Source organism: Myodes glareolus, chromosome 2 (assembly GCF_982192425.1).
Source record: "Myodes glareolus chromosome 2, mMyoGla1.1, whole genome shotgun sequence".
NCBI classification, from domain to species: domain Eukaryota; kingdom Metazoa; phylum Chordata; class Mammalia; order Rodentia; family Cricetidae; genus Myodes; species Myodes glareolus.
The window spans coordinates 58,343,729-58,415,817 of NC_142027.1; positions in this window are offsets into that span (position 1 = coordinate 58,343,729).

Genomic DNA, 72,089 nt, shown 5'->3' on the forward strand with positions numbered 1-72,089 from the left:
CCTATTTGGAGACATGATGTTTATGCAGAGACTAATTATTTGGTAGAACAATCTTCAGTAGATATGGAAATGAACTGCTCTGAAAGAAGAGACAGTCACATTCTGCTCCACTTTCTCCACTTTCCAATTTCACCACCCTTGCTTCTCATTTCCCCCATATTAACAGAATGGTATTCTGCGCATCAGTGCCTTACCTTCTTGTTTCATCAGCATAAACATTTTTTTACAACCATCCCAAATTTTCGACATTTGTAAACTTCTACAGACCAAATTGTCTCTCTACAAAATTTATTTGTTGAAGTCCTAGTCACTTGAGTCTCAAGATAATAATTTTATTTGAGACTTGGGTCTTTCAAGGGCAATTAACATTGAGTGAGATCATGTGGATGAATGAAAATCCAATGTGAATGGAGTTTGTCTAAAGATATTAAACACAGGCATACACACTGAAAGTGAATATAAAGGTAAAGGGACCCTGCAACTATCTATAAACCAATGAGAGAGACCACAACAAACAATACTGCCAACCCCTAGGTTTTGGATTTCAGACTGAAAAATTATCAGAAAAGACATTTGTGTGGTATATCCTTGGTTAATTAATGCATACATTTATTCTAGACTATTTCTTTTCTTTGTTCTTGATGCCTGTTGTTCCACTCTCCAATCTGTTTTGCAGATTACTCATGCAGTTCTATTCCTCGTCATCAGGTTGAGAGAAATAGAATTTGAGGGTCTGAGTTCAAATTGCCAGATTCCACATTAAAGTTTGACATGGAGGCCAGCATTTTGAACTCTAGTATTCTTGTGGAGTGAGGCGAGACAGAGACATAAGAGCCTAGTATTCTTTAAGAGTGAGGTGATACAGAGTCACAAGAGTCTCAGGGCAGGTGTGTTGGCATACACAGTGGAGGACAACAAGAGTCTGCCTCAAAAAAGTGACAGGTGCAGATGAAACCCTTAAATTCTCTTCTGATCTTCACACATGTGTCATGGAACAGGTATATTTGGACTCATCCAAGATATCTCTCTCTCTCTCTCTCTCTCTCTCTCTCTCTCTCTCTTTCTCTCTCTCTCTCTCTGTCACCTCATTTTCTCTTTCCCTCTATCTCTCTCAATAATAAGAAGAAAAAATCCCTGCAGAGCTTACCTATTGTGAGTCACACATCTCGAAATAACCATTCCAGGCTCCAAACCTTATCATGTTCCATATCTTTTGCTAAGTAAACATAATTTTCATTCTGAAAAATGCTCCTGTTACTACTCAAAGTCAACTGTGGGAGACAATAACTTAAGTAATGCTGAGAAACAGAAGCCTTGATTTGCCTCTTTTCATAAATATGGATATATACAATTTTGTAATGCCCTGAACATTGATAATGTCTATGTAATGTTCAGTTTAGCTAATGTGAAACCTCTTTGACTTTTTCTTAGGAGAAAGGAATGCTATGTCATTGGAGAATAAATACTAATTTATGAATGAGAAGTGTTTTTCTATGGGATAAAATATTTGGATGGAAATCATGGAAATTTTTTATAAAAACACTATTTTTTCTGATATAGTGTCTTGATAGATAGCACAGATTGATAGAGCTTAACTTCAGGATCTTCCTTACCCCAGCCTCCTCAGTGTCAGGATTGTATATAATATTATATGAGATTTTGAGTTCCTAATTAAATAGAGCTATTGCAAAGAATGGCAACCACCTGAATGCTTGTGAACAAAATAATGAATGCTGTAACTTTAGTGCATAGACACGATGTAACAGCACTCAGTACTCAGTAATGGAGTATGGATGGAATTGGAGATAGTAGCAAGTAAATTAGTGGGGCACAGAAAGACAAATCCCATTTATTTTCCCTCACATGTGGAATCTTGAAAAGAGAAGCTTCCCTTTGCAGTAGATGGAAACTGACACAAAGACCCTTTATCACAATTGGATAATGTGAAGAAAGTGAGAGACTGGAGCAGAAATGTGTCTTCATCAAACCTCTCCAAGACTCAGGAAGCAAAGCAGAAGAGGAGACAGAAAGAGTGTAAGGGTGAGTGGTGATGAATGACTCTAAGGAAACGGTGTCTTCCAGCCATAACAGGACTCGCACACACATGAACTCATAGAAATGGTTGCGTCACATACAAACCCCACAGAAGTTCATGACAGACAGTACTGAGAGGGACAAATGAAAATGGAGTTCCACCCCTAACAAAGTTGCTATTTGCAATTGATACCCACTGGCAAAGGGAAAAGCAGTTTTTTTTCAATGGAGTGCCACTGAGCATATCAATCACCCTCCAGGGCAAGCCCCTTGCCCAGGAGTAATTGGTCCAAAGACAAGGAACTCTACTTATTGTTTTGACTCTTTTGTCTTGTTGGTCTTTTGGTTTTTGTTTTGTTTTGTGGTTTTTCTTTTTTTGAGACAGAGAGGTTGAGTGACTAGAGTGATGAGGATGTTCTTGGAGAAGTTATGGGAGAAGTAAACACAATCAAAATGAATAAAAATATTTTAAATAAAAATGATCTTATAGAAGTTGCAAGTATACAAGGTCAGGCACTTTCAGGGTGGTACAACATCCTTAGCCATCAGGGAAATGCAAATCAAAACAACTCTGAGATACCATCTTACAACAGTCAGAATGGCTAAGATCAAAAACACCAATGATAGCATATGCTGGAGAGGATGTGGAGTAAGGGGAACACTCATCCATTGTTGGTGGAAATGCAAACTTGTACAACCACTTTGGAAATTTGTATGGTGGTTTCTCAGAAAATTGGGAATCAACCTACCTCAGAATCTAGCAATACCACTCTTGGGCATATGCCCTAAAGATCCTCAATCATACCACAGAGGCATCTGTGCATCTATGTTCATAGCAGCATTATTTATAATAGCCAGAACTTGGAAACAACATAGGTGCCCCTCAACCAAAGAATGAATAAAAAAAGTGGCACATTTACACATTAGAGTACTACTTAACTGTAAAAAACAATGAAATCTTAAATTTTACATGCAAATGAATGGAATTATAAGACATTATCCTGAGTGAGTAACCCAGACCCCAAAAGATAAATATGGTATGTACTCAGTCATAAGTGAATACTAGCTTTAAACAAAGGATATCGAGCCTATAATTCATGATACTTGAGAAGCTAAGTAATAAGTTGAACCCTAAGAAAAACATAAGAAAACATAAGAACCCTAAGAAAACATAAAACCCTAAGAAAAACCCTAAGAAAAACATTTCCACCTGGAAAGTCGAAACAGACAAGATTGCCTGACAAAATTGGGAGCATGGGGGTGGGGGAAAAAGGAAGGGTGGAAGGGGAAGAGGAGGAAAGAAGGGGAGGGGTAGTGGAGAAAGAAGAAGGACAGAGATGAGAGCAAGGAAAGAGGTATCTTGATTGAGCGACCCATTATATGGTTAACAAGAAACCTAGCTCTAGAGAAATTCCCAGGAATCCACAAGGACGACCCCAGCTAAGACCCTAAGCAATAGTGGTGAGGGGGCCTGATCTTGTCATGCCTTGTAGTCAGACTGATGAATATCTTAGATCTCACCATAGAACCTTCATTGAACAACTGATGGATGAAGACAGAAGAGGCAGTTACCCTCATCCAAGCACCAGACTGGGCTCCCAAAGTCCAGTTGAAGAGTAGGAGAAATGAGAATATAAGCAAAAATATCAAGACTGTGATGGGTACACCCAATGAAACAGTTTACCTGAGCTAATGGGAGCTCACAAACTCAAGTTGGACTGAGGAGGAATGAACATAAGACCAAACTAGTCCCTCTGATTGTGGTTGACAGTTGCATGCATGGCTGGGGCAGACTGAGGGGCCACTGACAGTGGCACCAGATTAACCCCTACTGCATTACTGGCTTTTTGGAAACCTATTCTCTTTGTATGGATACCTTGCTCAGCCTAGATATAGTAGGGAGGGCCTTGGACCTTCCCCAAAGCAATGTGACTTACCCTTTCTGAGGATTAGATGGGGGTGGGGCAGGAGGGTATGTATAGGGAATGGGAGGAGGGAAGGGAGTGGGAATTTGGATTGTATGTATAATGAAAAAAATATAGTTTGTTTTATTAAATAAATAAATAAGAAGTTGCACAAGTAGAATAATGGTTCTAAGGAGATTAACATGGAAGAAGCAGGGCAGTGGATAGGACACAGCTGGTGGACAATGCACCATCATACTGGGTGGGGAGATCCTAGGTAAATACCATGTGCTGGGCATTTGGACATCTGGGAAAAAAGATTTTGAATGATTCTACCTGGAAGAAATAAAAAAAAGTCTGAGTCTGAGGAGAGGCATATTTAACTTGATTTTTACATTACATAATATACCAAAACATCAAATAGTACCCTGTAAATATACAGTACTTTTAAAGAAAATTTGAAAAGCAAAAATGTTGAAAGATGTCAGGGCAAATTCTAAATTTCATATAAAGGAAGAACTAATGTTAACTATAATGAGCAATATTCACTAAGTTCTTGGTATCTACCATGTGCTGTTTCTGTGGATTACCTGTGTTGCACAAAAGATGTCATGCTTAAAAGACTTTTATCTATGATCCTTATACTTCTCAAGTTTGCATGGAGAATATAGTATAAATAGTCAAAAACAATAACAAAACTGGAGAGGTGGCTCAGCTGTTAAAGACTAAGGCTCACAGGCAAAATGATAACAACCTACAGACTAAATTACAAATGATATGAAAAAGACATTAATAAATCTTATGATCAACACAACGTTAAATTATGTCTCTGAAATACTTTCAAGATACAAATTTAGCAAAAGGAGAAGCTAACACAAACCTCCTGTGGATATCAGAGCTTTTTATCACTCACTCAGACTGAGTACACTTTTAAGGAACTTAAAGTGAGAGAGCTTTTGCTGTTACTGTAAATCCTAGTGTGGAAATCCCACGTGTCAGATGCGATAGTCGAATGTATTTTACTTATTTAGAGACATAGAAGAAGGATGCTTTAGGTAAGTACTTCATGGCTTTAATTGGTGTTATTACACTGCTAGAAAATGGGTGCCAGAAAATTTGGAGAGGAAAATGGAATAATCATGCAGAATATGTATAGGTATTGCTGTATTTGAACGATAAGGGGCTGAGGTACTGGATTAAAAGAGTCAAGACAGTGAAAGCCTTTATAAGATACATACAATTTGGCTCATTTAAGGAACAGAATAGGAGATGGTATCTCAGGTTGCTAAAAGGAAAATTGGGTCTTATCAGACAATTTATAAGTCTCTGTGGCAGCAACCAAGTAATTATATGAGGGTGCAGAAGTTGATGCAGTTTAACAGGAGTTCAGACAGGACTTCTGACAGTCTATCATAGGAAAGTTAATGAGCAAAACGCTCGACTTCACTCCAAGTGCCAACCCAGTGGAAAGCTGATTGTAGCCTAAAATATATAGGATAGTAGGAAATTGTAACAAATCCTCACCCAGGTAACAAGTGGGAGCCTTCAGGACTGACTTCCGGGCCCATTACTTTTTAACACTCTGCATAAGTTACACTGTCTGAATTAGTTGATAACATTAAAGATCCAATTTTATTTTTGGAGAAAAAGTTATTTGGTAGAGCAGTTCAGTTGCTCTGATTTTTGAAAAGCAATGACTATTTGTACTAATTTTACAAACTCTCATATATTTTCATGTTGGCCAAGAGGGAGACAACATTTGAAGATTATGTTAGGAAAATATATTCCTATTACTACTACTATTGGTAATTATATAAAAATTTCTAATATACCCCTCTGGACACAAACAATTCTTTGAATCTATCATACATGAGAACTGATCTGGCTTATTGAAATAAATAAATGAAAATCTCTTGTATTATCTTGGAGAGTGGGAGCCATTACAATATTAGAAAACTGCAGATTTTTTTTAACAGTGCATAAGCCAATGGTTATGAAACTCATAGGTGAGTGGAACCTAAGTAGTCCAGTGATTAGGGAAAACATCCTGATGAAAATAATATTATCATAATTTTGACACAAACATGAGAACCATTAGAAAAGAAGGGGAATGAAGAAATAAAAGGGCATTGTGCATGTCCAAGATAAGGAAGTAAAATGAATACAGGTCATTCTGCGGAGTGAGAGGAATATGAGTATATGACATAAAACCTAAGGTATGAGATAGATTGTTAAAATAGCTGTAATTATTCTTTGTTGACTTACTTGGTTTAGAATATGGTCTTTAAGTTTTTCTACAGAAAGGTACAGTCTATTCAACCAGCCTTTGAATCAAACGAACATTGTGACTTACTTTAAACAGTTGGAGGTGGCACAAAAAGAAACATTCTCATCAGTCTCCTCTAAATCTACCCAGTTTCCCTGGAAACAGCCTAAGTTTGCCTTATAGAAGACAAGGGAACACATAGAAAGAAGACTGCTGTAGCTGGAGCTGTCTAACGTCAAAGTGCTCTAATCCAACTTGGCATCTGAGTGAGCCCAACCGAGAGATCATGATGGCTATCTAGCTGAATCTTTCACAAGTCGCCAGAGTGAGTCTTATCAGCGATTCCTACCTAAATCACAGATTTGTGTATTATATGTTCTGACACAAAACTAAACAGATGTTATAAATTATAAGTGTATGCATAGGGTGGAGTGTATTTTGAAGGTTTCATGCTGAAGATAATAGGATGAAACCCTCCATTTTAAGTTTTCTTTCCTTCTTCCTAAACTTCAAAGGACCCTAAATGTATTCTTAAAAAATATTAAAATGCTGGGTGGTGGTGGTGGTGCATTGCTTTAATCCCAGAACTCAGGAGACAGAGGCAGGTAGATCTCTTTGAGTTCGAGGCCAGTCTGATCTACTGAGGTACTTCCAGGGCAGTCAGGGCTACACAGAGAAACCCTACCTTGAAAACCCATACATCTATATCTTTTTCTATCTATCTATCTGTCTGTCTGTCTATCTATCTATCTATCTATCTATCTATCTATCTATCTATCTATCTATCTATCATCTATCTATCTATCTATCTTATCTATCTATCTATCTATTATGTATAAAGCTATAAATCTATTTATGACTTTTATACACTGATTTATAAAAACTTAAAGAATCATAAAATACTTTTATTAAGCAGCTTTGAACATATTCCATTTCCAACATGGGTTCAGCTGCACTAGAAAATGTAGTGCTGTCCTGTTTAAATGCAAGAAAGTGTGTTCTGGCGCAAGCATGACAGATATTGTTAAACTGACATTCTACGGTCTACACATCCTCCAGTGTGTGGGTGACGCTGGTACCCATGAATTCCTTCTGCATATGATTCTGAAAATTCAACTCTGTCCTTTTTATCCAGACCCACCTGCCCCTAGAAGCATTATATTCAATCTGCATGTGACACACTGTCAGACAGAAGTTGTTTGACTGATGTATGGTAAGATATGTCCTTTAAACTGTACAGGGAAGAAACCCTTGACTGACATGTCACCGCGAAGCTGGGGGTACTCATGGTTGGACAAGCAACACCTAATGTATAGATCACATGCTATTTAAGGCTTGCATTAGTACTCCTAGGAAAATGTTCTTCTGCTAAGCCAAGGTGGCAATATTGAATGCAGCATGGCATGAAGGCACAATCCAAAGAAGTCTCAGGAGAAGGTGTGGCTTTGCCTCTTTTGTCAGAATCCTCTAAGAACAGGACAGGACACACGACCTTCCTCATATACCCCCTCTCACCAGTTCTATATTTGCAAGTGTGTGTTTTCCAGAGTGTTTGTACATAAGCTGCTTTGTCTCATGGATCTGTTGTAGTCATTGATCTTGGCCTTTCATGTCAGTGTTTACAATAAAATAAGCAGCAGCTAACCGCTGGTCATCTAAGGCCTTGCACATGCAGTGGATTCCAAAGAAAATTTGTTCCTGACCTAAAAAGGTATACATGGAGAGACAAGGTCAACTCACCTTAGGAAAATTAAACATCAGCAATTTTCTAATGTTCTCCCTTCATAAAACTATAATATACTAAATTGAATGTATTTTCCTGATTATGAATATTTCAGAATTTCCAAAGTTAAGTTGATCTCAGATGACTGGACAGTCATGTTTCACAATTGCTACTTCTGATGTAATTATTTGGAACAATAATGTCATTGTTGAGAAACTATTCCTTATTTGGAAATGATATTGTTCTGTAAATATGACTCTCTTCCAACGATGTTACACTTTACAAAAGGTGTGGGAGGAAGGAAACCATTGAAAGCCTATTTGCTCAGCCACATTTTTCGTGTCCAAATTCTTATCCCAGCCTTCCATTCCCCTTTCTGATAAAGAACTGTGACAAAGTTCATCGGGGGAAAGTTAATTGGATTCTTCGGCTCTCTTAAAAATGTCTTCTCTCCTCAGGGATTCCTCTCATTCCTGTCAGGAGCCACTTAGGGCGGCCTGCGATATTTCCTTCCTCAGAGGAGATAATGGGTATGTGACTGAAAGGTGATGTTTACACAACAGGGGGCAGGGAGCAAAATTATAAAGCAGGTACAGATTGCCCCAGTCTTCTTCACTTCCACTTTTGGAAACTTCATCCCTCCACTTGGGTCCCCCAGCATACTCTCATGCCTTCCTCCCTCAGTGAAAGCTGTTCCCCATGAGTCTGCTCTAACTGCATGCTATGCGCAGCTTTCTTGTCCTCCCTCCTCATACCCACACCTCACTCAATCCATTAGTCCTCCCATCTTTGAGGGTCTTCTTTTTACTAGAAATTTGTGGGCCAGATCTTGGAAGCATAATCATAACTTTTAACAGCCCCCCCAACAACTCTTTCATCCACCTACCACAGAACACTGGATATTTCAATAGGTACTTCAGACAGTCAGAAAATTTCCTAAAAGGTTAGAAAACAATTTCAGCCACAACAGCCAGAATTTCAAAGTTTTCTCTTTCTCACACGAACCTTTAGTTTTTCCTTTTGGAGAGCTTTTGAGAACTGAAATATTTTATTTCATTCGAAGAAGAAAAAATGTTGGTGTGTGAGGTAATGGATTTGTTTTCTTTCTGGATTGCTGCCAAAAATAAACTTTGCACATACCTCTTTACTTGACCTTTGGTTCCGGTACAACAAAAGCACATTTGGAAAGAGCATTTTATTTCATACTTTAACGGGGGAATGTGTGCATCAGAATTGGTCTTGGGGTTGTTTCTCTCTCTGTGTGCCTATGTTACAGGACATTTCTTCAAGTGTCAAACTGACATAATTCCTCTCCTTACTTGTAATCTTCAAGAGTAACTGTGGAGGGCGCTGGAGGCACAAGATCCTGAGATAAAAAGGCATTAGGTGGGCAACCCATCGTCCTTCCTTTCTGCCCTAGAAACAGAAAGTCCTTCAAGTCTTAAGGACTTGATATACTATGTTGCATCTAGGGTATATACCCCAAAGCAGGCTAACTCTGCCAAAGTGCAAACGGGCATGCATATTAGTAATTCCAGTTTATTTAACGAGCCTGCAGAGCTCATAGTGTCCCCTCATAGACATCAGTTGTCCGTTGCTGTTTATCTGTAGGTAGTAAACTCTACCTCTAGCTTGTGTACCATAATGTGCTCTCTTCTTTAATTCATGCAAGCTGAAAGCCAGTGTCCCACAAGGTGGTCTCACATATGTGTGAGGTTGGGCTGTGTTTATATGGGGTTTATATTGTCTTACTAGTACTGCATAACCACCGTATGACACATCTACCAGATTTACATAGCACCAGCTTATTTTCATGTATTTCCATTATATTTCCATAGGTCCCATGCCTGGAGAAGGTTCAATTTAATTCCCTGCTTAGGATCCTGACAGACTAATATCAAAGTTGAGATAGGATAGGTCTTTCATTAGACAACCAGATCTAGTCAACTTAATGACCAAACTCATTTTCTTCCTTCCTTCCTTTCTTATTTTTCTTATTTTAATCGTAAGAATGAGGCTTTTTTTCTTCTTTGTGTTGACCAGGTTAATGAATGTTCATAGACACTTTGTTGCTTTTCATTGTCAGGTTTATTTCTCTACAATATAGCCAAATTCTACTTCCCAATCAACATGTGAGTATCTTCCTGTCTTTCATCTCCCCAATAGCTCTTTTTTTAAATAACTAGGTTATCTTTTAAAAGGCTCTTGTTAAGCAGATTAGGCTCCACTTCCCCTCAGTAACAGACAGTTATTATAAAGAGGATGCAGCAGTGATGGTGGTATCAGACGGTCTCTCTGATGACCACTGAGATAGTTTTCACATAACTGCTCATTGTAGGAAGGGAAATTAAATGAATAGACCTAGGGGCTATGGGTGCTAAAATCACAGGCCTAAATATGAAGTAGAGTAGCCTGTCTTCTCAGGAAACAACACTGTCACTGGAATTTTTTTCAATGGCACAAGGTCTATGTGGTTTTCTATTAAATCAGTTGCCATTAGATGTATAATTAGAAATGTAGCTAATAACTTGGGGAGTCTGATTTTAATGTCTTCTTAGTTGTTAGTAGTTTAAACAGCCATTAACTTCTAGTGGCTACAATGGTTGGCAAAATTAGAGAAAGACCCGTAACTTCCAACCTGTACTGAAGCACAGCACCATTGTCCCTAAGGCAAGGTGTTTTTTGTGGTGTTTCTATCCTGTCTTTAATGTCCACCTTGAGTCTGGGGTTTTAGTTCAAATCCCAGCTACTATATATCTACTTTGTCTCCTGCTCTTTGTGTCTGACAAATCTACAGTTTTAGGTATGGATCCATTTTCTTTGTAAGTCGTATTACTAGAGATTATTGCAGTTTAAACTAGAAATTCCTTTCTCATGCTCTCTCTGCTGCAGAGGTGCACATCCAATAATTGTGATTATTTCCAGTGAAAATTCTCTATTCAAGATTCTATGGTAGGCATCACCTATAAGGATTGATTTAATCTCCTCTACCACCATATATGATAGGCTTATTCCTGTTGTATAGATAAGAAATCAAGTCACTTTCTAAAGTTTTACTGTGGCATAGTTCTTGACCAGAAGGCAAGCCAGTTTCTTTGTTTACACGTACCATGAACCATATTAGCTTCTAAACTCCATTACCATCATTAGCACAGACTCTTTCAAAGTTCAAGCAAATTAGTGTCTGATATCTTTAGTGAAAATACTCTGTATCCTTAAAGAAGGTTGCATTTATGTGCTGATGCCTGAGGAGCTTTGGCCCTTCCACACTCTGGGAGCTCCTTCAGCAAGAGTGCTTTTATTCACCTATTCGAGTTTACCTCCTTAGATTTCACCCAGGTTTTAAATGTTGCTCTATAAAGTATGAGCCATAAAAGTGATCTGTGCTTTTATCTTGAGCACAAGTCTTTCTGCCAACAGTTGCTAGTCATTTTTCTCAATTTGCCTCTTCAGCTGTTCTGAAAAATGAATGCCTTGAGACCACGGTGTAGACATTAGGACTCAAGGCTCGGAATTCAAGCTGATCCAGGCTTACTTTCTGGCTCTAGATCTTACAAACATCACATACTTACACCTTCATGTCATGCTTGAAGCTAAATTAAATAAATCAAGTTGTTCCACAACCAGAATTGAGAGAACCATGTGTGCCTTCTGAGGAAAGTACAAAGAAGGTGATGTCTGTGACAGAGAAGCAAGGTTGAGAGATACTAAGGTAATGCAACAGTGTTGCTTCTCTTGGAGAAGATTTTACTGTGCACACTTTAATGTCCTGCACAAAATAAATATATAATTCTGCTTTCTGAAAAATCTAAGAAAAATTTGCAGATGGAGACATTAAAAGACAACTCCCTTTCTTTCTTAGTTTCTCTCCTGATTAGTTAGGTTCACACATTTGCTATTTAATGTGCTAAGCAAAGAAAATTAGCATCCATGATTTTAGCATCTTTTGTTGCAAATATTTATATTGTATAGTACTAATTTTGAACACAAATGTAAAAAGCATTTAAATCATTCCTATAATCACGAAAATCACTCAATTCATATTTAATGGCTAGAATTTGCATGTGCTTTATTCTTATCTAAACAATGGAAATGATATGCAGCTTAAAATCTTTTTATCTTACTTCATGGTATGTGCACTTTTTATGGCACACACTGCCTTTTGTTTTCTGGATGAGAAAACACTACAAGGAAGAGAACCTTTAGTTATCCTTAACTTTTCCTTGTATGGTATCATTGATCCATTGGTCAATTTGATCACTGACTTATGGTTGTACATCTAAATTTTTTCAAGGAAATGTCATTTTGTTACCCTGTGACTAATAAAGACTGGAAAAAAAGATACCCTGAGATTACTTAAACATACTTTTTGTCAACAACCTACACATGTTAGTTATAGTATTTATGGTGGTTGCTTTCTGGGTCATCACTGCTGTGATGTTGACAAACACATGACTCTGTTTCTGTTAGTGGACGCCTTCATTTTATTCTATAGATTGTACTCTTGTATAGTTCATCTGTTTTTGTGTGCTCAGTTTTCCCTTTCTCCTGATGTGGTCAGTGGAAGCCCAGTAGAAATGATTCCCAAGTTCTTAATTTGATCAGTGCTTTGAGTGCTCTAGAAATTTCTAAAGTACAAATGTTGTTCTAGCTCAATTTATACATTCCCCGAATTGACAGGAGATCCTGGTTTGGCTTCAAGGAGTCCTAGATTATTAGAAGCCAGTATTACATTTCACTGTTATGGGAATATCATTGCTTTAGGCCTTTTCAATAAACAGAAATTTCAGGTATATGTGTATGTTATGTTATGTACATATATATATGCACAAGTACCTTAAAGTTCTGTTTATGCACATGAATGTGCATTTGCATATATTGTATATGCAAAATGTAAGAATTTATATGTCAATATGACAATTATACATACACATATTTATATATATATAAACACTTTTCTATGATGATTCTCCATCACCTAATAATTGGATGGATATATTACACTGAATTCATCTTTTTATTTCCAAATGACATGGAATTTTGACTTATTCTCTTCATGACCTGCATCAGCTCACCCCTCTTTAGCAACTTGGTGGTCTCCTGCACATCAAATATATGAATTGAGTGAAAATATCTTTCAACCATTCTTCTTGATTTTATTGATGTTTTTCAGTTTTGTATATTAACATGACAACCAGAGAAGAAACCATTCAGAAAGGTATGCTCATATATACTGTCTCTATAGTGCATTTTTCTAACATTTTCACTTGTCACCCATAGATAACCAATTCTAATCTTTTCAGGAACCGCCACCCAGAATTTGTGTTTGTAAAAATAAGGAAACACTCAGTCTTTCCCCCTCTTTCTCATTGCATAGCAAGATACTTAGAAAAAAAAAAACAGGTAATCGCAACCTCGAAAAATACTTGATAAATCAGCACTGTAAGTAATCACAGCCACCTGCTTCACTCGTCTCCTTGAAGCCAATAGTTTTCTCATATTCATAAAATTAAAAGTGGCCTTCCCTCTCTCTCTCCTCCTTTCAAATCAACTCATTTTAACACTTCTCTGATTCATGTAGCTTTTTGCATTCAACTATTTGAAATTAAAAGTTTTTTTTTTGTCCTGAGAATTTGATCATTAAAGAAAGATTAAAATGTCACGATTAGGGAATGATAAATACTTGTCTTAAATATATAGAGCTTAAAAATCCAACCACGGTCTTGTTTATTTATCACTGTTTCCAAATGTTGATTGTTTTAGAAAAAAAAAGAGAGAAAGAATTTGTGACAGAATAATTTTGAGTCATCATGAAGGTAGAGACAATACTACTTTAGACCTCTAAATAAATATTTTAATAAAATCTGATGATCTGGTTAATGACAGTTCCATGGAGCCGTACTGCATGACTTTAGAGATCCTCTGCTTGTATGAGGCAAAGCTATTATCCCAGTAATTAGCAACAGTGTGACCATGTTCGTTTGCTCACTTTCTCCCAACATCCTCTCTGCTCAAAACCGTAATATAGCTCTGTATTAGCTTTTATAACCAGAAATTGCAGGGTGTCCTACTATTATGACAATCAAATTTCTATTCAAATACTTTTGGAATTTATCAACTCATCTCCTGTGTCCAAAAGGAGACAAAGATCCAGGAACTAAAACAGTCATGGCCATCGCCCCAAAGATTTCTTCTGCTCTTCAGAATATTTCATTCTGCTCAGTATCTGCAAACCATAACAGTCTTGATTGGAAATTGAAGTACCACAGCAAGAACAATTGTATAATTAGAAGATAATCATTTACTCTGGCAACGTCTTGAAAGTAAGAGTTTTAAAGAACAATTAAAATTTCTATGTGTTTGATTGGAATGTGTTTATTCTTGATTAACAATTTACAAACATTTCTTCCTACAAACCTTCTTTCAGAAGATCGCAAAAACATTTTGCCTTCTGTATGATTTTTAGTGACATACATTTTTAATTCTAAAATAATCCAAGATCTATAATGAACTTAATAACTCATTCTACTCATATTTCCCTCATAGCAGGAGAATTGCTTTAAATAAGGCATTCAGATCTAGCAACATATCTACAGAGTAATGCTGGAAGTCAAAATAATCAAACCAGGAGACGAAAGTTGAAGAATCTTCAAATGCTAAACTTGCAAGAAAGTTTGAAATCATTTTATCACTATAGAAAAAAATCAAGTCCAAATTTGCTCATTGAAAAATAGCTACAGAGGTAATAATAACCACTAACATGCTATTGAGAGCATCTGAATCAGGAGAGAATTTCATGACTAAATTGCATGAAAAACAGTCATATTTAAAGCCAAGCTATGATGTGCAATGAATTCTTGGCAAGAAATGAAATGTGGAAATCAAATACTTGTGACTGCAATATGAGGATATTTCCAGAAATGGCGATCTTTTGGAGTTGATTTTTATGAAACCCATTTTAATTAGAGCACTCATAATGTTAACATTTTACTGGGATTTATCATTTGTGAAATGTTTTGAAACCCATGAAAATACTATAAGGTAAACAAGTAATATTCTTATTTATATATTAATAATTTAAAGTTATAAATATTAATTAAAGCCCCATATTAACAAGGAACGACTCTCCCCTTTTCTTAGGTTCTGTGTTTGTTTCCCGAGCCTATAAAGGAGATCCCAGAACACTCTCATCCATGTGATTATAGATTCTTCCAGTTAGTGCAGAGACTAGATACTATGGCTGCAAATTTTGAATCCATGAAGTTACATGAAGAACCATGATCTGTTCATCTGAAAAGCAAAAGGCATAAGTGAGTTCAAAACTGATACTTTCTATAAGAATGCTTTAAGTAGCAATGCAAGTTGGTTTTGAAAAAATTATGTTTTCAGTTTCTATGCTATATAAAGCCACAGTTGAGTTTCTGTATATACTCAGACAAACACACTGTCTATAATTTTAGAGAAAATTAGAATTATAACTTTTCTCCAATGTTCAAATGTCATGTGAATCACATCAATTGTCCGATTAACTTACACAGTTTTATGATACTTTGCATAGCCTATTGAAGAATGTCTTTATTTACTTTCTAATATTATTTTATTTTGAATTATGTGTATGCTTGTGGGAATGTGCACATGCAGATAGGTGGACACCATTGGCATGGGCACCTCTGGAGCTGGGGTGGCAGGCTGTCGTAACCCATATCACCAGAAAACTGAACTAGGGCCATTTGCAACAAAACTTGCTCTGAACTGCTGTGTTGCCACTCCAGTCCCTTTCCTGATATCATTCTACTAGAACTAGATAACACAAGTGCAAATATATGACAGTTAGAGGAATCTGTATCTCTAGTAAGTGGCAAGTATTTGTTCATTGTAGTGTGTTTCTAACATCACACTCCACAATTATTAAAAAAAATGATTCATTGTTCCTCTGAAGTCAAATTTACAGACTTTCTGGATAATGTCTTTAACCCACAGTAAAATTCAGTGAGAAGTTTTTTTTTTTTTCTGTTCATGGGATGAACAATCAAGTTAAGCCTAGAGATCACTGGGACCAGAATAGACTGTTCTGAGTGTGATTTAAAACATTTTAATGAATAACGGACTCTTAGTTCCCAAAGATAAAAATCAAAATAGTAAGACCTACCCCAGGTGCAGTCTGATCAGCTGCCTCAACAGTATCAGGAGTCTGGCCTCTCTCTTTGGGGATCCTCCCACTCTCAGGCTTCCCTTCCCATCATTCCAATGTGCAGGTATTTACAACAGGTCTTAGATTACATCAACGGGTGGTAATGACCAGAGCAGAAGAGAAATAAATGGCATCCTTGACAAGTAATTTCTGAGGATAATGGAAACTTTCCAGAAGCCTATGAAAACTCTGTCCTGGGACTGCAGGTTCTACCTTCTCCTTTCTTACACATTAAGCATTTTCAGAACAACTTCATTGTGGGTATAATCTAATCATTATACACCCGTGGAGGCAGGCACCACATCAGATTTCCATGAGGCACACAGTAGGAGCACAAACTGAAAAACAAAATTACACCAATGAAATAAATATATAACTAAATAAATAAAACAAAACCAAGATAAACCTTCCTTAGATTCTACTAGAAAGGAAGACATTCGTATAAAGATACTTACAAAACCAGTATGTTTTTTTAGTTTCCTCTGGCAGGTGCAGCTCACAAATTCTCATTCTCCAAATACCAGATCTAGCAATGCATAGAACAACTGCATTAGAGTGGCTTTAGAGTGGATGATGAATATTTCTGACATTTCTAGAGTATCTGCTGATACTAGAAGATTCTGAAGAGTTTGACTCATTGCAGGGCCGCACTTGTGTGTAAATAACACAGTTTTAGTCAGAAGGAAGGAAAAACCAAATATTTCCCCTCAGTTAGATGTCCTAAGAAAGCTCTCATGTTTCTCTTGAAATGCATTGGGCTAGTTATTTCTCATCTCATTTCTAAGACACAAATGCAGACTACATGGGCCTAAATTTACCTCAATGGTAACAAGAAGCCAGTGTTATCTATAGCAAAATTTAGTAAATGATTTCAGAAATTGCCTATTTTTTGGTTCAAGAAACAATATATAAGAGTTACCTTTAACTATAAGTAAGACTACAGATTAAACTATAACCTATTTATGAATAGAAAGTTCTTAAAAGAAAAGATATAATGGATAATAAATATTTGAACAAAAGATTTAACATTCTTATCTACATTAGAGAAAGGCAATTAAAACTGTTTTGAAATTCCACATCCTCCTAGTCAGTGTAAGAATAGATAATCACAAAACCCAAAAACAAATAGTAGCGAAAGCTCTAAATAAGTGGGGAAATAAGAACTTTCAGACACTGCTGGCAATAATGTAAATGGACTCAATCACTGAAATCAGTATGACTGATTTTTAAAAAAATAAAAAAGAGAAAACTAGTATAATCCAACTTTTGGGTGTATATACATCTGAAGGACACTGAAAGTCAACATACCAAGCTCAGTGTGTGTGTGTGTGTGTGTGTGTGTGTGTGGTCTTAAAGCTAGAAGGGTGCTTATTAGAGAGAAAGAAGAAACCTGCACCTGATATTCGCCAAAAGGCAAGGATCAATGTGTGAAGAAGTTTAGGAGGGGCGTGAAACAGACAGGCAATGGAACACCTGCAGTAAGAGGGCAGAAGTGGGGACTAACTGGGAAAAAAGAGACTAAATTGATGGGTCCTACGGTACATTAGTCTGGAAGGGAAACAAGTGAAAACACACAGACACACACGAAGATGCCATAATAAAACACATTACTTTGTATTCCAGCTCCCAAACTAATTAAAAAAATAAAAAAATAGAAGGAGGGAATGTGTTCCTATATAGTTCAGGTTCTCAATTTCTATGAACAGAATGGATTTTCTTGTAATTTGAAATAAGTGGAGCGACTGTAATTGATTTGAAAATCGAATGGAACTATTCCTGCATTTTTATTCTTGAAGTATATTAATATTTAAATTCCTCGTACTTCAAGGGTATAGTACTCTCATCAAGTAAGTACTGTTTAAAACAGGGACTGCATTAGTGGCTTGGGGGTGCTAATACAAGTAGTGATTTAAAACAGGACTCAGACACCAAGTGTACACAGCCTTCTGTTCCATAAGGCACAAATCAGGCACACTCATGAGAACGTCTTCATCTATTTATCAAGAATACATACAATCCTGGGCAGTACAGACAAGGTTTCTGATACTGATCCCTGAGAATAAATTCCTACAGAAAGTTGGAGATTGGCTTCTCTCCTCATTGTTGCTGAGTTAGTCAGTTTCCTAAGAAAACTAAGAAAATGAGTAGACTCATAAAGTTCTAGTCCTGGGTACTGTATCAACTGTAAAAGTGGAGAACTGAATCATGTAGGATTATTTCAATGATCTGTGTTAAAAAAATTAATTCTGGGAAGATTTTAAGGAACAATACTACATAGACTGTATCCTACACCGTCAAATTAGCCACAATTAGCTTCAGTAAGGGCAGTATTAAAATTAAAACGCACATTTTCATAGTATTCATAAATACCTGTTACCCCATCTTCTATATGAAGTAAATGATCAGCCTTGTTTTAAAACACTTTTTTCATCTTAGAATGTAATATGTATTAAGAGTCTCTGTCAGTTATTTTTGTTAGTGCAACATATGAGTTTTATATGGTTTTCTTTGCACTTAGACAATATTCTAGACACTGGGGACCAAACAAAAACTATGTCTATTGCTGTTTAAATACACAAGCACAGAGCTTCATGAAACTTAACTTATTTCAATGCTAAAATGAAACCAATGTTCCCCCTAGAAAACTTTAGTGAATGGATTGAATATGAGGATATGTAAGAACAGAGTTATTAAATGTTGATCACAGTTTCTACCACAATTATTTTTACTTTTAAGACATTATATTATCATAAAAATTGTAATCATATATATATATATATACGTGTATGTATGTATGAGAAAGTATAAACTCCAGTTAACTATAGCATGGGTTAGAAGCATATAGACTGAGAAATCTATGCAAAAATGAATTTTAAGATGCCTATGGAAAATAAGTGTTAAAGTATAGATGATGAAAAAATAAGCTCAAGAAGAATCTTGAAGGTATGAAATGAAATGTACTGATCAGTATGTTATATGGTTGTAGGACTTGGGGTTCTTGACTACAGGTAAAAGTCCCTTTTATAGACCAAATGAATGATAATATTATGAACTAACATTTGGCGGAACACAGGAAACTGAAAGGAGATATCAATGATCTGATCAGGTCTTGGTCACCAAATATACTGATGTGAGAAAATTTATTAGAATTATTATTTACTAAGTATTTTCCTTTCTTGTTATAGGTACGCAGTGGTTTTATACTGTCACATCCCCCTATAGTGAGGTATGATGTCATGGACAAGAGCACAGTGGTGTGTGCTGCTTTCACGTGTATGCTATTAAGGTTTGAGATACCAACTTGGGCTTCTGATGGTGGCAAACATGGAAATGTGTGCTGAGATAAATTCCAAATCAATGTCGATGAGCAGAAAACTCACATGCAACATGTTTCAAGTAGACTGGTCTTATGTTAAACTGGAGGAGAACTGGCAACTGTACTTGCTTTGACATAATCTATCCTAAGCTATAAGCACGCTGACTGAGGCCTTGTATTACACAGTGTATTCACCAGGGCCCATTTGGTGTGGGTGAATTCATTTGCTTGTTACTTAGACCTCATTTCATGCCTAGGTTCAGGATCTGAATAAGTGCTACATTTTTGAGTGTTGAGGATTGGCTATATCCAGCAAGCCTATTTGAATGCCTGTTAGAAGATGGAGGGCGTCTTTACAATTATAAAGCAGAATACAGCCGTATCTGCCACTGGCAGGATATTTGAAGCCCACGGCAGTAATTAGTACTAGACAGATCTTTAAGAGCCTCTGAAGTCACTCTTAAGTATCACTTACCTTGCTGGAATCTGTAATATCAGGTAGAGGGAAGGGGTAACATTTTCTAGGAAAGAGCAGAAAAACACTCCATTGTGATGGGAAAATGATAGTCATTGTAGAGTATTCAGTCAGCAGAGTTTCAACCGTGGAATTAAACGATCTTTGTGTATGCTGGGTATGAGACAATGAAAACGAAAACTGTTCCTGGAGAATGTGTTTTGTAGTTAACTGTTACTCATACCAGGGCTCTTGCTTCTTTCTTATTCAGAGCTATGTAGACCTAAAGCTGAGTGTGTGAGACAGAGAGGGAAACATTGCCAGTCACCTAGGGTTGAAGGCTTGTGACTCTGTACTGAGCTATTAGGAAACCCAGTATGTGGCCTGCAAACTTCTACAGGACATTTGTTGGTCACGTTCACCAGCACCAATTTTCATTTATTTTACATTTATTATTATTATTATTGTTATTATTATTATTATTCTTACAGTGACTTCCTTGTTAAATGGCAGGTACACCCCCACAGATTTGGAGTATTATTGCTTAATCTTTATTTATCTGCGTTTTTATGAATTTGGAAATAACAAGGGAAATCAATGGAAAAGGAAACATAAGTTAGGCACTAGCTGAGGTTAATGCCTACTTGACCTTCTTGAGAGCCACATAAAAAGTAAAAAAATAATTTTTCATCACATATTTATGTTTTGGAGGAGGTTGCTTGTAGGTTTCTGGCTGCCCAACTAGCTTAGACTCAAAATAATCACACAGAAACTGTACTAACTAAATCACTAATTGGCCCATTAGCTCTATCTTCTTATTGGCTAACTCTTACATATAAATTTAACCCATTTCTAATAATCTGTGTATCACCACATGGCTGTGGCTTACTGGCAAGGTTCTAACTGGCATCTCTCTCTGGCGGTTCCATGCTTTCTCTCTTGAAATCACCCTTCTTTTTCCCAGGATTCAGCCTAGCATTCTCTGCCCACCTAAGTTCTGCCTTGCTATAGGTCCAAAGCAGTTTCTTTATTCATTAATTGTTATCACAACACACAGAGGGGACTCTCACGTCATATATACACATGAATATGTATTTCAGAAAATGGGCTTTGTCAAGTATTATTTGGGAATACTGTCACCATCTATTTTAATGTTTGAATGCACAGTAAGTCACACACAGCTATCGAAGTATGGAAACAATTGATTGTCACGATGCTGTGGTGGGAAGAGGAGAGACAGCCCGGTGCTTTGGTCACGGAAAACTAAGAAGCACAGGCATTATCTCAATATTCTGTCATAGCTGAAATGCTGGAGCCACATGCTAATTTCCCCTTCCAACATAACCCCCTATAAAGCCCTAGATATTTCTATCCGTCGATTCTTTTAGAAAATGGGAACTGACAAGGCAATGGGATGATAGGTGTTGTGTTTTGCTTTGTCATATCCTTTCCTGTTGACGATGCTATGATTATGAGTAGGAAACAATCTTCCTACCTTGGGGGAAGAGGTTGTGCTTAGACAACAAGTTAAAAGTAATAAAAGCAAACACTAGCGCCAATAACTTGTCAGAAATGTCAAGTCTAACTAGGCTTTATATTCCACAAACATTTATAGTTCATGCCACGGCTTGAGATCTGCCTTTCAGATTTTTGACCAGAAAACATTAATGAGACAAAAACAGTCTTTAATGAGCCTTCATTAAAATTTGTCCTGGGAATATAAAAGAATGATACAGAATTCATTGTATATCATAATATTTTGATAATTTCAATACAACTTTTACTGGGTTTTCTCTTTGACAGTTTCTCAGATGTGTGTAATTTACCTTGTGGTTTCCCCATTTACTCACCAAGACTCAGGGAGGTGAAGTGATCTGCCTGTCTGCTCAGAAGTACTGAAGTTGAAGCGGCTTTGCTCCATAGGCAGTGCCATGACCCATAAGCCATGTATAATGCCCATTGAAGAACTACAGCAGCACCCAAGGAAACAGTGCATGAGCGAGGGAGGAACATTCTCGGGTGGAGTTTGATGGTGGAGAATGAAGCGTTTGGGAAAGAATAGTCAAGTTGACTAAGACAGAAACAGGTAGTGACAGAAAAGGCAGAAACTGGGTGGGACTCCTGTGTGGTTTAGTGCATTAGATAAAAATGCACAAAAGGCCTCGCTCACTGGAGGTAGCTGGGAGTCAGAAGATACTGGATATTCACACTGTCTCTTATAGATATGAATTGCCTGTGAGTATGGTGACCCTTGCCTCTGGATCACACGGAGTTCACATTTCCTCTTCCTCTTGGAAACACTTCCCTAACCGCCTGAGTGTCAGTTTGGAAGAAGTTCCAGAAAGTCACCCTGTATATCAATTCAATTTTCCTCTTTGTTACAAGCCCTCTAAGAAAGAACTTCCTGTTTCATGTATTCACCGACTGTTATCACTCTTTCCGGCCAAAAAAAAAAAAAAAAAAAAAAAAACCAACTTGCGATGTTCTCATACATGGTTATCAGCCTCTCACTCCGACATCTGATTAGTCTTATTCTGGTGCTTGTCGCTTACACTCCAAGGTCCATCACGTCAGCGCTGGCACAAGCGGTGATGACTCTTGGAATCCACACAGTCCTTTACGAGACCTGAGTGTAGAGGTAGATACAGAGGCTGCTCGTGCAGAATGGAAACATCCTCTCTTGCATGTCTCTGGGGACATCAGGGAAGATGGATCACCTTTAAAAGTGCACCGTTAGCTGCTTTCTTTCAGCAGGGAGAGAACCTGCCTCTACAGTCGGAGTGATCTCAAGCTGATGGTTTTGCCTCTGGAATCTTTCTAAAATGTCTTACTTATTTACCCTTTAGGACAAAACGGATAATTCATCTCTTTTTCCGTAGACTTTTAGAAATTATATTAATTATCCCATTGATGAAAACTAGGCACACTCACATTTACTTAAGGCAATTAAAACAGCAACAATAACAACAAAACAAAACAGAACAAAATACCAGTCATCCAGATACAGAGAACTGGCTTGCATAAATTCTTTGGCATTACACTTGTTTAAATATAAAGAAAAGAAAGCTTTTTTATAAAAAATTCTTATTTTCATCCCCTTCAAAAATTATACAAGTGCACGCTTTCATTAAATCGGGCTATTTATAGCTATGACACGAATATAATCTGAAAAATGTGTCATTTTGTTTTCTCAGAATTGATTGGGAAAGCTGAAACTCTCTTGTTCCCCAGGTATACTGGAAACAATCAGTCTTCCTAACAGAAAGATTCTGGCAATTGCAACAGCAAACCAGCAAACCCCCAGCCGCTAGTCAGCTTCCAAGACGTTGCTTATTCCAAACACTAGGGGGCACTGGTGACTTAGCCAAGCCTGCTCTTGGGCTTTTCAAAATTCCGAGTTACAGCAGTTCTTCAACTTTGAATGGGCGGGATGGGGTGGCAAACAAATGTTCAAAGGTTTGTGTTTAGAGAGAGGGTGGTTAAAGTACAGTTTCAGTAATGCCCAGCAGAAAAAGCGAAGTGAGTAACTCCACCATTTTAGGTAACACACCTGAAGCTTACTGAGTGCAAAGTTAATTCTTGATTAAAGCTAGACTCAGGCTGAGATTTGTAAAACAAGAGAAGGCTGATTGAAACCCGCCTTTGGATGTCCAGTTTGTTCCTGGTGACTCCTCATGCTTTGGGGGCCTGTTATATGGTGACACTGGTTTTTAATGATCAAAGACACGCAGGCTACTAGGAGGAATTAATGGGGATATGTTCATTTGGATTTAATGAGGTGAGACACAAAGGAGCTAAAAAAACAAGGGCAGAATAAAATATCCACGACCTCCATCAGGGAAGTTTAAAATATTAGAGAAGAAGCCCTAATTATCTGTATGATGTGTGCTTTGGAGGCTTTGAGGGAGGAGGGGAAAATTAACATCAGAGCCAGTAACTGCTGAAGGAAATGTAAAGAAACACTGGTGTCTGATGTGAAGGCTTGAAATAAAAGAAGCTAGCAATTAAACGCATTGACGATAATTCCATGAGGTGTGACTAAGATACTCAAAGCAACAATAATCAGAGGCCATAGTGCAATCTACTTCGCCCGTTTTCTTCTTCTTTTTTCCAACACAGGTTGCTTTTAAAAATGTGTTTCACACGTCCCCAAGCTTATAGTTAAAGAATTTGGAGAGAGCGTTTTTTTTTTTTTTTTTTTTTTTTTTTTTTTTTTTTTTTTTTTTTTTTTTTTTTTTTTTTCTCCTGCTTCCTTTAATCAGAATTTCTTTCTGCCCAAATAAAACTGTGTTTTCTAGGTATGTGGAACCAAGGGCGACTGGGAGGGGGCTGGGTTGTCCCAAGTCCTTCAGAAAACCTCACTTGATAGTGATCAAGGGATCAAGGACAGTTGTATTTTTTTTTTTTTTTTTGCTTCTGTGACACCCTGAGAAACATGGGTGACAGTAGCCTTGGAAGCCTGCCTGATCCTCCACCGCTTTCCCTCAGTTATCACTAGTAAAGCCTGTGGAAACTGACCTTCTCACATCCAAAGCCTAGAGGCCGTGGAGGCAGAGGAAGACAAAGCTGATTAGTAGGTAGACACACAGCCGTATTAGGCAGAGTGCTCACGGGAGATAATAACCACTCATTCGGAGCTGGCCCCAGGTTTGTTCCCTCCTGAATCCCACATCACCTTCTTGCTCTCTTCTAAATTAGTTTCTCCTAAGCCCAATAAGCTTCCTTTGACCCGAAGACATTCGTTTGCTATCTGGTGTCCCACACAGATGCTCCCACACAGATGACTAGATTGCTTGCTGACTCCAGGCCTTTCATGTTGGCTTTGGGAGATAGCAGCGTTCAATGACAAGAATGTTGATAACTGTTTACACATTTCTAACCTGGGCAGGAAGATGTAGCAGCTTGCATAATAGTACCTTGTGTGTGTGTGTGTGTGTGTGTGTGTGTGTGTGTGTGTACAAATTACCCCTTGAAGAGTGGCTCGATGGAGTCTAATACTATTAAAAATTTAAATTATTAGATATTTGCTATAAAAATGCAAAGGGAAATTAATCTGAAATGTAGAACTGCTTTTGTTTGTCAGGCTGTGTACATACACATGTATGTTACAGTCCCATGAGCAATGTACAGTCTAAGGTGCAAGGTTAATATAGGTAGCAAGAATGAGAGCCTCATTTTGTAAGTTACAGTGCTCTGCAATTCCTTTATAAAATGAAACTCCCTATAATTGTTTGTGGATGGCTCCATGCGTTATTTGAAATTTAGACACAAACACACATACACACATATATATGTGTATGCACACACACACACACACACATATGCTTATAACTGGTGCCAATTTTTTAACTACTTTCTGGACAGCAAGCACTTGGTTACTTTTTGAGCCAACTTCATTTTTTTTATAAAATGAAGAAGTTCACTCTGTAAAAGTTGCACACCCAGGTAGGGAACTTCTTTCTTCCTTCAAAGGTTAACAATATATGTGTTTGTGTAGTCCTGACTAGTATATTGTCAACTTGACAAGTCAGAGTTGTTTGGGAGGAAGAACTCTTAATTGAGAAAGCGCCTCCATAAGATTTGCCTGTAGACAATTTGAAGCTTAGTTTCTGAATTTGTGGTTGATATGGGAGGATCCAACCCGTTGTGAATGTTTCCATCTTCGAGCTGGTGGTCCTGGGTTCTATAAGAAAGCAAGCTGACAAAGCCAGGGGGAGCAAGCCAGTAAGCAGCCCTCCTCTATGGCCTCTGCTTCAGTTTTTGTCTCCATAATCTTGCCTGGATTTCTTTTAGTGATAGAGTATGGCCTGAAAGTTGTAAGCTGAAACAAACCCTTTTGTCCCGCAAGCCACTCTTGGACTTGGTGTTTTATCAGTGCAACAGAAACATAAAAAATTCATATGTGCAAGTGATATAACTATTATAAGTATTATAATGCACACATAATGTATGCTGCTACAGTGTGAAATTGGAAGTACTTTACCCTGTTATAGATGGGAAACACAAATGTCTCTTAAAGGCCCATGGTAAAGGTCAAAGATCCAGATCGGCACTGATTACGGGTTGGCAGCTTTAGGCATTTCCTCTTTTTCTTCCCATGTCCTGGCTCATTCTAAAATATGCTTTTTACTGTGATATCATTGTCGCCAAAGGCACAAAGCAATGGAGCCAGTACATCATGACCTAAGATGTCAAAACCTGTAAGCTGAGGTAAACTTTTCTCTTTCAAAGTTGCTTGTTTGGGGTATTTTGTTATGGCCACAGGAAGGTGACTAACAAACTTGCGGGTGGCCATGTAAGAGGACCTGCAGTCAGCAGCAGAGTTTATGGAGTTCAAGTCACAGAATAGCAAAACTGAGATGAATAAACACTGGAGAAGCAAAGCCCCTAGGGGATTGTTTCCAGGATGCCCTTTGCTTCTGCTGTGCTTCCTCCTGCTTGTTCCTGCTGTGTTTGGCATGATGAGATTACTATGTGAAAGGATTTGGTTGTTTCTAGTATGGTGTGCTTGTTTCATGGAAAAAAATCCCATTCCTCACTGGGCAATTTCCTTGCAGATCATAATGAAGATGATTTCTATAAAAGTAATGATGCTTAGTTGAATCAGTGGTTGAATTGAACTTTCTGAACTAACCTAATATATACAAGTGGTTAAGACAGAAAGATGATTAGGGAAACAGCATAGGTTATTCTGCCAATTTCTCCAATACAAGAGACAAAGAGAAAAAAAAAATAGGTGAGATGTCACCTTTCCTTTTGTAAGATGTGAGATTTGCAGTTGATAGAAAATAAAAACAGGAGATTTCATGCATCCTAGAGCCATGAATTCAGCCTTGGGAAAAGCAGGCTGATAATTAAAGAAAACAGTTATGTCCCTATACCCAAGGTTACGTCTGAATTCCCTGGTCATGTAGCTTATAGAATCAATCACAGGACCCAGTACGCACCTTGAAAAAACAAAATTGTGAGTGAAAATTAAATTACCCTATCGTGTGTAAAGAAGGATAGATGGTTAGCGGAACACTGGTTAAAAGGTTTGTAGAAACAGGATAGGAATCTGCTACACTGAAACCACAAACAGCTGCCTGCCAGTACAAAAGGAATTGAATGAAACGGCTTGCTTAAAACTTTGTTAATCAACAATGAAAGAATCATTGCTTTGGGGTGGAGATGTTATGGTGGGAAAATTCATACAAAGGAAGATGTTTACTTGTGGACTTCTCAGGAAAACATGTAACTTGTGATCATAATGTGATGTTTTCCTGTGTAAAGATTTTAATTTGTTAATGGAAAATTTATAATTTGTGGTTGTGAGGCAATCTTTGTGTGTGTGTGTGTGTATGTGTGTGAAAATTTTTCATTGTTTTTTGAGCTATCTATTCTTCTTTGTTCTCCTCCCTTCCTCCTCCATCCTCTTCTACACTCTCCCGTGATCCCCACACTCCAAATTTATTCAGGAAATCTTGTCTTTTTCTATTGTATTTTTTTGATTTTCTGGCTGTACCAGTTAGCACTCCCACCAGCAATGCAGGAGTGTTCCTTTTGCCCCACATTCTCTCCAGCATAGGCTGCCATCAGTGTTTTTGATCTTAGCCATTTTTACAGGTGTAAGATGGAATCTCAGAGTTGTCTTGATTTGCATTTCTCTAATGGCTAATGATGGTGAGAATTTCTTTAAGTGTCTTTCAGCCATTTTAGATTCTTCTGTTGGGAGATCTCTGTTGATGTCTGTATCCCATTTTTATTGGATTATTTGTTATGTTTATGACAAATTTCTTGAGTTATTTGTATATTTTGGAGAGCAGTCATCTGTCCAATGTGGGGTTGGTGAAGATTTTTTCCTGTTCTGTAGGCTATTGTTTTGTCTTGTTGGTCATGTCCTTTGCTTTACAGAAGCTTGTCAGTTTCAGGAGGTCCCATATAATAATTGTTTCTCTCAGTGTCTGTGCTACAGGGGTTGTATTTAAGAAAATAAAAATGCCAATGTGTTCAAGTGTACTTCCCACTTTCTCTTCTATGAGGTTCAGTGCAGTTGGTTTTATGTAGAGGTCTTTGATTCATTTAGATTTGAGTTTTATGCGTGGGGAGAGATGTGGATCTATTTGCATTGGTATCCAGTTATGCTAGCACCACTTGTTAAATATGCTTTCTTTTTTCCATTTGATATTTTTTGCTTCTTTGTCAAAAATCAGGTGTTCAAAGATGTGTTGATTGATATCCAGGTGTTCTATTAGGTTCCATTGGTTCTCCTGTCTGTTCTTATGCCAATACCAGGCTGTTTTCAGTACTGTAGCTCTGTAGTAGAGTTTGAAGTCAGGGATTATGATACCTGCAGAAATTCCTTTATTGTACAAGATTGTTTTGGCTATACTGGACTTTTTGTTTTACGTTACGAAGTTGAGTATTGTTATTTCGAGGTCTGTGAAAAAATTTACCGGGATTTTGATGGGCATTGCATTGAATCTGTAGATTGCTTTTAGTAAGATTGCCATTTTTCTGTATTAATTCTACCTACCCAAGAGCATGAGAGATCTTTTCACTGGTGTCTTCTTCAATTTCTTTCTTTAAAGATTTCTTGTCATACAAGTCTTCCAATTATTTGGTTAGAATTACTCCAAGATAATTTTAGTGGCTATTGTGAAGGGTGATATTTCTCTGATTTTTTTCTCAGCCCATTCATAATCTATTTAAATGAAGGCTACTGATTTTTTGAGTTAATCTTGTATTCTGCTAAATAACTGAAGGGGTTTAAGAGTTGTAGGAGTTTTTCTTCAGTAGGAAGGTAATCTTTTCTTGTGTAGGAATTTTTGTCTTAAAAGGCATAAAAAGGATAAGAAAAGATAAGAACAGATACAGGAGAAAAACAGGGAGGAAGAGAAGAAGAAGTGGAGGAGGAGAAAGAGGCAAAAAAGAAGAAAAACTGCAGGGAAGAAGAAGGAGGAAAGAACAGTGGGAAGGAAGAGAGCAAAGAACAGAGCAGAAGCAGGAAGAGTAAATACAATGAATTAACTTTTGCCCCTCAGCTAAAGTCTCTGTGTGTGTGTGTGTGTGTGTGTGTGTGTTGTGTGTGTGTGTGTGTGCGTGCTTGCCTGTCTGTCTGTCTATCTGTCTGTCCAGTAGTTCACTAACTCCATGCCTTCTTTCCAGTTGCTCTGAGATGCTGAGAGCTATTTCCTTGGCACAAACCCTACTAATTAGAAACATTTTTGACTTCAAAATATTTTGTTCCCTATTAAACACTTACAGAATTTACAGGACAGGATGTATTTTATGCTCAGCTTCCTCTTTGATGGAGGCTACTCAATCCTTTGATCCTTTAAATTCTGTCTCTCTCTCTCTCTCTCTCTCTCTCTCTCTCTCTATATATATATATATATATATATATATATATATATATATATATATATATATACCAGAGGCAGGTGATTGTTTTCTACAGGGATATTTTCTAATTTTTCCTGTACTTCCTCTCTTATAACCACCAAAACAAAATAAGAGTCTGACAAACTCTGTTTGTTTCAAACTGCTTTCAACCCTTTTCCACAAAGTTACCTAGAAATATTCTGGACCTTGACTCTCAATGTTCTCTATCTCAAGGCTAAGATGGAGAACTTTTTTCTTGCCCAATATTTCTGTCATATACAGCAGATGCTTTAATCCTTCTGTCTGATCTACCTATTTCTTTTCGCCCTGGACATTTTTAATTCTAAAATAGTTGATGTACATTGACTCTTTGACTTTCTACATATTCCATCAAATGCCCTCCATATTCCCCATAACCTAAGCCTAAAGTGTGTAACTTTTTATCTCCCCATCAGTGTCCTATTTGGCATCCATTCTAAACCAGTTTAGCTTCTGATATCCATGAATTATGTTTTGTTAGTTGGTTGGTATTCGGAGCTCATACACTTGTCTTATCTTTGCAGATTCATTTTCAGTCCATTCTTTCTGTTACTCCCCCTACCATTATCTCTCTCTGATACATTCTTAGTCTAGAAAAATATCTGTTCCCTGTAATATAAGGTTTTAGCTATTACTTCTTTAGAGAAATCTATTCTGAAATTACTCTGGGGCCTATTTCTTCACTTTCTGTAGTCCCCTGAAGTTCTTTTCTTTCCCCTTCACAGATGTTTACTTTGGAAGCTGCATATACATTGTCTTATTTATACTATTGTCTCTTTCCTTTAAGTTCTTTGCTTGAGAGAGTGGTGATACCTCTGCACCTGACTCCATGTGCATCTGGTATGTATTAGCTACTAAACATAACTGATGAATGAATGATATGAGTCTGAACCCTTTATAAAATGATGTTAATATTTATTAGCCATGCTCTATTTTTTGATTACTTCCAGACTTTGTCATTCCTATTAGCTTCATGAATGTAATTGTTAAGTGGTCTTTATGAAGTGATACTTAATGTTTGTTGAGTGTAAGAGTAATGATAACTAAAACATAGAAGGTATTACATTTAATTTTGCCAAACATCATTTGAGATTAGGCTCATTTTCTTCCCATCTTAAGGATGAAAGCACTGTATAACGGATGCTTTGTCCCAAATCAAGTGTTAGCATAGAAGAGCTCAAAAGGACCAAAGTGCTGAAGTGAAGTCTGTAGTTTTGTTTTAATAGGCGCTCACTGAATATATTTAAAATTTTTGGGGGAAAGCTGCTAGTACTAGAGACTCATCTACTCCTAGGTAGGCTGTATTAGCTAAAAATCTACTTAGAGTTTGAATTTTATTCCTGGATTCCTTTACAGTTTTTAATTCACTTCTATCACAATTGTGACTCACTCCCACTCTGCACTCTCATCAGTCAGCCTTATATGTAAATTGTGAGGATAAAGATACACCTTTTCATGATATATCAGAGGGGACTCTCTAATCATCAGTCTTTCAGGGAGAAATAAAAGTACTTGATGTATCAACCTTTTTCCAGTTGGCTGTATTCACATAGCCAGACTTTAATTAATGAAATGAGGCCTAAAGGGAATGTGATTTCCATTATTTTATTGACTATTGTATATAAGAATTACTCTAAAGTTTAGTGACATAAAAGAAGACTTTATATATTATGGTGTGATTAGTGTGAGCCAACTCAGGATGTGGCATGGGTATTGTTTTGTTTAGACTCTTTCACGAACTAGAAATCAAGATGCCTGTGAGGCTGCCACCACATCCATACTTGACTGTGGATGGCAGAGTAATTCCAACATGGACCATAAAGGGAGTTTTAGTAGAAACTCCTACTCTTCTATTGACTTTTGGCAGAGAGTCTTCTGATTCATCCCTGCATAGTCTTCTTTATGAGACAGCTTCAACATCTCAGCCTCTACACCCAGGAGTGGCTGCTTATTTTTAGGCCTCAATACAACATGGAAATGTGTGACATCTTGTAAAAAATATTGATAAATTGTAAGATAGTAACTACTAGTATTTAGCCAAGTGTGAGTCGTATTAGCTTGTATAATTTACACCCATGAAACATAATCTACCATCTTCAGAAAGGAAAGGGGAGAGAGAGAGAGAGAGAGAGAGAGAGAGAGAGAGAGAGAGAGAGAGAGAGATTAATTCTATGACCTTGTATTGGAAGATATTCATAGTAATTTCATCTCTGTTACTTTGTTAAAATCCAGTCAGTAATTCGTGATTACATTTGGCAGAGAGCAAATGGCTTTTTTCTTTTAAGGGGAGGATTTAGGGCATATTTTCAAATTATGAAATTATCTTAAAATCTAGCATCCTATTTTTCTTCTTTATTATCAGTTAAAGAAGTGCAAAAAGTCAGATATAGAATATAACTGTGAGGAATAGTTGAAAAAGGGAAGACACACACAATAGAAAAACCTGGACTCTAGCTACAGTCACCATTTAGAACAGAGGCTTCTAAGAGAACAACCATCAAATGCAATAGAGAAAGAAACACAGGTCTCACCTAAGTCATTATGAATTTAGACTTATTATGACATGAATTCTATAATTCATAGTTCTATTTCACATATTTATCATAAGTAAAATTATTTACTACATAGAAAAAAGGTTTCATATCTTTGTAAGTTATTGAGAATCACATATTTGATATTACATTTCTCTCTTAGTAAAAAGAAAATTTGATAATATTATGTGTCATGGACATTGACATGAGAGAGAGAAATGATAAAACATTAGCAATTAAAATTTAGACCATATAATAAGCTAATAAGCACTCTTATAAAGTTCATCCCTTAATGCACGCCTGCCTCAACATATAAAACAGTCAATCAAAGGCATTCATCCAAACAGGCTTAGAAAAATTATAAGATCATCTCAGTTGATGTCTGGAAGAGTATATGAGAGAATTCAAGACCCTTCTCTGCTCAGTCATCACTCCCATTCATCCACTTACAACAAACAGAAAGTTAAGTGTGGACTGAAAGTTATTTAATGAAGAATGGCTAATTACGAAAGCAAAGCTTATCTCTGCTAGCATCAGTGTACCAAATTTTCTTCCTCTCACATATAAAAAGACAAGAATATTTTTTATTACTTCTATTTAAATGAGGGAGATTGGAGACAAAAATAATACAGGTTTGAAATTAAATGCTGGATGTCATTGTGAAAGTAATAAATGAGTTTAACAAGACTGTGAAATGCACAGTAAATTCACAAAGCCAAACTGCAATTCATATGCTAGCAACAGTATTTGAAATAAGTTTATATTCTGACTTTTAATATCACCAGTGATATGAAGTGCTTAGAATTAGATTTTATAAAATTGGTATAGGATTAAAAACTATACAACCCTAATGCTAGAAGCAGAACCTTCTGTTTTTTTTTTTTTTTATGAAACAGTGCTCTCCATCAGCAGAGGGGACATAAGTAAAAAATCATCAGCTGATTTTGTCCTTTGAGGAACTTTGAGCTTTCATCATATAACAAATATTTTTGAAGTTAAAGGTAACAGAGATCAAAACAGAAATATCTGAGTTTCGCCTGGATGACATTTGCCGTTTTGAAATACTGATGATATACCAAGACAAATGACATGGCAGTTCATGTGATGGAAAGAAGCATGGAGGGGCAGTGGAGGGAAAAGCACAGCTTATGTCTGCCAGGCGCAGAATATTGCTCTTACTACAGGAGATAAGGGTAGCTCCAACTGAGAAAGTGACATCTGAGTAAAACCTTGAGAGATGTGGCAGGACTTAGCTCTTCAAATATCTGAAAGGTGTAGAGAAATAAGCAAACAAGAAAAAGCCCCGAATCTTCTTGAAGTCAACCTGGCACACTGGGTGAATAAAACATGGCAAGGCTGACTGGAGCTCATAGTGTATGGGGTCAGTGACAGCAGGCAGAACTTTAGTATTAAATTATCAAAGTTTCTTAAAGGCTAGATGGGGACGTGTAAGCCCGTAGAAGTGTTACTTTTTCACTTTGGATGCTAGGGGAAGCCCTCAGAGACACTGAAATAAAGGAGTCTTATAACCAGACTTTCATTTATAAGTGTTCTTTCTGTTTCTGTGTTGAAAAAGATCAGAAAAGGTTCAGAAAAAAAGACTATTAGAAAGCTCTGGGAAGAAATAATGATAGCTTCTTTTTTGTTTTTATTATTATTATTTTTATTGAGCTCTACACTTTTCTCTGCTCCCCTCCCTACCTCTCCCCTCCCCTTCAACCCTCTTGCAAAGTCCCCATGCTACCAATTTACTCAGAAAATCTTGTTTATTTTTTTCTAATTCCCATGTAGATTATATCTATGTATGTCTCTCTTAGGTTCTCATTGTTGTCTAGGTTCTCTGAAATTGTGAAAATTGGGAACCAACCTTCATCAAGAGTGAGTAATACCACTTTTGGGTATATATTCAAAGGATGTTCAATCGTGCCACAAGGACATGTGCTCAACTATGTTCACAGCAGCGTTGTTTGTCATAGTCAGAAACTGCAAACAACCTAAATGCCTGTCGATCAAAGAATGGATACAGAAAATGGGGTACATTTATACAATAGAGTACTACACACCCGAAAAAATAACAACATTTTGAATTTTGCAGGCAAATGAATGGAGCTAGAAAACATCATTTTGAATGAGGTAACCCAGACACAGAAAGACAATTATCATATGTACTCACTCATAAGTGATTTTTAAACATAAAGTAAAGAAAACCAGCCCACAAATCACAATCCCAGAGATGATAACTTCTTAAGAATTGCTAAGAAAATAAATTTGTGTTGTCCCTCCCGATACACGTGTTAATTGCATCAATTCAATGATTCTATAATACTTACTCATTTCAAAACAACATGTTTTGTGTTACAAATCTATTCATTTTGTATTTATCAATTTAAAGATGCACAACAGAAAAGAAATGATGGTGTAACAAAGCAGTAGCAACAACTGGAGTGGAAAATGGTTAGAGTCTGGATTTTGCTGGTATAGACAAGTTAGCAGTCAAATGGAGGATATAAAGGAGAGCAGGCTTGGAGAAACAGAAATGTTTTCTACAGTTTGGATATGAGCCATTGGGAAACAGTGTTCCTGTTTACTGAGAATTGAAGATGCCCCTGATGCCTACAGCAGATTCTTCCTGTAGAATGATATATCTAATCTTATCTTTGGATGTGTTAAGTTAGGAGTGTGGAACAGATGTCTAAGTAGACAGAGTGGTTAGGCACCTGACTTTTCAAATCTTCACTTTGAAAGAACACTATGAAGAAATTTGGAAATCATTGGAATATATGTATTTAAAGTCCTGGGACTAGATGAGAATGAGAAATTAAAGTATGGATCAACTTGAGGATGGGATAAAAAACACATGTACACGCACATGCATACACACACACACACACACACACAGAGAGAGAGAGAGAGAGAGAGAGAGAGAGAGAGAGAGAGAAACCAAGTTACAGACAGAAAAAAGGGGAAAAGTCAAAAGTGACTGTAGTTGCAGAACTAACGTTTTGAAATTATTCTTACTGCTAAAGCACACAGGGTTTCAAAGTTGTCACTAGAACAGGGTGGCGCCTAATCTTTGCATAGTGACATAGTTTTGTTGTTGTATGTTTGTATTTTTGTTTATTTTTATGGAAAGGAGAATAATAGAACTTTGGCCAGTAGGGAAGAAATTGTACAGAGGTATCTTATGTGGGCAGTACCACTGTCTTTGTCCTATATCCCTACAAGAAGTGGCTAATAAACATAAAAAAAGGAGGAACCAAATTGACTTACATTCAAGTTTCTGGTTTTCTTAAACTTTGACTCCCCTCAGGCCCCAGTACTTTTCCAATATTGGAGGAAATGGTTCTATCAAAATCTGGTGTGTCCATGCAATGCTGCATTTCCAGGTAATCTATTGTATATGCTAAATCTGGAAAAGAAATATCAGAATCGTTTGGCAGGACATCACCCTGTACATCTGCTTAACTCCCCAGGTTAACAAATCTAACTTCTCTACATGCTTTCTTAGAATTTTACTTAAAGCAATGGAATATCAGTATACACACCATTTTATTAGGTTTTCAAAGAGCAGGACAAGGGTTCTGTAAAATGGATTTTGTGGCTCTGTAATGAGATTCCTAGCTCTGTGTTTGTAGCAGTCAGTGACTCTCTATGGCAATTGGCTCATAACTAAACCAATGATAAGCCACATATTATTTGCCACTGATGGGAAAGTATTGATATGAAATCTGGAGACTAGATATAGTGGAAACCACAGGAGACAAAGCAACTATTTCTTCCAATTATATTTCAGCTAAGCATTGTTTCATGGAGTATAATCGAATGTGTACTTTCTGTAATTGGTTTATACAATGCTTATTTAAACCACAGGTTAATCTGTTTATAACAGCATGGACTGTATAAACCAATGTTATTAGAGTAAGCAATACTAGGATAGAAATTCTTCTAATATGGTATGTAACTGAACGTGTTTGCTCTCTCATTGTTCTTAAATGAAATGAAATTTTACTGTTTAACTATAAAATATTATTAATGAAATAACAAGAGTGAAATACACAGGTGATAACTTTTCTTATTTGATCTTGGTCCTTGTGAGAGCTGTCTGAATGGCCATTTTCATATATATTTATATACATATATGAAAATTCATATATGTGAAATACATACATATATGCATATATATATACACACACATATATATACTATGTTGTGTGTGTGTGTGTGTGTGTAAAATAGGGGAGAGTTTAGAGAGAGGAAAGCCTAGAAGAAAATGTTACAGTTATATATTATAATCTCTAAATATAAAAATAATTTTTATAAAGTACTAATGAAACTTTTGAATCTTCACCAGTTGCTTTGCTGCATTTACTGTCATGTGGGTTTCTCTGCTGTGCTATCCTTGCTCAACTGTGATGTCACCATGGACTCCCCTTGGCATGTTATAATGCCCAGTGAAATGCAGAGCCATGTGGTTGTGGCCTTGGTCTGCACACTCTGTTCACCTTTCTGCTTTGCCACTGCTGACTGTAAACTCTTGCAGAATGCTGTGCATCTATTCTAGATGCATGAAGGAAACGAAAATGTATTCCACTAAGTGTTTTTATTACATCCATGCAGACATGTCGTTAAAGAGCCAAGCACAATTTGTGCCTGGTCTTAGTCTTCTTTCTTAGGTTCCTTTTCTTCTTGCCTGGCTTCTTTTTTAGTTACTATGTATATCTCTTTAGAACATAATTATCTGCTTATTAAGAAGAAAATCAATCTATCTGATTAACTCTCTTTCTATTTGTTTTTTTGATCTTTCAGTCAGCTAGCCACCAATTGTGTGGACTCTGACTTCCTGTTTTCTCATTTATTTCTTTGTTCACCTACCATCTATCTAAATTTACCAAGAGGCAAATCCCACCAATTCCCATTTTAATGGCATGCTTGAATGAAAATAACTTTACATACATAAAATTTTCCAAAATATGTTGGATAATTTGAATTTTAGCTATCTTTCTATACATTTTAGGGTAATTAAATGATATTTAACTCTGCATCTCAAAGTAAAAAAAAAATGGAGGATTACTGCACAATCAAGGGTATCATGTGATTTTAGTTGCTCAAGCACCCTTCAAATTCTCTCCTGCTTTCTGTCTTAGTTTCTCTTTTAAACGTTTTCCTCCTTTTATGGCTGTGAGTACTAGCAGCAACAAGATAACAAGCATGCTTTTTGATCTATTTTTGTATACTACCAGCTCTCAACTATGTGAAATATTGATTTCCCTCCTCTCTTGCTGTAGCTGAAGTCATGTACATAGTAGGTAAAATAACTACCATAGTCATCCTGTACGCTGATTAGACATAGTTCTGGCATGAAGGACGGAATGGATATTTGCTGTCTTGGTTATTTGGATTCTACCTATAAGCCTTAATTTGCTTATTTTCCATAAACCACTTGAAATAAATGTAAACTTGTGAAAATTAAACAAAACTGATGCCATATATCGGGGAGAATATATGTCACTAAGAATAAGCATTTTACCAGGGTGCAGTCAGTGATGTCTACTGCTGCTGTTTACCACTGAGATATCTTTGGTTCTCATCTTGTATTTTAATTGGCACCTTCTGCATTTCTTTGTAATAAGTATCCACTTTTAACCCTTGAAGCTCATTGGACATATATGGGTCATATTTTCCACCTGTATACTGGAAGATAGATGGGAATGCCATGTCAGGCTGAGTCTATATAGTCAACAGTTTAGAATACTGAATGAAATCAGTAGAGTTAATTCAGCACTGATGGAAAGAAGACAGGGCAGGCTGCTCAGCAATTAATTGACAAGGTAGACTGCACCATGGAAACAACATCATAGCCTTTCCTACACATCACTATGTGGTTGCTCCTTCCCATCATTCTATGGTGACTTTTATCTGATTTGCAAATATAACACATTTATTGTCTGCAAATGTTACCAGGAACAACAAAAGTCTTTACAGGGCCATTTGTTAATTAAAAATAAATTGTTTAGTTTTATCACTAGTAATACATTTATTTCCTATGATTTATTAGCTACACTAATGCATTTTTTTGACCAGTAATTTTATCAACTTTTCTTTAATTGCTATGTTTTTTATATTTCTCTAAACAAAAAATGCTAAAAACATTATAATAGTATTTTATATATAGGATAAGAAATGTGTGAATTTATTGAGAGGAATATCACAGACATATGGAAGTAAATTAAGACAAATTTCACAGACACTAGGCTTTAACACATTTTAAAATCCTTGTATCTGGTTCTACATAGCAAACAATTGCAACTGCATTTCAGAATACTAGGAACTAGGAAAACTAGTGTTTTTGACTTTTAATTCTTAAAAAAATATTTTAGGTAATTCAAGGAATGTGCTGTTAAAAATCTTCCAAATATATTTATTTTTAATAATGAAACATTTGAAACCATTACTCAAAGAAATAAAGTCACAAGAGAAAGAGAGTAGCAGGAGAGGAGGAGGGATTGATAAATGGGAATTCAACGTGTGTGTGTGTGTGTGTGTGTGTGTGTGTGTGTGTGTGTGTGTGATTTTGTTTATTTTATGTAGCTCTACAGCTTGGATCTTAACTGTCTTCCAAGAACCATGTACAAAAGACAGTCTCCAGCTAGGCACCACTTGGAAGTAATAGAAACTGAAAGGTGGGACATTTGTCCTTGAAGAGCAACTTGCTCCTCAACACACTCCAATATTATATTTCAAAAGAGCAATGGGAGGGGGTTAATCAGTATCATGGACATAGAGCTCAAGAACTGTAGGTGAAAATGAGCCATCCTTTTCTAAAACTGATTACCTCAGCTGTTTTGCTACAATAACATAAAGATGACCAACAGGATAGAGTGGTGGAGGAACTAACAGGAAAACTAAATTATTTTGGTTCCTTTTCAGACATATCATACATTTTGTGTATGCATTCTACTTCTAGCCTTGTTTGGACTTACTATGTAAAATACAGCTACACATTCTCATTAAATTGGCTAAGACAGGGTATTTAGTTTTTTTTTCTCTTTTAGAGATTATTTCATTAACAATTTCCAATCTACATGGCTTATCAATATTGGAACTACTACTGAAGCAAACTAAAAAAAAAAAAAAAAAGAATTACGCAATGAATTAGAGGACCCAGTGTCCTAATTTCTGCAAGAAAGTGTGAACTACTGAATTTCAAACATTGTACTGAATTTCAAACATGTCCAACTATTGGCTTCATTTAAATTCTTATGGAAATTATTTAGGCAAGAGAGATGACTTTAGTGAGCAGAATCACTTGTAGTTTAAAGTACTTCCCATATGGTCTATCCAAAAATTGTTCAGCGAAGTCTATTATTATTAAGATATTTTGTCCACACTACTGGTGTAAAAGAATCTTCATTTTGAACCAAATCTTACTTGATTGTCTACAGTAGTAGACATCAATATTTGTGATTTATCCCCTCATCATGTATACCTTATTTCTACTTTCCTGTACTCTTCTCCTCTAATGGCCTCACCATGATTGGACATTGATGTAAATATTTGCATTCTTCTTCTTCTGTGTGAGCATAACAAGTGCTGTAGGCATTGCCAATGTGGGCGATAAGATGCTGAGACCAGGATCTTCTCTGTGTCTCTGAAAATGTACATCGTCCTCTTGAAATTTCATTGACTGGACACTCTCAGTGAATGTCAGTGGGACATGTGGCTTCCCAAAGTCACTTTCAATCCATTTGATTACTTGCACTACTTGGTTCAAATCTGAGAAATGTTCATCATTTGGTACCAGCTGATTCTGGAGCACTATCTATTCTCTTGGATTCTGTTGTAGAAATGGTAAGGGTTCTGCCTCATTAGTTTCTAGGGCTAATCATTTACGTAGTGTTCTTGATTTCAGAAACATCACAACAATAATAGTATCTCTAAGGCGATGATACTGGCTTTCCTGGTTGTCTATAATGCTAAACAGACTTATGAAGTGAAAGTTTAAATTGGAATGGATTAGGGTGGGTTCTCAAGGAGGTTTCACTGTTTGGGAAAAGTTATTTAATCTAATCTGTGAAAAGACTCCAAACACAGTGACAATTAACATCAAAATTTGGGTTTCAGAAATTAGACTCTCTGACTGAGCTATCCTATCATCTTTGATGAGGAGGTGTGGGCTTGTGGGATGACTTGCTTAATAAGCACCTTTGTATACTTGGGCAAGGCAGTCATAAGGAAAAGAAAGGAAATCTCTGCGTAGGTGTATCTAAGGTAGACTCACTCTGTAGGTTTTGTTGGTCTAATGAAATTTTCTCCTGGTTTTGAACCAGGAGAATTTCAATTGTCAAATGAAATTTATTCTTCTCTGTCAACCTTACCTAAGTTCCTCCTCTTTGATTAACTCTCCTAGAACTGCAGGGCCTTACGAGGGGTCTGTTATTGATAAAGGGATGAGGCAAAGAAGCCAATTTGATTTAGATATATGTTTATTCTTTCCTGGAGTGTCTGTCTACATGACACCGTGACCATCTAGAAATAGGACTTTTAGATGATGTCCAGAAATAATTAGTTAAAAGTCTACCAATAAATATATGATATTGAGTTGGAGGAGGGAAACCTAGCAATGCAAATGATCCATTACAGCCTCCTTGAACCACGTAATGATTGGTGTGGCATTTCTTAAAACAAGGCACCTGGTTTCTGTGACTAACAAGAGCACCTTTAAAATAAGAAGATGCTGACATTTAGCATAGGTTTCTCAAATCAGGATCTCTGCTGATAGCTTGTCAGAATAAACACTTAAAATGAACTCCCAACTACATTTTTATGCACACATCAATCTGATAAATATCAGGTTATTGTACCCTGACAAGGAGAGAAGGTACTCCCTCTGGCTGTGTGATATTGATGCGTGCAAGTGAGATCACTTTCAGACCCTTGGCTGTATTCCATGTTCACGTGATCAATACATCACTGATGTTTGATTTCCAGATGCATTTCAAGACCTTGGACTCCAAAAACTGCACAAGATAAAGCCAAATTTCAGTGTAGGTGGGGGAGGAGCTCCTAAATTCCACTTCTAACTAGGGCCACTGGTGGTCGCTGGGGAGAAAGAGTCAGATTAATTCAGATACGTAGCCTTTGCAAGTCTATGCATGCTCCAGTATGGTTATACACTCATACACAACCAGCTATAGATGGAATCACTGGGTTTTACAAAACAGCACAAGAAGTTGTAAGGAGAAAGTGTGTATATGGTTATAAGTGGAGAAGATGGAGAGGGAAGACTTGATCAAAATGCATTATTTGCACTCAGGAAAATGTCACACAAGAACAAGAAAGCCTGGAGATGTAGCATAGTTGGAAGGATACTGGCTTAGTATGCACAATGTCTAGATTTGATCATTAGTACTCCATAACTATGAATGCAGGTTCATACCTGTTGCCCCAGCATTACAGAAGTAGAAGCTGAAAGACCAGAAGTTCAAGTCATCCTTGGCTATGGAGTGAGTATGCAGCCAGACCAGGATATATAAGACCTTCCTTGCCTCAAAATAAACAGATAAACAAGCAAGAAAAAGTCAGATAGATGGCTTTGTCAGTCTGTTTTTGCGGCATATGCATGAAGACTTGAATCCAGATTGCCATCTCCTGTGTAAAAAGCCCAATACAGAAGTAGATGCCTGTAATCTCGGTGCTAGGGAGGCAGAAAAAGGAGGTTATCTGGATTTACTGGCCAGAGGGATTCTGGCCAGTGAATTTTAGGTTCAGTGAGTGCCATTGTCTTCAAACATAAAGTAGAGAAGCAACTGAGGGAAACACCTGACAATAACACTTAGCCTCCGTAGCATGTGCACACACTTGCACACACACACAACACACAAGCATACACTGAAAGAAACACAAAATAGGCATATAAATAATAATAATATTTCCAGATTGTTATTGATACTTCCTTCCCCTCTAGGTTTCAGTATCCCACAACTGCATTATCTATTAAGTGTAGCATTCCAGTTTCTGCAGCATATTTATTTTTCAGAAGTATAGGAATGATTTTTCAAATGTGTGCATTCTTTACTATCTCATAGGTTCCATTTTTTACTTCCTCAGATTCCATTTTTAATTTTTCCTGCACTTAAAAATTACTATACATTGTATGGGTTAGTGGTTTTCACTCCTGTTCAGGTTAACTGATTTATGCAGCAAAGAACATTGGTCCAGGAATGCTTGGCTGACTGTAATTTTGGATTTCAGTGAACTCATCTTGCCATTTAATGTCAAATGCAACTTTGAAGTAGTTCTGATAAAAAAGATGGAAGCAATGCTTGTGGCCATTCCAGGTCAGACAACAGTCTACTACAGTCATATTGATGTCAGACTTCATCTGTTACTTTTGACTTCACAAGTTTATAGAATTGGAGAAGTTTAGGAGTCTTAGTGGTCTGTAATAGTGAAAGTGTTACTCATAAGTTAATATTAGAGTCTAAGACATGGGCTTCTGGTTCAGGACTCTGTTCTCTTAGCAGTGTATAATTTAACTGCAGGTTTTCTTACTAATGGTGGTATTCAAGGGCAGTAAGTTTTGCATGTAGCAGAGTTTATTGTTAAAATGAGATTCAAATGGCTGAGGGAACACTGAGCTAACAAAATGACTCTACAGATAAGTGATCACTTGAAACCAAAGATAGGAACATGGAACCTATCAGTCAATTCTGAAAATTCCTGTACCCCTTTTTTATTAATTTTATTTTGGGGATGAATATAAAATGCTAAATATGGTTCCCAGAGGTTTCTATGCTTGATCTGATCCTGTGTCGGTTCACTGGTGATGAGAAGTAGGTTCCCCCACCAAAGCATTAGCTCATTTTAGCAAAAGTTAAATATCTCCTATTTCTGTTGAAGGACCCTTCTGCACATTGTGAAAATGTATTGTTCTCATTGTTAATAAAAAGCTGATTGGCTGGTAGCTAGGCAGGATTTCTGGGTCAGAGAGAATGCTGGGAAGAAGGATGAACTTGGGAGAGTTGGGAGAGACTCAGAAAGAAGCAAGGTGAATGTGCTGTGTTGAAAGAAGATACACATGACAGAAAGTAGATAAAAAATACAGGTAAATTTAAAATGTAAGAGTTAGCTACTAACAAGCCTGAGCTATTGGCTTAGAATTTATAATTAATAATAAGCCTCTGCATGGTTATTTGGGAAGCAACTGGTCAAACAGAACTGATCTCAGTCATGAAAAAATCTCTGCCTATATTCTGCACTTAAAATGTTGTAACAAACACTGTGATTGGTTAATGGCTAGGAAATTAAAAAAACAAAACAAAACATGTTTCTTCCAAGGAATTCAGCTTCCCCATTAACAAAACTTCTAAATTAAAAGAAAAATCAATAAAAAGTAAATACTTTTAAATGAACCTCACAATGTTAGTGTTCCTCAGATCCTTCAGATAAAGTATATTTCTCTACTTTGAAAACAAAATCAAACAACTGGTCTCTTTGAAAATGTTTTTTTTTTCATTTTATTTCAGAAAGTGTTTTTCTTTTGATTGTTTGACATAATCTTTTTTTTAGCATATGAAGTTTCAAAGGTGGGTTAGGAAGAATTTTTAGCTGTATCTAGCAAGCCATACCAACAAATATTTCATCATTTCAATAAGGATAAAGCATTAGTAGATTTAGTTGTGCTAAGTGAGTCATGGATCCAATTACTATGGATATTGAGGGACGACTTCATGTATGTTGTGTGGTTGCATGTATATATTTGTATACATATATTGGTACTTCTGACAAAAGGTAAAGTGTGCTAAATATAAAAATAAGATGAAGATTTTATTTTGGGTAAATGTAGATGGAAGCTGTTCATTTGTTACCAGTTGTCCAGACCCAAAATGACCACACAGAAACTTTATTAATTACATCACTGCTTGACCTATTAGCTTGTGCATATTTCTAGCTAGCTCTTACATCTTAAATTAACCCATTTCTATTAATCTGTGTATCACTACATGGCTGTGGCTTCCTAGGCTAAGTTTCAGTTTATGATTCTTCTGGCAGCTACATGGTATCTTCCTGACTCTACCTACTATTTTTTCAAACCTGGGTATATTCTGTTAAGCCATTGGCTGAAAGAGCTTCTTTATTAACTAATGGCAATAAAGCATATTCACAGCATACATCATCTCCCACATTAGGGAAAAATGAAATATTTATATTCTGCTGCAATTTTATGAACATCAAAACTACCTAACTTATCAAAATTCACTACTTTGAATGGTGTTAATGAATACTACATTCATTAAAATTGAGGTCACTTCCTGGTTTGCTGTCTACCTTAAGGACCCAATTTCTTCTGCTGTTTCTTTTCATTTGCAAAATGTTTTTCAGTGTATATCTTTCATTCTTGTTATTGTACTGGATATTAGGGGAGGAGACAAGAAATCAATGGCAACTAGTGGCAGAGCTTGGTTGGAGGTGCCCATAGGGCATGCGGAAACACAGAAAGGCATCTAAAGAGATTTGACAGTCCAAATTTAGAGAAAAACATGCTGTTCTTAATGTTTTATGTGTCTTGAACTTGTTTGGCAATATTGTGACACCTCTAAACTCTACAGAATAACTACAAGGGACTCAATAAATAAGAAAACACACATGTCAAAATATTTTTCAAAACAAATTTGTGCCGCTTTATTACAGCACAAAATTGTAGATCCTACTAGCAAATGTAACAATGACCATAATTTCGAAGTACTATTGCACATGCATGATATATTAAAATGTAAGTAACAATATTATGGTGCTACACAATGTTCTGTGGTTTCCCTACTATGAAGTTGTGGATATTGTTGGTAAATGAGCCGTAGGTGCTGACATTTTTAATGGGAGAAATACTACACTATAGTTAGAGTCGGATGACAAGAGAAGTAACTTTTGGCTTAACAGCTCCTCTCTGTTGATGATGCTCAGATAGCCGGCATAAAATTCCTGCTGCAAAGTTATCTGAGAGATGTCAGAATCACGGGAGAAAACAGCACAACTGAGAGCATCATGGGATGGATGCTGTGACAAGGCAAGAAAGCTTGTGGCTCTGAGGAAAAGTGCTCCAGTCAGATGGCAGCAAGCATTCAATATCCCCTACACGGTACAGTGATTGTAGTTAGTCACAATACATTTATTTTAATATTCCCACAAGAGTAAATTTTAAATATCCCTCATCAATAAAAAAATAAGTTTAAGAGGTAATGGGAGCAATAATGAGTTCTATTTAATTATTATACAAGGTAAGCATGTATAAAATATTATATCGTATTTCATAAGTACATAATATTATTTGTCAATAAAACAGCTCATTTATGTACAGTGTAGGTTTGAAGAGAACAAACATTTTCTACACAAAGTCTTTAGCTCTCTATTAGACATCTGAATTCCAAATTCCAAAGAACCTGAAGGATTTTTTTCTGTTTTTTCTCATACTCTTTATATATGTTTGACTGTTTTATAACTGAAATATTTGTCTTGTGTTAGAGAATTCTTCCCATAACTATTTTATGTGGTAATAGATTTGATACAGGTTTTTGCATGAAAACCATATAAAATGGTCATTTCTTTCAAAATCTTTCTTTCTAGAAATTTTGCCTGTAATAGTCCTAAGGACCAGGATAATTTTATACAGTGTTATACTTTCAACCTAGAACATTCCACAAAGTCTTCCATGCTTGGTCTCCAGCTTGCTACTTAGAGGTTTTTGTCTCATTAAGGGAGTGAGCTCCTTTGTTCCCTGGCTATGAGATGAGTAGCTTTCCTTTGCACCATGTTCGCTCCCCACCATTGATAACTGCCTGAAAAATATTTAAGAAAAAAATGGCTCTGTCAAAAGGAAAGGATAGGGTGGTTTTGGAGCTGGAGCATTCTCTGGACGGGCATGGGTGATAAGACAGATGATGGGTGGATATGTTTCAGGAAGGTGAAATTAATGAGCAGGGGTTGAGCAAGCAGTTGCTTTTCCTCTCTGGTCCCTGTTCTGATATTGAGCAGAGAAGCACCAGAGGGGAAATGAGAATGGGTTGTCAGTGAGAAGATCTCAGTGTTTCATAAGTCATTGAATATTAACTTCAGGTGTCCTTACCATTTCTCCTTTCCTCTTTCTGTTTATAACTCACATTCACATCTGTTCTTGAACCGGGGAAAGCTAACTAGAATGCAAACACAGGCAAAAAGACTGAGGCAGTTTAATGGCTCCTATTACTAAATCCATTCTGTGAGTGTGTGGAAAACCTCTGAATTTTATCTCAAGTGGGACTCAGTGTCTATTTTAGGAAGCAAAAAAAAGGATATTTTTAAGAAAGAGTAGATGCATTCTTCCTGTTCAATTTGAATCCCCTTGATCTCCTTATGTTGTCTTATTGCTATTGTTAATACATCAAGAACTATTTTGAAGATATATGGAAAGAGTAGACAGCCTTGTCTTGTTCCTTATTTTAGTGGAATCGCTTTGAGTTTCTCTCCATTTAATTTGATGTTAGCTGAAGGCTTGCTGTATATTGCTTTTATTATGTGTAGGTATGACCCTTGTATTCCTAATCTCTCCAAGACCTTTATCATAAAGGGGTGTTGAATTTTGTCAAATGCTTTTTCAGCATCTAATGAAATGATCATATTGTTTTTTTTTTCTTTCAGTTTATTTATATGATGGATTACATTGATAGATTTTTGTATGTTGAACCATCTCTGCATCTCTGGGATGAAGGCTGCTTGATCATGATGGATGATTTTTTTAATGTGTTCTTGGATTTGATTTGCCAGTATTTTATTCAGAATTTTTGCATCCTTGTTCATAAGTGAGACTGGTCTGTAATTCTGTTTCTTTGTTGACTGTTTGTGTGGTGTTGGTATCAGGGTAACAGTAGCCTCATAAAAAGAGTTTGGCAAAGACCCTTCTGTTTCTATTATGTGGAACACTTTGAGAAATATATGTATTAGCTCTTCATGAAAGTTCTGGTAGAATTCAGCAATAAAACCATTCAGCCCTGGACTTTTTTGGTTAAGAGGTTTTTGAGAACAACTTTTATTTCTTCATGGCTTATAGGTCTATTTAAATAGTTCACCTGGTCTTGATTTAATTTTGGTATACGGTATCTATCTAGAAAATTATCCATTTCACATTTTCCAATTTTGTGGAGTACAGGTTTTTCTAGTAAGATCAAATTATTATCTGAATTTCCTCAATGTCTGTTGTTATGCCCCCTTTTCATTTCTGATTTTGTTAATTTGTATGTTCTCTCTCTTCCTTTTGATTAGTTTGGATAAGTGTTTGTCTATCTTGTTGACTTTCTTGAAGAACCAACTCTTTGTTTCATTGATTTTTTGTATTGTTTTCTGAGTTTCTGTTTTGTTGATTTCAGTTCTCAATTTGATTATTTCCTGTCTTCTACGCCTCCTGGGTGAGTCCGCTTCTTTTTCTTCTAGAGCTTTCAGGTGTGCTGTTAAATCGCTAATGTGAGCTTCCTCCGTTTTCTTTATGTGGGCACTGCTTTCATAGTGTCCCATAGGTTTGAATATGTTGTGCCTTCATTTTCTTTGAATTCAAGGAAGACTTTAATTTCTTTATTTATTTCTTCCTTGACCAAGTGGTGGTTCAGTAGTTGACTTTTCAGTTTCCATGAGTTTATAGGCATTCTGGGAGTAGTATGGTTGTTTAATTCTAACTTTACTCCAGGGTGATACAGTAAGACATGGAGTTACTTCAATTTTTTGTATCTCTGAAGGTTTGCTTTGTTATTGAGTATGTGATCAATTTTCTAGAAGGTTCCATGAGGTCCTGAGAATAAGGTATATTCTTTTGTGTTTGGGTAGAATGTTCTATACATGTCTATTAAGTCCATTTGATTCATTACATCTGGTAGTTTTCTTACATTTCTGTTAAGTTTCTGTCTGGATGACCTGTCCATTGGTGAGAGAGGAGTGTTGAAATCTCCTACTATTAGTGTGTGGGGTTTGATATGTGATTTAAATTTTAGTATTTTTTCTTTTACATCTGTGGGTGCTCTTGTATTAGGGGCATAGATATTCTTGATTGAGACTTCATCTTGATGAATTCTTCCCGATATGAGTATAGTGTCCTTCTCTATCCTTCTGATTGATTTTAGTTTGAAATCAAATTTGTTAGCTATTAAGACAGCCACACCCACTTATTTCTTAGGTCTTTTTGATTGTAAAACTTTTTCCCAACCCTTTACTCTCAGGGAGTGTCTGTGTTTGAAGTTGAGGCATATTTCTTATAAACAGCAGAAGGCTGGATTCTGTTTTTGTAACCATTCATTTAGACTGTGTCTTTTTATAGGTGAATTGAGTCAATTGATATTAAGCAATATTAATGACCAGTGGTTGTTAACTCTGGTTATTTTTCAGGAGTAGTGTTAGTGTGTTTCCCTTCTTTGGGTTATGCTGGTGAGGGGTTATCAGATGTCTGTGTTATTTGGGGTATAGTTAGATTCCTTGGGTTGAGATTTTCCTTCTAGTACTTTCGTTATTTGCAGATGATATGATTATATACATAAGTTACCACCAAAACTCTACCAGAGAATTCCTAAAGCTGATAAATCCTTTCAGTAATGTAGCAGGATACAAGATCAACTCAAAAACAGCAGTAGTCCTCCTATATACTTTATAAAGGATAAAGAAGCTGAGAGGGAAATCAGAGAAACATCACCTTTCACAATAGCCACAAATAACATAAAATATCTTGGGGTAACACTAACCAAGGAAGTGAAAGGCCTATTTGACAGAACTTTAAGTCTTTGAAAAGAGAAATTGTAGAAGATATCAGAAAAAGGCAAGATCTCTCATGCTGTTGGGTAGGAAGAATCAGCATAGTAAAAATGGCAATCCAACCAAAAGCAATCTACATATTCAATGTAATCTCCATCAAAACCCCAACACAATTCTTCACATACTTTGAAAGAAAAATATTCAACTTCATATAATGTAAAAGGAGTGGTGGGCTGCATTCCCGGTGCCCGGCTGTCTGGCTAGTTTTACACCCAAAATAATTACGTGAAAACTATTCATTTAAACACTGCCTGGCCCATTATCTGTAGCCTCTTATTGGCTAACTCTCACATCTTGACTAACTCATTTCTAATCATCTGTATGTCACCATGAGGTCATGGATTACCAGCATGAGTCTAGCCAACGTCCATCTCAGGAAGGGGAATCATGGCATCTGCTTGACTCTGCTTTCTTTTTCCCAGCATTCTTTTCAGTCTCCTCTACCTATCTAAATCCTGCTCTATCAAAAAGCCAAGGCAGTTTCTTATCAACCAATGAAAGTAACACATAGACAGATGACCCTCTTACATCAATATGGAAAATTAAAAAATCCAGGATAGCTAAAACAATCCTGTACAATAAAGGAACTTCTGGAGGCATTACCATCCCTGAAAAAAATTCTATTACAGAGCTACAGTAATGAAAACAAATTGGTATTGGCATAAAAACAGAGATATTAACCAATGGAATTGAATTGAAAACCTGGATATTAATCCACACACCTATGAACACCTGATATTTTACAAAGAAGCTAAAATTATACAATGAAAAAAAGAAAGTATCTTCAACAAATGGTGCTGGCATAACTGGATATCAACATGTAGAAGAATAAAAATAGATTCATATCTGTTGCCCTAAACAAAACTCAAGTCCAAATGGATTAGAAACCTCAATAAAAATAAGACTACACTGAACCCAATAGAGTAGATAGTGGGGAGTAACCTTCAATGCATGGGCACAGGAAACTACTTCCTAAATATAACCCCAGTAGCACAGACAATAAGAGCAACAATAAATAAATGGGCCTCCTGAAACTGAGAAGCTTCTGTAATGCAAATGACACAGTCATTAAGACAAACCAACTGAATGGGAGAAGATATTCACCAACCCCACATCAGACAAAGGACTGATCTCCAAAACATATAAAGAACTCAAGAAATCAGAAGCTAAAATTCTAAATAAGCCAATTAAAAAATGGTGTACTGAAGCAAACAGAGAATTCTCAACAGAAGCATTTCAAATGGACAAAAGATACCTCAGGACATGTTCAACTTTCTTAGCAATCAGAGAAATGCAAATCAAAACAACTCTGAAATACCATCTAACACTTGTCAGAATGGCTAAGATTAAAAACACTAATGATAGCTTATGCCGAAGAGGATGTGTAGTAAAGAGAACACTCATACATTGCTGGTGGGAATGCAAACTTGCACAACCATTTTGCAAATCAGTGTGGCAGTTTCTCAGAATATTGGGAATCAACCTACCTCAGAATCCAGCAATACCACTCTTGGGAATATACCTAAAAGATGCTCAATCACATCATAAAGGCATTTGTTCAACTATGTTCAAAGCAGTATTAGTTGTAATAGCCAGAAACTGGCAACAATCTTGATGCCTCTCAACTGAAGAATGGATAAAGAAAGTGTGGCACATCTACACATTAGAGTACTACTCAGCGGCAAAAAAAAAAAAAAAAAAAAAGCAATGACATCTTGAATTTTGCATGAAAATGAATGGAATTAGAAGACACTATTCTGAGTGAGGTAACCCAAACCCCCCAAAATGAATATGGTATGTACTCACTCATAAGTTGATACTAATCATAAACAAAGGACATTGATCCTATAGTTCATGATCTTAGAGAAGTTAAGTAATAAGGTGAGCCCCAAGATAAACATATATAGACCCACCTTGAAACTGGAAACAGACAAGATTGCCTGACAAAATTTGAAAGCATGGGGACATGGGTAGAAAGAAGGGGATAAGGGGAGAGTTGAGGAGAACTTGAGGGAATGGGATAGTTGACATGGAGGAAGGACTGATATGAGAGCAAGGAAATAGATATCTTGATTGAGTGAGCCATTGTACGGTTAGCAAGAAATTTGGCTCTATGAAAATTTCCAGGAATTCACAAATATGATCGTACTGGACTTAGCTCCCAAGGTCTAAATGAGGAGTAGAAGGATAGAGAACATGAGCAAGGAAGTCAGGATCACAAGGGGTGTGTCCACCCACTGAGACGGTGGGACTGATCTAATGGGAGCTCACCAAGGCCAGCTGGACGGGAGTGATGGAGCATGTGATCAAAATGGATACTCTGAACGTGGCTGGCAATGAAGGCTGTCTGAGAAGCCAAGGACAATGGCACTGGGTTTTTATTCTACTGCATGGACTGACTCTGTGGGAGCCTGGTTTGTTTGGATGCTCACCTTTTTAGACCTGTATGGAGGGGAGAAGACCTTGAACTTCCCACGGGGCAGGGGACCCTGACTGCTCTTAAGACTAGAGAGGGAGAGAGAGGAGGAGTGGGAGCAGTGAGAGGGAAATCTGAAGAGAGGAAGAGGTGAAAAATTTTAATAAATAAATAAATGAATAAAAAAAGATGCTAAGCAATAGAGGAGGGGGTGCCTGAACTGGCCTTGCCCTGTAGTCAGACTGATGATTATCTTAAATATTACCATAGAACCTTCATCCAACAGCAGATGGAAACAGAGGCAGGGACCCACATCAGAGCACTGGACTGATCTCCCAAAGTCCAGTTTAAGAGTGGAAAGAGTGAGAGTATGAGCAAGGAAGTGAAGAACATGAAGGGTTCACTCACTGAGACAGTTTGCCTGAGCTAATAGGAGATCACTAAGTCCAACTGAACTGGGAGTGAACAAGCATGGGGTCAAACTAGTTCCTTTGAATATGGTTGACAGTTGGGACAGACTGAGGGGCCAGTGACCATGGTACCGGGGTTTGTCTCTACTGCATGTACTGGCTTTTTGGGATCCTGTTCTCTTTGACTATATACATTGCTCAATCTATGTAGAAGTGAGGGCATTGGACTTTGCACAGGGCAAGGCACCTGTGCAATCTTAGGATTGGAGTAGTGTGGGATGGAATGTGATGTAGAGGGAGTGGGAATTTGGATTGGTATTATATTGTAACATGAGGGGCCTGCTTGTTGGGGTTTCTGTCCCGCCCAGTACCCCAACAAGCCAGCAAGTCCCAAGGAAAATCACACGGAGTCTACATTAGGTTATAAACTGATTGGCCCATTAGGTCAGGCTTCTTGTTAACTCTTATAACTTATGTTACCCCATTATTCTTATCTACGTTAGCCACATGGGCTCAGTACCTTTCTCAGTGTGACAGCTTACATGTTGCCTCTTTGGTGGTCTGGACAGGAATGGCTGAGGGACCTTACTCCTCCATAGCCTTATTCTATTCTCATTGCCCCACCTCTACTCCCTGTCTGGTTGACTTGCCTATACTGCCTGCCTGGCCAATCAGCATTTTATTAAAATATGATTGACAGAATACAGACAATTCTCCCGCATCATTTTATTAAAGAAATAAAATTAAATAATAAGAAAGAAAGAAAAGGTAGATGGCTGAGGTCAGGTAAAAGGAAATATAAGAGATGTTTAAGGAGGGATTGATATAGGAGGGTCATCTGTCTATGTGTTACTTACTTTGGTTAATAAAGAAACTGCCTTGGTTTTTGATAGGACAGCAGCTTAGGTAGGCAGAGTAGACAGAACAGGATGCTGGTAGAAAGAAGCAGAGTCAGGGAGACACCATGGAGCCAGCCATCAGGTCAGACAGATTGAATCTTTCCTGGTAAGCCACCACCTCGTGGTGCTACACAGATTATTAGAAATGGGTTAATCAAGATGTGTGAATTAGCCAATAAGAGACTAGAACTAATGGGCCAGGCAGTGTTTAAATGAATACAGTTTCCATGTAATTATTTTGGGTAAAGCTAACTGGGAGCCAGGCAGTGGGAACGCAGCCCTCCGCTCCTTTTGCAACAGAGTGGCTGCCCAACATGGTAACTAAATCCACTTAAAAACCTGAGAGGGCTTAAGAAAAGGGAAAGACATTTTAACACAGCTTTTTGCTGTTTGCTAGGACTTGCCATAGAGAGATTTCCTGTTTCAGCAATAGTGGTAGAAAAAAAGCTGTGCTGTTTTAAAATGAAGCTTCCTGGGCCCTGCCTCCAGTGCAATCTCCGGCTATGGAGCACTTCTGGGCCCGGATGTTTGTTTGCCCACTTGGGGTTGGGAATAAAGTAGCTGAGACCATGCCATGGCTCGGCTCTTCCTGCCTGAGTAGGCAGCAGGATCAGGTCTACTAGAAAGTGGCAGTCTTGAAATACCAGTTTCTGGGCTGTGCTGCCATCGTGATCTCTGTCTGGCTCCTTCAGGAGACAGGGCTTTTGAATGGAGCATTTGGAGTAAAGTGCTATGATTTGTTTGATGGCAACTAGACTTGCTGTGTGCCTAAAATGGGGTCATTGCATACTGCAGCTCAGAGGCACAAACAGCTCCATCATGCTAACGGTGCAATGTGCAAGGCTCAGAGCCACAAGTGGCTCTGTTATGTTGGACTGGGTGGGGCAAGCCCACAGTAGCTGTTTTTGACTTAGGAATGTCACAGCTTAGATTCTTAAGCGCTTAGTGATTTAAAAGTGCAAAGCAAAAACAGACATCACAATAGGACAGATTCAGACATAAAAGACCTCTAAATGGATCACAGTGTTGTATGGGTGTAAGTAGGCTTGGAAGAGAGAAGAAAAAGAATATAGAGAATAGAGTTAATAATAGGCTTAAAAATTGCTAAAGTCTTTAAGAGACAAAGTACAGATAGTTATAGATTACAAGAAATAAATAAAAATAAGCCACGTAAAAATGGAAAATTCACAGAGAGAGATATTATGTTTTCTTTAAAATTTTTGACTGTGAAGGAGCTAAGTACAGAGAGACATTTCATTATATGGGCTGCCAAGCTAATCCAAAATGGATATCATAAGGGTATAATGACTTCAGAATTTGAGTCTAAGAATATGATGCTTTGGAAAGGAGGTTCTTCTTTTGTTTTCACAGAGGATGAGACCCTGTGGATTTCAATATGTTATGATAGACCACACCCTCCTGAAAGATTGCTGTTAATACCCTCAAAAAATTACTTCACTCAACTGCCAACTGAGATGAAGCTGGCACACAGGCTACACCATAAAACCTGATTAACAGAACCCCTATACAGCAAGAAAAAGTTTGGAGAGAAGTAACTGCATCATATTCCCAAATATTGTTTATAAATGTTCTTTTACATTTAAAGTGGGATATGATATAGATATCAATAGTTTGCATAGGTATGGATTTTAAGGTCAATTTTGTTATATGCTTATGTATTACTGATCTTGATTAAAGTATTGTGATTGTATAGTTCATTTTAAAAATGTAATGTATAATTAGGAAATATAGGTTGTTAATGGATAATTATCAATAATAGTCATGCTTGTAGTCATGTTAGTTATATTTTCTAGATATATAGAGATATATTTCAGTTAGATAGACATTCTTCATATCTTTCAAAGACTGCAGAATATGGCATTTTAAATGTTTTAATAACTTAGGACTTTTCATGACAATGAGACACTCCTGCTCCTGAGAGCACCCATCTACTTCAAGAAGAAGATGGGCATTGAAGAGGCTACTTATGGAGTTTGTTAGCCATTTGGACAAGAAACTGCTCTTGCTTGGACTGTTACATAAACTGGACACAGAGAACCTCCAGAGAGAGGACTGCAGAACTTGCCTAAAGGTGAAATGTTCCTTTGGGGTTCCTGTTTCAGGAAAGAGTCTGTGAGACATTCTGCAGGACACAGAAGAAAGTGACTGAACTGTCTTTGATTTTTTCTGCTTCATGGAAATGTCTGCTGGATACTATGGGCCTGTAGGTCGAAGATGGATGCCCCAACAGTACAAAAGAACTTTGGGTGACTGTCCAGACAGCGAGATGTCTCTGTCATTTCTAGAGTTTGGAAGTTGCTTATTTCTTGTTTACTTAGGTAGTATTATATCCTTCTGGAGTCTTTGATGTAGTTGAAGAATAGATAGTTATAGTTTTCCCTAGTTATGATAAAAAATAAAATAGATATAAATATTGTAACTGTAATTCTTGCTTAATGACTGTTTTGTTATATATATTTTTACTATGTTAAAGTTAAAGCCTTTCTTTTTTTGTTTAAATAGAAAAAAAGGAAAATGATGTAGGAGGGTCATCTGTTTATGTGTTACTTTCATTGGTTAATAAAGAAACTGCCTTGGCTTTTGATAGGACAGCAGCTTAGATAGGCAGAGTAGACAAAACTGTATGCTGGGAGAAAGAAGCAGAGTTAGGAAGATGCCATGGAGTCAGCCACCAGGTCAGACATGCTGAATCTTTCCCAGTAAGCCATGAGCTCGTGTTGACATACAGATCATTAGAAATGGGTTGAATCAATATGCGAGAGTTAGCCAATAAGAGGTTGGAGGCAATGGGCCAGGCAGTATTTAAATGAATACAGTTTCTATGACTATTTTGGGGCTAAGCTAGCCGGAATCTAGGCGGGGAAAGCAGCTAGCTGCTTCTTTTACAACAAGGAATATTCTATGTTAATTATTTAGCCCTTAAACCTCAAATTCCATGTAGAAGGCACTAATTTCCAATCGTCATATGAAGTCTAAAAATGTTCATGGAAAGCAGAAAGTCACAAACACTGGGCCTGGGTTTTGGTAGTTGTCAATGACAACTATATGCTTGGCAGCCTTGGAGAATTGTTCACTCTTCCTACCCCTTGATAAGAAGTATGCATTCTGCCTCTGTTTATTGACAGGTAACTCAGTTGACCACTGTGCCCTTCTTGACACATTGTTGCATTTCTTCAAACCTGTCCCTAAATCGTTATGATGAAATAAATTTATAAAGCTTTCTAGGAAGTTCATCATAAAACATAGACTGAAAATTATAATATGAGTAAGGAAGAAACTTAGTTAAGTTTCTGGTTTTAATGTACCAATTGTGAATAATACTCAATAATAACTGAATGTTATACACTGCTATGTTTAGGGGACTGAGGAGATTATGAGGAGTTAGAGAGAGGGCTCAGTGGTTAAAAACACTTTTTCTTGTCAGAGACTGGGATTCAGTTCCCAGTACCCATGTCCAGAAGCCTATAATATCCTGTAACTGCAATTACAGGGGCTCTGATTTCTTCTGGCCTCAGTGGGCACCTGCACACATTGGTGCTTGTACATACTTTCAGACATGCATGCACACATATGTGCACACACACATATGAACACATACATACATACACAGACACACACATGTGCACACACCGAAAGAAACACAACAGTGCACACAGAGAAAAATAGAGATATATACACACATATGAGCACAATACACACATAATAATAAGATATAAACTTAAAAAGTGAAAAAGAGATCACAGAACACTATCTGCTTTAATGTTGTGTTCCTTTCATATTCCTGACCCACTATCATTTTCCCCCACATTCTGGTAATGTACATCCTGCTGAGATTTTCCTTTAGAATGAGAAACTTTGCTTTCCATCAGTAGTGCCTGTACCAGACCTAACACTTCTCTTTAAAAGAAAGGTAGAAAATAAGTTACTAAACTACAAGGTCTTTCGTCTTATTTTCACAACTAAAGAGGCCAAAATAAGCATTCTCAAGAAAGAATCATTAGCTCCTCTTCAAACGTGCTAAGAAACTGTGGATGTGTAGAGCAGATGTGTGCTCTCTAATGAGTAGCAGGGATTGCATCCTGCAAATTCACTTACTTTTGATTTCAGAATTTTTACTGTAGACAAACATAATTACAGTAAATAAATATTATCAGTGTGGCTCACATTATATATTCTATGAGGTTTGCATTTACTGACCAGAAAACCACTGTCCTCCAGTTCCATGAGACCTCCTTTTGGAATCCATGTCTCACTTCCAACAGAGCAATGTAGAAAGTGAGCTGCATAGACCTTTGTCTTCTTATTCCACCCTCCATTCCTTCAGCCCTCCTTTTTTCTTTCCTTTTTAATGATAAATATAACGACATATGCCAAGATGTGGTATAGCTTAATTATACGGTGTATTTAAGATCTACTCGGAAGGAGAGAAATCATGCTGATGCTGGTAACCTAGGCAACCTCCTAGGGCTTTGGTGGATTTAGGGTGATATGAATGGAAACTGGGACATTTCTGACAAAAGTTCAACAGTCAAAGTGAAAGGACAAAGAGTGTGATGATGACAGGAGTAGATGATTTATTTCAGCTGGTAACAACCACAGAGGAGAAAGCAAGTTGAGTGCTGTGAGGTTCTGAGGAGGGCAAGGATAAGCAGTCCAAGTGCGTTGATCGTGTCTAAGAACACGTGACTACATTGACTAGTCACCTTTTAGGGAAAAAAAAATGAAATGCTGAGCTATGTGTGAAAAATCTCTGTTTTCAAGACTAAAAGGAAAAAAAAAAACTGAGAATATTTCTTAGGTCATCTGTGGAGAACCAAACAGAATTCTAGGCCAGCCCTAGGACAAATAGTGCTTAAAGCCCCTAATCCAGGCCTTCCTCCATCTTACACCATAGTCAAGGGAATATTGAACAAAGAATGATTAACTAGCACTGTTCTCAGCCACAAAGGCCTTTGAAAGTATCACATTCAATTTTTGCTGAACCAGAGACTCTTAGAGAGATGAGGATTTGAAATTGGTCTAAGTAAGCACATGGATAACGAAGACAGTAGATAAAGAGGATCATGATACAAAGCATCCATATTCAAACTGTAAAAGAACTTAATAAATGTAATAAAATATGGTTTTAATATTACTAAGGACATGGGACAGAGAAATAGCATTTTTCTGAGGGCATGTTGGGCCACTAGAAAACACTCAGCACAGACAAAGACTCTGACATGGCAATGAGATAGAGTTCAGAAATATTTGATTTTTCAGTTGTTTCATGAGATAGCAACAGAGCCTAATTTGCATATGCCTGGGGTGGTTCAAGAAAGAATGACAGTTGGGCAGTGGTGGCACATACCTTTAATCCCAGCACTTGGGAGTCAGAGGCAGGTGAATCTCTGTGAGTGCAAGGCCAGTCTGGTCTACTGAGCTCTTTTCAGTACAGGCTGCAAGGCTACAGAGGAACCCTGTCTCTACAAGCCAAAAACAAAACAAAAGAAACAGACAAATAAAAAGAATGACTCCCATAGGCTCAAACCTTTGACTTATTCTACAGTTGGTGGAACTGACTGAGAAATATTGGAGGTGTGGCCTTGTTAGAGGAGGGGTGTTCCCTGTCTCCTGCTGTGGTTTTGATATCAACTCTCAACTATTCCTGTTGTCATACCTTCACTCTACCATCATAAACTCTGACCCTTTTAAAGGGTAAGCCCAGAATAAATTATTGGTTTTATAAGTTGTTTTGGTCATGGTGTTTTATCACAAAAAAATAGAATGTAACTAACACAGTGTCTCTTACTCTGAGGAAGACCTGACACAGTTTTTGCTCTCCAACAATGAAACAATAAAGAAGTAATGAGATCTCAGATAGAGTCAATTCTCTAAAAGGAACAAGAAGTTCTGGGTGATTGTAAGGAAAGCACATATGGTGTCTGGCACAAGTCTCTTAAGCTCCTACCTACATACAGTGACAAGGGGAGAGCTTGGCAAAGATACCCAGAAACCTACTAATGGGTGGATAAAGAATCCTGTCCCCATCCTCCCTGTTCCATCCTCTATCTTCTTCCCTGTTAGGCAATATCAATTTATCTATAATAAAACAATGTCTAAGAAAACAGCAATAGAGACATATATAGCCATTAAATTATGTTCAGTATTTTCTCTAATAAATTCTTCATCGCTACTTTTTTTTTTTTAATGATGGAGAAACTAATCCTGAAACAGGATCCAGCTACAGCAGATCATTTACAAAAAAACAGAGAGGCTTCAGTGCAGACTGCCTGGGGTGCAGAAGACAGGAAACATCTGGAAGCACAGAAGAACTGCGGAGCTGTGGTTGAGTGATTCTGCCAACTTTCCATAATGTCTCATTCACTGCAGTCTGAGGAAGATTCTTTATCATGCACTATTTCATACGCAGTAAATAGAGGAGGACCTCCTCATCCTGACCAGATGCCTAGTCTTAATAGTTCTGCCAAGTTTTCTAGGCAGGTACTAATTAATACTCTCACCCAGAGTTCATCTGGATTCTCATGAGATTTTGAGGATGGTCAGTTCAGCTTACCCACAACTTGTCAGAATAGTTAACAATCACATATTATTAGAATAACACGCCCACTTAGTTACATAGTATTAGATTCTCAAGAGTCTATCAATATTTTCCCTCAACTCAATAAGAAAATTTGATGAAAAAAGATTAAAAATAAAGATTTTATATAAAAAAGTACCGTTCACTTAAAATGTTTTTCTCACTCTCCTCTCAGTAACTCTTGCATTTTAGTTAGTTCGAAACAGCCTTCAGTGGAAAGAGGAACAAAACAGTAGCTCGGCGATTTCACCCTCCAGCTTTCAGGTATTTCTGTATGCAGAAAGCAGGGTTTATAGATTTGTTTGTACAATGCCGGTTAGGCAAAGGCAAATTAAATATGCATACTCTAGGATTTAAATCTTTCCAGTCTGTGGAGCCCATGGGTGCCTTAAATAATACGGTATGTTTCTGCACATTCACCACAAAACTTTTTTTTCAGTATTATTTTACTTTTCCTCAATCAAATTTCTCTCCTTTCTCTCACTTTCCCATCCTCCTCTCTTCCTCTCTTCCTCTCCTCCTCTCCTTCTCTTATGCAACTTTTGTACTTTGGAGATGAGCTAGATGCTGGTGAGAGGCACATTCTGTCTTTCAGCAGCTGGAAGCTTGGAGAGCAAGACTGAGGCACAAACGAACTAAAACTAGGAAGAGGGAAAAGGCAGCACACAGATGAAAAGAAACATCTCAGGGTTGGGGGAGTGCAAGCACCATCTAGGAGAAGTACTAGTGTTTCAGGAAGAAAACCATGAGTGAAATTTTGATTTACAAGATAGAAGAAGAGCAAATCAGACTAAAATAAGGTAAGCATGTGGAAGGGATTGTCCATTAGACCATTCAGTGCTGGTTTTCTCAGGGTTAGCTTCTTAGACTCCACTACTTTCTGTTCTCTGTGAAGATGCTCCCTTCTGAAGCATCCCAAGCTTCTAAACAAGGAGCCATACCAGCAGCCAGCAATTTCTCTCTTTTCCTTTTTCAGCCGAGTGAACTTCTTCTTTTTCTTTACTAGAAAATAAAAATATAAACTAGTTGAGATTTTTTGGAGTCATATCAAATTATTGAAGACATACAAGCTAGTAATTGTTAATATGACCGGCATGATGTCTCATCCATATAATGATCTTGTTATGCACCCCTGTTGGTATCCAGGAGCTTGCGTTCAGGGACCTTTCTCACCTACTTCATATACCTAGACTACTTATGGGAACAAGTTCGTGCCTAGCACAGTACAGCAGACTATTTGCAATAAGCCAAGCAGAAGCTACTCGTTTGTGTTCCCCACCCCAGTGGAAGCCTTCACCATTGGGTATTTAACTATTAGGCCCTGGTTGCCAATGTATCACTTGCTATCACAACTTACTGATGAAGAAATCAGACATGTTCTGTCACCGTCCTGGGAGAGGTTGCCTTTGTTTTACTTGGAAGGAGAGGATGAGAATAGCTATGAATGTAGCCCAATGTAAATGCATAAACTTTGAATTTTATGACATTCTTTTGAATGAGTTCATTTCTTAACTTGATTTTATGGTTCTTAAACATGAACTTTGTAGATGACAGCATAGTGCTGTAGTGTCAAAAGGCTGGACACACCTGTTAGACAAAATGCCTTATGTGCCCTTTTCCTCTGCTATCTCTGTCTGCATCCTTCTGTTGCAATGAATCATAACCATAAATATGGCTGTGTGCTGAATTCTCAAGGCTTCCTAGAAAGTCTTAGAAGCAGGGGTGGTTGTGAACTCCCAACATAAACATGCAAAGAGTGTTTAGGTAAGTACCATGTGCACAAGCATGAATGAAATCACATGGATTTATTCCATACTTGTCCCCTGAAGTGAGCTCCTTCCAGTTTTAAGAATCACTTTTACACTGATGAGTACCAAGTACACACCTGCATTCTATCATTTTTCTCAAATTTAGATTCATGTATTCAGTGTCGTGTGTGACATCTATACTTAAATTACTAATGGCGATCTCACACTAAGAATGCAGAAAAGAGAATTCAGAGTTTTGCCGCAAAAGTAAAATAAAATAATTGAGTCACTGGTTTTTATGAGAATAGTTAATATGGTCACAATTATCCTGCTATTTGGACTCTGGGGTTTCTTCTTTTCTTCATCTGCAATGTTTAATTTAAGAGTAAGTATCATCTTGGACATCTTTTCTGTTACTATGACAATATAATCTGACAAAAGAAACTTAAGGGACAAAGGGTTTATACTGGATCACAGCTTGTAACATGAGGGCTAGCTTCTTGGGATATCTGTTCCTGCCCAGTACCCCACAGTCAGCAAGTCCCAAGGAAAAATCACACACAGTACTCCATAAGATTATAAACTGATTGGCCCATTAGGTCAGGCTATTTATTAGCTCTTATAACTTATGTTACCCCATTATCCTTATCTACGTTAGCACATGGCTCAGTACCTTTTTCAGCTGTCAGCTTACATGTTGCTTCTTCGGTGGTCTGCGCAGGAGTGGCGGAGGGAGTTTCCTGCTTCCCAGAATACTCCCAGTCTCTTTGCTCCACCCCTACTTCCTGTCTGGCTTTCCCGCCTATACTGCCTGCCTGGCCAATCAGCATTTTATTAAAATATGATTGACAGAATACAGACAATTCTCCCACACCAACAGCTGAAGGAAATGTCTATCATGGTGGGTAAACCACAGCAGTAGAAGTCTGAAATAGCTTGTCATCGCTTATCACATCAGTCACAAGGCAAGCAAATAAGCATGAATACAGATGACTACTCAGTTCTCTTTGTTTATAGACTAGCACCTCAATCAGGTCATCGGGTTCTCCATACCAGGTGGGTGTAGCACAAATAATAAAAACCCGGAGACAGATGTTAGAGTAAAACCTGAAGATTAGAGAAGCAAAGCAGTCAAACCACAAGAGAGCTCTGACCTCTTTGAAAGAGAAGTGAGTTCCTGTCTCATCCTACCTTATAATCCTCTCTAGTGCTGGGATTAAAGGTGTGCACCACCACTGCCTGACATGTATGACTGATTAGTGTGCATTGATCTTCAGACAAGCTTTATTTATTAAAATAAAAATGAAATATCACTACAGGCAGGTCTTCCCACCTCAACTTATGTCAAGGTGATACCCAGATGTTCATCACTCAGGCGATGTTAAATTCTGTCAAGATGACACTAGTGATCAAAATACCACCCTTGTCAACTTGATAGCTAAGAATTACTTCTAAGCCACAACTTTTATCTCATCTTTTTAGACACATGACCATGTTATCATATAAAATTCATTCAATATAACCTTAAAAGTCTCTGTAATCTTTAAAAATTTTAGTACTCTAAAGGCCTAAAGTTTCTTAAATGACAGTGTCTATAAAATACGAATGAATTGGTTGGCAAGATGATTCAGTGGGTAGAAATCCTTCCTACCCAGTTTAAAGACAGGTTCAATACCTGGAAACCACATGGTAGGAAAAAACCAACTCCTGCAAGTTGTCTTTTGATATCTCCACGTACACCCTTACACAGAAGCATGTGCATGAATGATTGAGTGAATGATTCTGAAAAGTACCTAAGAAACTACACCCTTCCAGCACTGCTATCTGCTGCATATTTACACTCTCTCTTGGGCCAACTTTATCCCATGCTCATAGGTCTCTTTCTTGGAGGATGGCTCAAATTCTGAAAAATCCTGTAGTCTCCATTATAGCCTCTGCTTCACTTTCACAACATCATTGATAGCCTCTGGGAGGCTCCTTGCAGTGATTCTGACCCTGCTGCTTGTTGCCTGTCCTCAGCAGCTCTCTGAAGCCACAGAGCATGGTCTTCTCTTTTTTATACAGTTCATATCTCTAAATCTAGTACCAAATGGCACTTAGAGGTTTACCAGCCAGCTTAGGATGGAGTCTGCCCCTAATGGAACACAGTTCAAGTTCAGATCCTTTGTGATTATCCCAGCTATACTTTTGAGGACTAGGGAACCCCTCAGGTATATTTTGGCTTTGTATTTTCTTCTTTCATATGAAACTTTATAAACTGCAGGCTTTGATCTGTTGTCTTGTCTTCAAGGCTTCCTTTGTGGGCACCCACAGATGTGACCCTGTTCCACCTTGACTAAAGTCAGAGAATTTGAACTTATTTTTGCTCCTTCAAAATTTTTGGCAATGGGTGTGGCTATAAACAACTGTTCCTGACCTAGAGTGTGATTAATTAGTACTTTGAGTATAAAGGTGGATCTGCTTCACCTTGCTATCCCTGCTCCTTCAATGGAAATTGGCAAGAGGTTCGAGGGACTGACTGCCTGCAGGATACTTGGTCTATTCTGTAAATCATGTCAATAAAGTTTCTTACCTTCCCCTTCCCTTTTTGGAGTGAAGTATATAGGCATGTGGAAAATAACAGCAGGTGGTTCAGTACTTACTGAATTCTCCTCCTGATGCTGTTCTGTGTTCCAGCCTTGCATTCCTTTCATATCTCTGTTCCTTTTGCTTAATGATTCTAATCCTCACGCTCCTAAATCGTGGAATGTGGGAATTTCATCGAGGCTGTACCCTGACAGATGTCACTCTGATGTGTGGCTTAGGACAACCCTTCTACCTTGTCTCAGTGCTTAGCAATATGTTTCTCGTTAATGGTGCTGATCCCCTTAAACCACAGGAGCCTCATCACTTTCACTCTCCTTTGTACATTTATTTTCTTTTGTTATTCTCTCATACATTATATCCCAATTGTTTCTTCTTCTTCACTCCTTCCAGTGCCTCCCCCAACTCCTCTCTTCCCCAGTTCCACAGACACACACACACACACACACACACACACACACACACACACACACACACACATAAAAAACCAGCAGACCTCCCTTGGACACCTATTGAATATGTCCTAATAAGTTACAATAAAACTAGTCACAAACCCTCACATGAAAGCTGGTTGAGGCACCCCAGTAGGAAGAGAAGGCTTCTGAGCACAAGCAAAATTCTCAGAGACACCCCCCTATTCCCTTGTTCGGAGTTCCACAATATCACTAGGCTACACAAATATAAAGTATATGCAGAGGGCATAGCTCAGACTTATATAGGGTCTGTGTTTGTCATTTAAGTCTCTGTGATCCCATATGAGTCCTGCCATATTCTTGTGGTGTCCTCAATCCCTCTGGCTTCTACAATTCTTCCTTCCCATTTTCTCAGGGGGTTCCCCTGGCTCTACCTAGTGTTTGGCTCTGTGTATCTGCATGTACTCCCATCAGTTACTGCATGAACCCTGTTTGAGGACAAGTGGACTAGGTACAGATCTAAGAATATAGCAAAATATAGTAGGAATCATTTCATTGACATCCTCCCGCCCCAGTCATGTTTGACTCTATCCTGTATTGCAGGACTGTCTTGCCTCTGATTCCCGGTCATTCAGGCAATTGTCAAGAGTGGGCCCCTTCTCAACAACATGGGCCTAAAGTTGGACCAGTTGTTGGTTGTCCCCTCCCATAAGTTCTATGCCACTGTTTCTCTAGCACATTTTGCAGAAGGACAAGTCAAAGGTTTTGTAGCTGTGTTGATATCCCAGTCCAACTGTTAGAAGCTTTGCATGGTTATAAAAGATGGTCAGTTTGGGCTCTGTATCCCCTATTTCTAGGGGACTTCATTAAGGTCACTGTTGTAGTTCTTGGTTTTTGTATTTTAACTTTCCTTGAGAAAACTTTACGGTTGTTTATGTCCTTTCCTCTGATACATAAACTAGCCTGTCATCTTTAAACTCTGCTTTACTCAAGTTCTGAGGACGTAGGTGGGCTAAGGACAAATTCATAGCAAAAATATCTCACAAATCACCCCAGCTCAGTTCCTGATTGAGTCATCATTCCCCTTTGAAATCCCATGAATCGGGCTCCTATTACTCATGTTTCATTCAACATTCCTGTTTTACAAGCTCTCAAAGAATGGGTCATTTTTCCATTTTGATGTCATTTGGGGACTTTTTTTTTTAAAAAAAATCTAAATCTTCTGTATTTTTCTCCAAAACTAGTTCTAAAAGTCACATGGTCAGTTTTGTCGTAAGTGCAGTTTGGTTTCCAAGTATCAACGTCTTAATTCTACTTCCTGCTGCTGCAATAAGAGGCCCTGATGAGTGTAATTTGAGAGGGGAAGGGTTATTCGGGACTGGAGGTCACAGATACAATCTATCTAGAAAAACAGAAGTAGGCGTGGCCTTAGAGGAAGCAGCTGGTCACACCTCATCCATCAATCTAAAAGCAGGGAAAGAAATGAAGGAATTCTGTTCCTGAGTTCTCTTCCTCAGTGGATCCAGTCTGGGGTCCCACCCATAGTGATTGGGTTTTTCCATTTCAATTACTATAACCAGGATAATCCATAGCAGAAGTGCCCAAGGGAGTCTACACTCTGTCAAATAGACAACCTTAACTATCACAACCATGCTTGATTTAGTGACAATAAGTACAGAATTTCAAAATTCAATCTATTTCTCATGCTAGGAACCCCAGCATTTCTGCTTCATTCTTCTTACCCCTTCATACTTCGGTATATGGTGCTGGCTTTTTAACTCCTCAGCAGAGCATCTTTCCCTGGTTTAAATTCCTTCATCTTCTATCTTCATCATAAATTAAGTCAGACTTCAGGCTGTGGCAATCCTCCCCTTGTCGTGTAATTCACTTCCCTAGGATCACCAAGGCTTCCACTGAGACTAGTCGGTGGCTCTGAAGAACTGAGCATGGGGCAGATTGTCTGCCTGGAGCACAGGCACTCTGGATCTCTTCAAACCTCCCTCTGGATGTAAACTAGATCACACTCAGATCTAAAGTGACAATAATTTTCGAGACAAAAATTTACTTCAATTTACTGCCATCATGGTAGTTGTGCTTTATTTTCTTCTTATTTTTAAAATGATTTTCAAGATCATTAAAATAAGCCTCTGACCTACTTTCTTTATCTTAGGCTCTGTAAATAAACATTTCAGAAAATGTACTTTGTTTTTATTATCTTTAACCACAAATGATACATTTATCTCTTTATTTATCACCTTTACTTACATCTCTTTACAACCTACTTTGGAAGATGAAATCTTAGCTCACTTGTATTTTTATTTTTCTTATATTTTCCCCAAAGCTAATAATTATAATAGGTCCTTCTATTGTTTGCATTAAAATATTATATAAGATGCAATAGTCTCCGTGTCCTTTCTTCTGGAGTCCTGAAATATATGGAACATATTGGTGTCTTGTCTCTTCTTTATATGTCTATTTGCTACATTGTCATTTTTGTCACATAAACATCTTTCCTTCATGGGTCATTTGTTTTCTTTGTATATTTTAAATAAAAATCCCCATCAGCTAACAACTTCATAAGTGTTGTCATTAAGAATTTGACTTTATTTATTCTCTTCTTTTGAAATGTATTTTTCAATAATTTCATACAGTCATGTAATATTTTGTCAAATCTACCCCAAGTCATCTCTTTTCCAAATCTTGCCATACCCCTCACAAGTTCTCTGCAGTTCTATAAACTTTTATTTTAACACACTGAGTCTACTTGGTAGTAGCAGGGTATTCATGTCTATCTGTCCACTGGAGCATGGGAAGACTGGCAAGAGAGACGTTTCTGAAGAGCGTATGCTTCACAGCTCAAAAATTTATCTCATTTGTATCATGTTTACAACATTGTATCCAAAAAACCACTGTGAACACTAAGTAATCTATATTAGCTCCCATGTTATATTCCAGAAAATTTGCAAGTTTTAATTTCATTTTTATTTTATTTTATGTGTATGGGTGTTTTGTTTGTATGTCTGTGCACTGTGTGTATGCAATACTCATGAGGGTGAGAAGAAGACCCCAGGTCTTCTGGGACTGAAGTTACAGGATGTAGTTAGCAGGAACATGGAAGCTTGAAATGGAACTTAGTGTCTAACAAAAAGATCGCCAGTGCCCTAACTGTTGAGTCATGTCTTCAGACCCCAAAATTTTTTAGTTTTGTGTTTTATTCTTGTGTCTGTGATCTATTTTGACTCATTTTTAGAAAGTTAATAAAACCTATTTTGCCTACATCTCCAAACCCCAATACCTCCTACCCATAATCAGCCTCAGAAGCCTCACACCCATCATTTAATCCCTATTATCCAAACTGTTTCAACATCTCACCTCCTCATCCTGCAATACTCTCATAATTATAATTTAAATAAAAAGAAAAAACACAAAAAAACTAACAAACCTTCTGTCCAAGACCTTCACTCCATTAACATGGGTACTGTTCCTCTTCACCCTATGATCCCTTACAGAACACATAAACATTTCTTTGGACCAACTTTTGCATCTGTTGCCTACCTCTCCAAAACTCCTGCTGGCCTCCTTGACCCATTTCTGATAGGGGAGTTCAGCCAATCACATTCTGTTCATGGGGCGTGTTGCCCTAAGGCAAAAGTTTACCTATAAACCTGACAGGTGCAATTCCATGCCCACTCTCTCTCCCTCTCGCTCTGGCCTGGATCCAGTGTTCTGGACGGGTGGGATTCTATGTAAGTTTTCCGTTCTGTTTTATTAAAGCTGTATCTTTTGTAAGATAGTCTGGGGACCTTTCATTACCTATCACACTGTGTCTTCACATTTCCATGGCATATCACCCCTTTTTCTGGTCTTGGGATTCCCAGTCCCAACTACCTAGAACCTGCACCTAAAATTTTCAAATGTATATTGCAGATAGTAGAAAATTTCCCCTAAACTCCTTAACTTTATCTTTGTCTTTAATCTATCTGTCTTAGCAGATTTTACATCAACTGCAAAGGACTCCAGCAGGTCCAGTGACAGTCCCAGCTGTTTCCTTGGAATCTAAATCCAGGTCCAGCTTTGTAAACTACCCCAATGCTGTCTGCCCTTTCCTCCAAGGCTGCCTACATTTCCCTCTCATCAGATGGTCCCACAACCCCTGAGTATCCAGTGACATAGTCTACTTCTCTTAGCCTTGTCCAACATTCCAGCTTCCTTGAACTCCCAATAACAATGCTCCAATATCAACAGGAAGCAGACACTTTCGCAACATCCAGTAACCCAATAATAAACCCAAAAGGAGTGAATGAATTGCAACAGACCCAAATATGGCAAGCACAGGCCCCAAGCCCGAGCAAAAGAAACATGACAGGCAGGTTTTGTCCTGTATCCCTTCACTCTCCCTTGCTTAAAACCATTACAGTTGGCCACTGACTCATCGCTGAGACAAAACACCAAGGTCCAAAAATCAAAATTTATTATTTCGCTAATTGGTCCAATCAGAGTTTACCAACTCACCCTAGCATAGACTCCCCCTTTTACCCTTAAAAACCCATTCCTATAGAAAGACTTTCTCTTGCTTCTCTTGCCTCTTTTTTTCTTTCTTGCTTGCTTGCTGCTGCTGCTGCCTCCGCTGTTGCAGTCCCCATTCCACTTACCTCTTCAGGGTAATAAATCTCCCTTGTGCTGAGAATTGGGCATCTGGGTCTGTCCTGTACCAATTCCAGGGGCTGAAATACCTTTTAACCTGTTGATATGATGTTTGTACTAACTGAATTTTAAATATTAAAACAGTCTTGTATACTTAAATTTTATCTACCGGTGAGACACTATGTCTTTATAAATTGCTGGATTTGTTTCACTAATATTTTAATGAAGACCATTACAACTATGTTCCTGAAAGATACTGGTCCCTCTCTTTCCTGCAGTGTCATCATTAAGACAATATTCTGATAGTGCTTTGTTCATAGAATGAACTACGAACTATGTTTTCTTTTTCTAACCTCTGAAGTATAAGGAATTAATATAATTTCTTCATTATTAGAAATTATGAATAGTTGAGAAAACCATGTTTACTGCCTTGTTAAAAAGTCTGTACTGTTTAACGTTTTTGATTTATCAACATTTTGTTAAGAATTTTCACATATTTATTCATTAGGAATATTGTCCTGTTACTATCTTTCTTTCAGTGTCTTTGTCTGGCTGTAATATCAGGAAATTGCTGGCTTCATTAAATAAAGTTGAAAGCATTCTATCCTTTTAAATATTTTAGAGAATTGATAAATATTCCATAGGCATATGGCAGAATTCAGTCACAATGTATCTGCTCTTGAGGTTTTTTTTTTGATTTGAGAAATTTTATTACTGATTCAATATTCTTACTCATCAGTAGTCTATTCATACAGTTTGAAGATTTATTCAGAAAATGCATTATATACTGCAAAATTATTCTCTATTGCCTTGGACAAGGATTGACTCAGAGCTGTATAATCAGATATATTTTTTCAATAAATCCCCAAATAAATGTACACATGATAATGCTAAATTGTATGAAAATAATGTGATCAACAACTTCATATTGGTTTAATAGGATTTTGCTGTCCTGGTGTACACACTAACGTTCTGACCTTTTGTCCCTTTTCAGAGTATTGTGTGATCTGGAGCTGTGTACCCTTGATCTGTAGCATTGCATAGGGAGAGTTTACTATCTCACAAATGCATATAGTTTCCCCACTGATTATTTTTCTTTTTTATAGCTTGAATCTACATTTTTTTCATTTTCTCTCTTGGAGCCCATTAGCTTTTCGAATCTAATTAACCATAGATGAATAATATTCATTATTGTGTTTATCTATAGTTCATCATTTAAATTTGTCTCTATTGTGGCAACATATATCACTGCAATAGGTTAACATGATGAGTTGTGTTGATTGAGAATGTTAGCTTGGAATCATGTCCTTTAAATAGTGTGTGTTTCTAACTGAAATTAATGGATGAATAACATTTAATACTCTATGAAAGCCTGCTGCCTCCCTGTATTTTATGATTAAACTTCAGCTCTAGAGTAAGAAAGGCAGTATTTATTTAATCTCTCCTTTTATTCTTGGGAGGACATTAGAAAAAATTGTCAAGACTCACTTTCCTGTGGAAGAAAAAAAATGGTGCTAATATCAATTATTTCCTAAAAAGTATTCTAGAATTTAACTTAGACATTGATAAACTGTTTCTTATAGATTCTAATAGAGTCTTTAATACAAAATATTACTGATAAACTAGAATAACCTCTTAGTCTAGCTGGATATGTGTGAGAATGAAAAAGAGGTCTCAAATGAGTGACATAGAAATTTAGATAATCATATATATGCTGATATGTGTTCCAAAATACATACTTTTACTTTAAAATATAGATAAATTTATTTGTTAGACATTTTAAACAGGACTTGGGTTTTTTCTTTATTATTATTATTTTTTATTTATATTATTCCATTCAAAAATTTACACTTCCTCCCCTTCTCCCATTCCCCTCATGCTCCCCCACTCCCCCTCCTTCCTCCACCTCCCTCCTTAAGAGAGCGCAGGAAATTCTGCCCTGTGGGAAGTCCAAGGCCCTCTTCTCTACATCCAAGACTAGGCTTGGATTTTAATCTGAACTAAATGAATAAAGTTATTATAGTACACTAAACACTACAATATTCTAAGAGACAACATTATGGAAGTATAAGTTAAATTTACCAGTTGTCGTTGATCGCATATAATCCACCCCAAATTTAAAAGCTTAAAGAAAACCTATCATTTATCTTACTGTATGTTTGAACAGTTGAGCAGTGTTCAACCATGTGTTTTTTCTGATCTTAGATGGACTCATGTGATAGCAGTTAGCTCTCAAACTGGCTAAGGACTAGAAAGTCCAGGATGGCTCCAGCTGGAATACTCATCATTATTTCTCTTTGCCCTACACAGTATAGCAGGCAAGCCTGAGATTGGTAAAATGGCATTGAAAATGAGTGCAAGCATGCAAGCCTACATGAATCCTTGGCTAGGAACTGACATAATATGCGATTTGCCAAAGCAAATGAAAATTCCAGTCCAGACTCAACTGTGGAGAAATGAGATTCACCTACTGTATCACATTGTAAAGGTTATGGATCCAGGGACAAGAAAGATGAAAGGCCATTTTTGTAATGAGTTTTGTAATCATAGTCTCAGATTAAATGTATATAATTTAGCTAAAATTGCTGAACATTAAGCATTATCATCAGGGAGATGATAATGATCCATGTGTAATGGTGATGAAAAGTCACAGGCTTCAATTATAAAAGAAACGGTGATGGTGTTTGGTAAATATAAGATTGAAAATCTGGTCTGGATGAAAAAAAATGAGACTTGCTTAAGAAAGACTGCATATAATCAGTGAATCCAAACACGTTAGTAAAAGACTGAGCACAATTCTGATTCAGCAGAAATGCAGCCTTCGCCTACATGTGGGCACAATTTCTGAATGGGGAAATGTTCTTCCCAGCTAAGCAGGAGAAATGAAAAGAAAATTTTCAATATTTTGAAAACTCAATTCCTATATATGCACTACATATTCATGATCATGAACACAAATGCCTCAAAGCAAAGACACTAGAGGCAACCAATATTCATTTTAATTTTACATACTTTAAAATTAAGCATATAAATGTCTTACTTGGAAATAGAAAATTTCAAAATGGCAGTGCCTGATACTAATAATTGTCAGGGAGAAAACAACTAAAAACAGCTGATTTAGCTACACCTTTGAGTCCTTAGGGATAGATAATTTTATACTAAACATGTTGGTGTTTCATTTTTTAAGATTTTTATTTTGTATTTGTATTTATATATATGCATTGTATCTGTCTTGTGTGTTGCTAAGGAGACCAGAAGAGGGTATCAGATGCTCTGGAGCTGGCGGTAGTGAGCCACCTTAACTTGGGTGCTAGAAACTAACTTTGGGTCTTCGGCAAAAACATTATCCACTTTCAGGATATTGCCTATAATATCGTTCATCTTTCCTGCTGTCTCTTTAAGCAAGCCACTGTTACACAGATACTGCTTATTCCTCTCTGGATTTCAACTTGCCTTTCTCTTTGTCGTCTCATACATAACTTAAACATTTATTAGTATGGTATCCAACCCTTTAAGTCCCCAGGGAATCTCATAGACTTTGGTCATTGTGTATCATAACTACCATTGTTCAATTCTTGACTGTTATCCAAGATGTCAACTCATGGGGACAGGAGTCATCACTCTGATGGCAACTGCTACTTGGATATTACTGATAATCTGAATTATCAATGATGATTACACAGTACACACAACAGTATCGAAGCATAGACATGTTGGTGAAGTTAAATAATGGGCA